At 35.7% G+C, this 72,089-nt stretch overlaps 2 protein-coding genes, 1 long non-coding RNA gene and 1 other non-coding gene across 6 annotated transcripts; 1 reads left to right on the top strand and 3 right to left on the bottom strand.

Annotated features, from left to right (window-relative positions):
• The first annotated feature begins 17,968 nt into the window (after positions 1-17,968).
• LOC132623101 (protein MID1-COMPLEMENTING ACTIVITY 1-like) lies at positions 17,969-25,706 on the top strand. Of its 3 annotated transcripts, none has more exons than XM_060337808.1 (9): positions 17,969-18,159; positions 18,439-18,508; positions 18,724-19,431; positions 21,905-22,317; positions 22,461-22,570; positions 23,839-23,910; positions 24,769-24,875; positions 25,016-25,109; positions 25,339-25,706. In XM_060337808.1, exons 3-9 carry the CDS (start codon positions 19,024-19,026, stop codon positions 25,389-25,391), a joined length of 1,257 nt encoding a protein of 418 aa, XP_060193791.1. In that variant the 5' UTR covers positions 17,969-18,159; positions 18,439-18,508; positions 18,724-19,023; the 3' UTR covers positions 25,392-25,706. The 3 variants fall into 3 exon arrangements, with proteins under 3 accessions (XP_060193791.1, XP_060193792.1, XP_060193793.1); XM_060337809.1 differs by having other exon boundaries at positions 18,022-18,060; XM_060337810.1 differs by lacking the exon at positions 17,969-18,159 and adding an exon at positions 18,181-18,349.
• Positions 25,707-33,687: 7,981 nt separating this feature from the next.
• TRNAE-UUC (transfer RNA glutamic acid (anticodon UUC)) lies at positions 33,688-33,759 on the bottom strand. The gene has a single exon. It is a non-coding gene; the product is annotated as a tRNA-Glu (tRNA).
• A 5,279-nt stretch (positions 33,760-39,038) lies between these two features.
• On the bottom strand, positions 39,039-41,617 carry LOC132622684 (protein FD-like). Its single transcript, XM_060337337.1, has 3 exons — positions 40,694-41,617; positions 39,901-39,989; positions 39,039-39,456 (listed from the first exon to the last, which is right to left on the bottom strand). Exons 1-3 carry the CDS (start codon positions 41,271-41,273, stop codon positions 39,385-39,387), a joined length of 741 nt encoding a protein of 246 aa, XP_060193320.1. The 5' UTR covers positions 41,274-41,617; the 3' UTR covers positions 39,039-39,384.
• A 9,930-nt stretch (positions 41,618-51,547) lies between these two features.
• LOC132622489 (uncharacterized) lies at positions 51,548-54,389 on the bottom strand. The gene is made up of 3 exons (XR_009575915.1): positions 54,014-54,389; positions 53,184-53,445; positions 51,548-52,102 (listed from the first exon to the last, which is right to left on the bottom strand). It is a non-coding gene; the product is annotated as an uncharacterized LOC132622489 (long non-coding RNA).
• Between the last annotated feature and the right edge of the window lie 17,700 nt (positions 54,390-72,089).

Genomic DNA, 72,089 nt, shown 5'->3' with positions numbered 1-72,089 from the left:
GATAATGAGACTATCTACTAGCCTTCTACCCTAATGTGGGTCCTCCAAACCCTCCTATCTAAGGTCATGTCCTCGGTAAGCTGTAACTGTGCCATGTCGTGTCTAATTACCTCTCCCCAATACTTCTTTGGCCTACCCCTACCTCGCCTGAAACCATCCATGGCCAACCTCTCACACCTCCGCACTGGGGCATCTGTGTCTCTCCTCTTCACATGCCCAAACCATCTCAATCTCGCTTCTCACATCTTGTCTTCCACCGAGGCTACTCCCACCTTGTCCCAAATATCCTCATTCCTAATCTTGTCACTCCTGGTGTGGCCACACATCCATTTCAACATTCTCATCTCAGCAACTTTCATCTTTTGAACGTGAGAGATCTTAACTGGCCAACACTCCGCCCCATACAACATAGTCGGTCTAACCACCACTTTGTAGAACTTGCCCTTAAGTTGTGGTGGCACCTTCTTGTCATATAGCACTCCGGAAGCAAGCCTCCATTTCATCCACCCTGCCCCAATACGATGTGTGACATCATCGTCAATCTCTCCGCTGCCTTGCATAATAGACCCAAGATACTTGAAACTACTTTTCTTCTGGATGGCTTGGGTACCAAGCCTCACTTCCAAGCCAGCCTCCTGAGGTGCTTCACTAAACTTACACTCTAAGTACTCTATCTTGGTCCTACTGAGCTTAAACCCTTTAGACTCCAGAGTTTGTCTCCAATCCTCCAGCTTAGCGTTAACTCCGCTACGAGTCTCGTCGATCAGGACTATGTCATCCGCGAAAATCATACACCATGGCACCTCACCTTGAATTTGCCGCGTCAATCCATCCATCACCAAGGAAAATAAAAACGGACTAGGAGTTGATCCTTGATGCAACCCCATCACAACTGGAAAGTGCTCTGAGTCTCCTCCTACTGTCCTTACCCTGGTTTTGGCTCTCTCATACATGTCCTTGATCACCCTAATGTACACCACAGGTACACCTTTAGCCTCCAAGCATCTCCATAGGATCTCTCTTGGAACTTTGTCGTAAGCCTTTTCTAGGTCGATGAATATCATATGTGAGTCCCTCTTCCTCTCCCTATACTGCTCCACCAGTCTCCTCACAAGATGGATGGCCTCTGTAGTTGAGCGTCCCGGCATTAATCTGAACTGATTCTCTGAAATAGACACGCCTTTCCTCACCCTCATCTCCACCACCCTTTCCCACACTTTCATAGTATGGCTTAGCAGCTTGATACCTCTATAGTTGTTGCAACTCTGGATATCTCCCTTGTTCTTATATAGAGGGACCATTACACTCGACCTCCATTCTTCAGGCATCATTGCCGTCTTAAAGATGACATTAAACAACCTAGTCAGCCACTTCAAACCTGCCGGGCCCGCACTCTTCCAAAATTCCCCAGGAATCTCGTCAGGTCTGGTCGCTCTTCCCCTGCGCATCCTACGAGCAGCACCCTTAACCTCCTCAACCTTAATACTCCTGCAATACCCAAAATCGTGACGCCTTCCTATATGTTCTAAATCTCCCAACACAATGTCTCTGTCCCCTTCTTCATTTAAGAGTTTGGAGAAGTATGACTGCCATCGCCGTCTAATGAGAGTCTCCTCTACCAATACTTTGCCATGCTCGTCCTTGATGCACTTCACTTGAACCACATCACGTGCCTTTCTCTCCCTCGCCTTGGCTAGCCTGAACAATTTCTGATCCCCTCCTTTCTCTTCTAGTTCAGCATAAAGGCGTTCAAAAGCTGCCGTTTTTGCCGTCGAAACCGCCAACTTCGCCTCCTTCCTCGCCATCTTATAAAGTTCCCTATTCGTCCACTGCTCCATCTTATCCTTGCTTTCTATCAACTTCACATACGCCACCTTATTTGCTTCCACCTTCGCTTGAACTTCTCCATTCACCACCAGTCCCCTCGATGCTGGCCATGACTACCTGTCGAGACCCCCAACACTTCCCTTGCTACTGCCCTAATGCAACTAGCCGTCCTATCCCACACACTTGTCGCATCCCCAGTACTATCCCAGGCCCCCATAACCTTCAATTTCTCTCCTATCTCCACGGCACTAGTCGTGGTCAGACTCCCCCATCTGATCCTAGGTCGGTCATCCACGACTCTCTTCTTCCTTGTCATCTTGATCCCTAAATCCATCACAAAGAGCTTATGTCGGGTTGTAAGATAGTCGCTCGGAATGACCGTACAGTCTTTGCACAGACCTTTATCGTCCTTCCTGAGGAGTAAAAAGTCTATTTGGGTCTTAGCCACTGAACTACAGAAGGTTACCAAGTGCTCTTCCTTCTTTGGGAAACTCGAATTGGCTATCACCAACCCGAAAGCTCTTGCAAAATCCAAAAGTGAGACTCCTCCTACATTCCTGTCCCCGAAGCCAAAGCCTCCATGCACATCATCATAACCTCCCGAAATAGGTCCGATGTGCCCATTGAAATCACCTCCCACGAATAACTTCTCAGTAGGCGGTATGCCTCCCACTAATTCGTCCAAATCCTCCCAAAAGCGCCTCTTCTCCTCCTCGCCTAAGCCCGCTTGCGGCGCATATGCACTAATAATGTTCAAAGTGAGCCCTTTGACGACCACTTTAATTGACATCATCCTATCAGTGACTCTCCTAACCTCTACCACCTGGTCCCTTAAATCACTATCTACTAGAATGCCCACCCCATTTCTATACTTCGACCTACCAGAGAACCACAGCTTATACCTGTCTACCTCTTTAGCTTTAGGACCTACCCATTTAGTCTCTTGGACACAAGCTATATTAATCTTCCTCTTCTTAAGAATCTTAACTAGATCTATGGACTTCCCCGTTAACGTCCCAATGTTCCAAGACCCTACTCTCTACCTAGAGGCTCCTTTAACCCACTTACCCCTCCTAACCCTCGCCCCCGTCCCCGAACGAGAACATGACCCTAGTCTACCATCACTAACCAAAGCCACGAAAATAAGTATGAACTAATAAATTATTCAAAGGTCTAAAGTCAGCAAAATATAACTACAAGTGTATGGACAAATAATGGATATGACAACCGGAGGTACCAACTCCAGTTGAACTGAACCTGGTTGTCGCTGAAAAACACTGTTCACGGTCGAGTTATTGTTCACTGTCGGAAAAATGTTCACAAATACCTGAAAGGGAGAAGAGAATAGGGGGAAAAAAGAAGAAAAGAAAAATAAAAGAAAAGGGAAAAAGGAGAGAGAAAGAGAGGGCTGGCCGGAAAAAGTCGTCGGCGATGGCGCAGCGGCGTACTGGCAGCGCCAGAAGCAGATTAAAAAAAGGGGGAAAAAAAAGAAGAAGAGAAGAAGAAGAGGAGAAAAAGAAAAGGAAAGAGAGAAGAAAAGTAAATCTAGCCGAAAAAGTGGCCAGCGTTACCTGGTCGCCGGCGTCACCTGAACAGTGGTGACGTATGGTCGCCGGACGGAGTGGCGGGTGGGCAGATCTGGGGGAGAGCAGAGGAGAGAGAAAGAGCAGAGGTTACTTTAGGGTACAGCGAAAATAGGAAACGAAATCAATTTCTTTTCTTTAAAATTCATATTGCAAATAGACCATATGTACAAAAAGTTAGAAGGTAAACTGATTTACTAACTTCTTCTCATAAACTGTGATAGAGACAAAATTCTCAATTGTTTCATACTTTCATTCCTCCTCCATCTAATATATTCAAGTTTCATCGATTTAAAACATAATTCACGTAAAGAAATAAGAAATTTCAACTCACACACTGATCAAACTTGCATATTCCATCCTTGCTCCAAAAAGCTAAATCTCGTTAAAAATAACAAAAAAATGTTATAAACTTTTGGAAAACAAAACTAAAGAATCGATTTATTTAGCCAGTAGAAATTAAAATAATTTCTTCCAAAATGTCCTGTGTAGGTATTGTGGGCTTACCTCGTTCAATTTCTTGCTCTTAATCTTCCACATCTCCCTCTTCCGCAATGATCAATTTTCCATTTCTACGACTATGCTTGCAAACCTCTCAAAGAACTTTTCTTCAGTTTCTTTACCTTCACCATCTTCTATTCGTAAAATAGAATTAGGCTTGTTACTGCAACATCGATAAACAATAAATTAAAAACTTTTGATACGGAAGTCAAAATTTGTGCCAATTCCTCTGTGCTCAGAATGGCCTTATCAATATCTACAAAATTTGGGCTTTTAAATATAACATTACATAAAAAGAATCAAAGAAAAAAAAAAGATTAAATAAGTTTCTTGACTTATTGGGGAACTATATATTTTTAAATGCACCGAACGTGTCATATACCTTACATGTAGTCAAAATAATCAATAAAAGGTTATGTTGTTCACTCTTGTTACCCAATTTTACCTATTCTACTAAGGAGAGTAGAATGAATAATTACCTCCTCCTCATGAAAATAGTGATGTGATTAATTAAATTTCCTCTGCTACTTGCAGTAAAGAATATAAATGCCTGAAAAAAGTTACAACAAACACCACGTCAAGAAATAATATCATGCAATGTAAAAATAAGATCTTAACGTGAAACTACTCGTAACGAATGGGAACAGAACGAAATATTTTTGTAAAATAATGAAAACAATAAGACAATAAGAATTAGAAATTATCACATTCTTCCCAAATGAATTATCTGTTGAGAGTTGTGAATATTAGGTTCCACTTCGGATTTTACGGCATTAAATAGGAGAAAGAAACGGAGATATAAATATAGATAAAGATAAGATATTGATTCAAATTCAAGGAAACTCATTCAACTTAAAATGAAACTTTATCATTCATATTCGAATTCAAAAAATACATCTTCAAATTCAAATTAAAAATTATTATTATTATAATACTATGTAAAATGCAAGCAAAACTGTAATTGAGAAATAAATGTTATGTAAACTGCAACCATATACTTTTTTATTTCCCCCTCTTTTTTCTTTCCTTCTCTTCTACTAATGTGATATCTTTGCACGTTTAGATGGGATCAAATCTAAATTGAATATGGTTTTGAAAAGTTATTTTATTGTTTTGTTGGCGGATAATCAGCCTAAACTTCTCAAATTTAAATAACACAATGTATATTTGAAAAGATAAGATTCTAAGATATTCCTATCTTTTTATCCATATATTTGACTTGAAATAAATATTTGAAACCTATTAAATATGAATTTGGATAAGTCTAAATTAAAAAAAAAAAAAACGTAAAATTGCAGAAGGCAAATAACGTTGGTAACTTCAAGATGAGGTTTGCATTTTATATAACATGGTTTCAAAATACGGTTAGCATCTAAAAACACTCTGCAGGGATTGCTTAGATATTTAAATATTTGTGTTCTAAATTCAAATTTCGAATCTCATCTCCCAACTAAAAATATTTCTATTTCATTATAAAAAGTTTGTTACATATTTTAGATAACACTGTCTAAAAATTGCCAAGTGGCTTATTATTAGCTTTCCACTTGGCTGAACCACGTTACTTGCACCTCTCCTATATATATATTGTGTGTGTGTGTATTTTCAAGTTGCAAAGACTCCTAAGTCTTACCAACCTTGTTTAATTTTCTTCTTTACTTTTTATTAAAAGAAATATAGAAAACATGAAAGTAAAACAGTGTTTTTCTTCAATTTCATATATATATCTTCCTTGTATTTCTAAAACAAAACGTTTATCTTGAAATTCAAATTTTAAAAAGTTTAAAATCCGGATCCAAATCAAAAAACTTTATCTTTCAACTTAATTTTAACAAAATATGTTACATGTTTTTATCTCAATTTGAAAAATCGTTATTATCAATTCAAATATTTTTAATCTCAGTTCTATTATTTTTATATATATAGATAATTCAATAATTTTTTCAAATTCAAAAAGTTAAACCTAAGCCGATATGGCTATATAAGCAATCCTACAAAAAAAAAAAAAAAAAAAAAAAACTGGGATAAAAGTAATTAGAATCTAAAAATTCATATATATGACATTAATATAATCGGACCTGTCAAATTACATCTTACATCTTTTCACTTCCTGTGAATTGCTATTATTAAATACTTTATTAAACAAATATTTTAAGTGACCTATTTATCAACTAAAAACTGTTTTATGTATTTTCAAACGGTGATTTAGAAAAAGAAAACCATGCAGATTTGAGCTTTACTCTTTTATTTTTCCAATTAAATAGTGTTAACCACACTATACGATTACCTCAAATTCGAATATTTTAATCTTTTAATTCAAAGTTCTTTCATCTCAATTCAAATACTTTTATCTTTCAATTCATATTTAAATTCAAATATTTTTATCCTTTATTTCAATTTCAATTTTAATTTTTTTATTACAATTCTTATTCTTATTAACTTTGTCCTAATTCTCATTAACTTTGTCTTAAAATTGCCAAGTGGCTTGTTATTAGCTTGTCACTTAGCTTAATCACATTGCTTGTACTTCTCCTATTTTATATATAGAAGATTATACCATAATTCTTCAGTACTCTCAACGTAGATAGAAACTAATTAGCTATTCATATGAATACGAAAAATCATTTCGACAATCAACATCTGACTATGGTACACAAAATATTAATATTAGGTTAAAGGGATATCATGCATGGCTTTAGTCCCTATAATTATGTCGAGTATCCTTTCTGGTCTTTTTAATGGGTAATCTTTTTTTGCAAACACGTTCTTCTGTAATTATGTCGGGTAACCGCACTAGTTATATTTTTCCTTAGATTGATCATAATGAGAATGTTTTCATTATTAAAAGAAGAAATGTAGCGAATGAGATTTTAATTACGAGTAAACGAAAGGTAATATCTATAAACTCAGTTTAATATCTTCACGAGATTTTATGTTAGTTTTTTCGGTATGTACCTATAATTTTATCACATGCACATTGAAAAATATAGGATCTCTTTGTATAGTTCAAGAGATTTGTACACGTACAATAATCTTGGAGAATTGCTTAACATGTTGAAAAAATAAAAATACATGTTCTATTATTGACATTTGGTGGACACCGAGTGACTAAATTTCATTATTGCATCTATGACTATATGGCTTATAGTTTCTTTTTCTCAGGTAAATAGGAGGAATACCAATTGCATAATTATGGAGTGAGAATAATGGGTTGGTGAAAACGATTAAGCGCTAAAGTAGCCAAAAGAAAAGGGAACGTGTCCTTAGTACGCATGTGTCCCTTGTTCCAAAGGATATCCTCGCAAGTTTAGTTGGTCCCATTTTGACAGTTAAAACTTGCAAATTACTCCTATTAATGGATGTTCCTAACTGGAACATGCTCCTATCTGTTCTTAATTGCTTGCCCAAATGACACAAATATCCTTTTCTCCCCATATTCTCTCCTTGTACGCTTTCTGTTCAATGTAATTATAGAAAACGACTTGCTAAAATGGTAATATTGGGGGCGTGCATACTTTGATAAATATCAAATTATCATATGGAAATTGAAATTTTCGGCTCTTCGATTTCGGTAGTATGGTAATTGGTAGCATTTCCAAAAAATAAATAAAATGATATTCGATATTTATAGAGAAAATATTAAAGTAATGAATGTCATACCGAAAAGCTTAATTACACATATCATATAATTATTTAATATCAATTTAATTAAAATAAAACTAATAAAAAGCCTAAAATCCTTGAGACTAAAAGTTTGTTGTCTTTCCTACTAAATAATATACTTAATTTCGTATAGTCATACAGTACTAACTACTCAACTGTGTGTTTCTTTTCCAGCCGATACTAAATATTTTTTATTCATTTCAAGTATGAAAGAGTTCCTACCATTATGGAAGTCACAATTTTCCACTCAATGTAAGTCGAAGTTGAACAAATCGTGGTTACTGACTTACCACACTTACCAAGCCATACCAAACTAAATTGGTATGGTAATAATCGAACATTTTCAAAAATTAAAAAATCAAAATTACCGAACCAAAATTTTCAAAACCATGTCGCCCCGTATCATAAACACCTTATAAGAAAAAGACTAGGTAAGGAAAAATGCAACCACGGAGATTAAGTTGTTAATATTAACATTTAATTACAATAGGAAGGGTATTTGGTTGCCCGATTTAAAGAAAATCTTCAATGAAATTATAGTCGATTATTTTCTAAGAAGTCATTTATACGCAACAACAATTTATTTTTATTTTTACATAAAACGATGCTTAAAGGAAATTCATTAGTAATAAAATTATACAATGCCAAATGGTATTAGTTTCAAGTTAAACATATTCACAACCGTACCTATAATCCTTTATGGTTAGTGGAAGTCAAATTTGACATCTTTAATTTTTGTCACCTTGGCAGGACTGCGTTGGCATCACTGACCATTACAGAATTTGATTAAAAAAGAGCTGAAATCGGATAAGGAACTCAAATTACACATGGCAAATGCGTAAAGGACGTTGCTTCCACAATTTATCTTGGGATAGTGCTAGCACGAAGACATAATTTTATATAAGGAAATTCAAAAAATAATAAAGTGTTACATCTATTATTTAAACTTATAGTAACTTGACGCAAGGGACCCTCCACCTCCAACTCAAAATTTGTGGGTTGGAGTCATCAAGACAGCAAAAAGGCCGGAGCTCCTTAGGGAAGGGATTAAGAAGAAAAATACTTATAGTAACTTCAATCAATTTTGAATTCGGAGATGTTGTTTGGTCTATACCTCTAAATGTTGCCAAAGAGTTGAGAGAAAATGACCTAACCTAATCCCCCCCCCCCAAAAAAAAAAAATCCCCCCTCTCCCTTTAAGACTTTTCTGACAATGGACCAACTTATCTCCCCGATCAAGAGCTCAACATCCTCTGTATCACTGGAGCCACCCGACGGAAGTGACCAAACAATGGAGGATCAATCACCGGCCCCTAATTCCTATAAAGGAATTCTACTTGATGCACCAAAGGTGAAAAGTCAAAATTATGACCCCAACTACGTGGAAATGAACAATGGCAAGGGAATCATGGTAGAAGAGAATGATGACATTGCCCTCACATTAGAAGAGGAGGAACGTCTCTACTATCCATGGAGATTCTCAATGATAATAAAAATCTTTGGGAAGAAGACACCACACCAATACCTAATAGCCAAGCTCTTAGACCTCTGGCAACCCACTGAGAATAGGACAGGAATTTTTCACAGTAAAATTCGAGAAGGAGGAAAACATGAATAAAGTTCTCCTTCAGGGGCTATGGTTTATTGCGAGCCAATTCCTCATGGTTCGCAAATGGGAACCACATTTTGTCCCTAATGAAGCGATTTTGGATTCCACTGCATGTTGGGTCCGATTGCCCCAACTGCCCACAAAGTTCTACGACTCTAAGCTACTAGAAAGAGTGGGGAGAAAGCTGGGGAAACTCCTCAAAATCTATACATGCACATCATCAACTCTCAGAGGAAGATACACTTGAATCTGCGTACAAGTCTCACTCCAAGAGCCAGTGAAATCGACCATAACCATCGAAAAACACACCCAAGTGGTTCACTATGAGGGGGAAGGAATCTTATGTACTGGATGTGGAAGATTGGCACATATATAGGAAAAGTGCAGTTCCGACCATCCCAACCAAAAGATGCATCAACTAGCTCAGCCATGCTGGGGAATAGCTCAAAGGAAAGCTGGAAAACAGTGGAATTCCCTAAAAAAAATCGTAGACAGGAAAGCAAACCCATCCATCGGAAATACGCCGATTGTCGAAAAAGGAAATCGCCCTAACAGAGCAGGAGGGCAGGTGAAATCTTACGATGCCGTGTCAGGTAAGTTCTCCCAAAACACTAGGTTGCCAACCCTCAAGAGGAGAAAATAAGGGCACATTCCGGCAGGTCTGGAAGACCTGACAAAAAACGTGTTCTCCATCCTTGAGGAAGACAATCCAAACCACAACGTAAGTATTTTTTTTTTTACTGAACCAAACGATGTCGTTCAAAAAAATGACAACTTGAATGAAAACGGCACCGTTTTGGGCTCCACCAACTTACACATTCCTGAACCGATTGTCCACACCAAACCGGTTAAAAAAAGGAAGATTAATTCTACAACAGTTATTAACCAAAAATCCAATGACATCATTAAACACAACCCTCCAAAATACAACGTTTTGGAGGACAAAAATAACAAAAATACCAAAGCCTCTAATAATACCCTTCACAAAAAGAATGAGAGTCCCTATGTTTAGAACAATCATTCCATATCTATGGAGATAACACCCGCCATCTCCTTGAAGATGGAAATCTATAATGATGGGACGGGTATGACCTCGAACAACAACAAAAATGATTGCAATACCCAGTAAGGTAACTCATATCTTACCCAAATCTTCCAAATACCCTCTCTCACTTCACTGACCTTAGTGAACAACAATGGAGAACCAAAACAACCATCTACCAAACCAGAACCTTACTCTCACCACCTAACCACTACCACCGGACCATCTTCCGACCTCTTGACTGGAAATGGAAATGCAAGACTAAACCTTGACCCTAGACCTGCAAGTGAGGGGGGAGAGAGTCTCAGTGATAATCGAAAACCCAGCTTTACTAGCCCAAATAGTCCAAGCAGGGATGAATCGAGATCTTACCAACTATGGCACACTACTATGCCTGCTGACCTGGACCCAAGCCCATATGTTCGGAGGGCTACCGCCAACTCCAGAGGAGTTCAACATGCAAATGACCTAAATGGCGTCGACTATGCCTTTTTTCCCAAACCTATGCTCTCCACCAATGAACCCTCGCTTCGTACCACAAATAACTCAAGCCCCTCCACCACCAGTATTAGAACCACCACCAGGCCCACCAGCACCACCAATCCCATAACCCCAAATCTAAATGTAGTAGTGAATGTGAAAACTCTAGGGAAGAGGTCGAAGGACCAGGAGATGGAAGTGGAAGAAGTGATAATGGTCAAACAAATGAAAAGAAACTCTCAGCATCTAGAAGCCTTTCTGGCAAAGCTAGAAGCACCAAAAGATGAATTCTTATTGATAAAGAAGCCAATCTGATTCAAAAGGCCATTTCTTATAGCAGTCTACCCGAGAAATGTGTCAAACATTCTCCTAGGAATGGTACACCCCTTAAGAGCAAGCTCAAAAAACTTCAAAACTCTACTGACTCCAACAATTTGGAGGAAGAAAGCTCGAAAGATGACGAACCAAAGTCTAACCCCACTAGGAAAGGGGAATGGACTGATCATCACCTCCTAGAAGCCAAAGAGTTTCTAGATGAATTTCATAATTTGGAACATTAGAGGTGCTCACAATGCTGAGTTTCGCAGCCACTGTAGGGAAATGGTTCATACCCATAACCCTGCCATGATTGTTCTGCTGGAAACCAAACTAAATGAATATAAAGCCCTTACAAACTACCTAAGGCTTTATTCTATGCTTCAAAATCCTCTTCTATTGGACTCTCTGGAAGCATTTTCATCACATGCAAAGAGGATATGATGCAGCTAGATGACATCACGACCTATGCCCAACGGATTCATTGATAACGTCCAAATACACTCCTCAAAGAGAAAGTGTACACGGTCGTATGCAATATATTTACCCAACTATGAGTCGGGGTCGATCCCACAGGGAACAATATGCTAGGCGATTAAGAAAGTAAGGAACTTTCACTAACTAAGCTAAAGCCAAACGATAAATGATATTTTGGTTTTTTTGGAGAAAAATTATAACTAATGCGGAAATGTAAACTAACCTAGAAAGCAAGTAAAATGATCAATGGCCACAAGCATGAATATAAAGGAAATTACACTCAACTAACGATCCAATATATTTCATGATTTTACAACTAAAAGCGGGTTTATGTCAATAGATAATGATTTCTAAAATCTCATTGAAAGTCTTCCAACCAAATCAATGAATTTCACTGTAAGCTTTTCCAAGCCTTAGAGTGTGATATTAGGCACAATCAATTTAACCTCAAGTAACTATCCTCTTCCGAGCTCAAGTTATTAGATGGGTTTAATAACCCAAATTCTTGTTAATTAATCTTTCTCAACCTAGATTTCCTCTTCCGAGCTCAATCTAAGTAAATGGGTGAGTCCTAGGGTTAGCTAATCCATTTGGAAACATTCAAGAACGAGATTAATTAAATCAACAATAACCCACTTCATTAGGAATAGTGTCATTCAATACATAAGCAAAACAAGAGTTTCAATCCAAACTTTAACAATGTATACTTCCATAAACAAGGTTCAAGTATAGAAATGAAATACTACACACTAAAATATTCAATACAAAATAAGGAATTGAAGAAAAGTTTAAGAATTATCTCATTAAAGTGCTCCAATCTTCTCCTCCAATGGTGTAGGTGAAACCCTAGCCTCCAAAACTTGCAAAATGACCAAAGATGATAATGTTTTGCCCCAAGCTCTCTTTTTGTAGCTCCTCTAATTCTTCCAAGTTCAAAAGAATGACAAAATATGCCCCAACTTTCAGTTTTTGCAGTTTTGCCCGTTTTTTGCAGTTCTGTCTCGTTTTTGCAAAACTGTCCACTTTTGACAGTTTTGCAAAAATGTCCAGTTTGGCCTCTTTTTGACTTTCTTTTCACTTGGTTTCTTCCGATCACTTCTAAATCACATCAAACTAGATAGAGCACCAATATCTCATAAATCAGCCGAGGTGCAGCATCTGCGACACAGGATGCGACTCGCGGGTTCCACATGCGAGTCGCATGTGGTGTCGCATGTGTTGCATCATTGTCTTATTTTGTTTGGCCATTCTTTGTCAAAAGATGCTGCACCACCTGCGACTCGCATGCAGTACCTGCGATTCGCAGGTGGTGCTCTGGTTCATTTCAGCTATCTTGGCTTGTTTTGCTCTATTTTGTTCCATTTTGGTACATTTTGATCCATTTTGCTCTTTTATGCTCTCCGGGCATCTTTTCCTACAAAACAACATAAAAACACAAAAAGTAACAACAAAAGTGCTTAAAGAGTCACAAAAACTTAAGGAATTAGCATCGAATATCGCGTAATTTCACGACTCATCATTCATGTTAATGTCCAGGTATCACATCCTCTCTCTAATTGGATGTTCTCTGCTATTTATGTTAATCCTGATTTCACAACTAGATAAACACTTTGGGAAGGAGGCATTGCCATCATGTGCAAGGAGGATATGATGCAGCTAGATGACATCGCCACCGATGCCCAAGGGGTTCATGTTAATATCCACGTATTACATCCTCCCTCTAATTTGACGTTTTCTGCTATTTTATTCTAGTCCTGATTTCACAACTCGACAAATCTTTTGGGAAAACTTGATCAACATTTAGGAAAAATAATAGGATAAAATGGCTAGTGGGGAGGGATTGGGGATTTTAATGAAATACTGATAGCCTCTGATAAATTTGAAGGGAACCCAATCAGTAGAAGAAGAGTCAACCCATATTGGAACCGTATAAATATGTGTAAGTTGTTAGACTTGGGGTTCAAGGGTAGCAGATATACCTGGTCAAATAAAAGATACAGAAACAAACAAGATCTTATCTTGGAAAGGCTAGATAGGTGCTTTGCTAATGACAGTTGGATATAAGCTTACCCTGATGCAACTATCACACATATGTCTAGGCTGCAGTCTGACCATTTCCCCCTCCTAATAAATTTGGACAATAACATCTCTAGAAACCAAACCATGTCTTTCATATTTGAAACCATGTGGCGCAGCCACCCAGACATGGTAGGAATTGTCCAAAATAACTTCAACTATGTCTATCCTCTTCACAGGGCCACTTCATCCTTAAAAAAAAAAGTGACCATTTGGAACAAAACCGTATTTGAAAATATCTTCACAATAAAAAGGAAAATCATAGCTAGAATAGAAGGAATTCAGAGGTTTGTAAACTACCCTACCTGCTCCTTCTTACTATACTTAGAACTTTCCCTCACAGAAGAGTTTAGTGAGATCCTTAGATTAGAATATGTGTTTTGGAAGCTTAAATATAGGATTAACTGGCTTGCCGAAGGAGATGCCAACACAAGCTTATTTCACACCAGCACCCTTAACAGAAGAAGGAAAAACATAATCCTAGCCCTTAGAACGGACTCTGGAAATTGGATATATGACCAACCAACTATCTCATATGAAATCCTCTCCTTCTACTCTCAACCGTACTTCTCTAAACATCTCTCCCCCTCCAGAAGTAATGCCATCACAAAACCTACATATAACATTCTTAATGATGTGGCAAAGTCTACTTTGGGGGGCCTTATGAGAGATAGTGAAATACAGTAGGCCCTTTTCTCTTTCAAGCCCAAAAAACCTCAAGCCCAGATAAACGTCACCCACTATTTTATCAAAAATACTGGACCAGTGTCAAAAGACAAGTCACCAGTTTTGCCCACAACACTTTTAGCAATTGCAAAATGGACCCTGAAGTTAACAAAACTTATAGTTGCCTCATCCCAAAAGCCCTTAATGCCTTCATTTTGAAGAACTTCAGGCCCATTGGTGTGCAACACTGTGTACAAACTCATTACTAATATCATAGTCCTAAGGCTGAAGCCTTTCCTTCCCATAATCATTGGACCTAGCCAAGCCAGTTTTCTCTCCAACAGGAGAGCCTCAGATAATACCATCATAGTCCAAGAATATATCTCCCAATACAAAAAGATGAAAGGAAGAAACAACAATATGATCATGAAAATTGATCTTGAGAAAGCCTTTGATAGAATTGAATGGTCCATGACCTTTTCCCTCAAAACTCTAAACACATTAATGTGGCTACTGTGTACAATAATGGCAATTGGAACCTCCACCAACTACCCATTAAATTCCCCCTCCACTTAGCAAATGTCATCAAAGATGTTTTCTTTCCCTCAAATTCCACTAGTCCTGATAACATCATCTGGAGCCTAAACAACAACGACAAGTTTACCACCAAGTCTGCATACTTTCTCATTGATAACAGCACCGTGAGAAACCCCCACACCACCATGCAAACTTTAACTGGATCTGGAGGCTGAACACTCCCAACAAAATCAAATACTTCATGTGGATCCTCTATCAGGGGAGACTTCCAACCAACCACTACCTCTCATCCATTGAGCTTAACATCCAAGACTCTTGCAGTTGCTGCAATGGCACAAATGAAACCATTCAACACATTTTATTTGACTGTCCTAATGCCCAAACTTTCTGGAACAACATGTGAAACCTTAGCCACCCAGATATAGCCTAGGGACTAGGATTCTCTTCGATCCCTAGAACTGGGATAACACCCTTAACACCATTAAGAACAAGAATTTTGATTCTTCCGTACTTTGGGAAGACATTATCCCTTTTTGTTTTTGGCATATCCGGCTCACTAGAAACAGTAACCATTTCAACTAAAGAAGGGACCTCATCGGTGACAAAGATATATAGTCAAAGGCCACAGAGTACTGCTCACTCATCAGTAATCCCTATGTCCTCAAACCCAACATGACCATCCATGTTAAATGGATTCCACCAGATAGGGGTATTAAAACTAAACACAGATAGAGCATGCAATGGGAACCAGGATCTGGTGGATTGGGAGGGGTGATTAGGAATAGCAATGTCGACTGGATAGTGGGATTCACCAGGAGCTTACCCCTTGTTACAATCACATACACTGAAATTGCAGCAATACTGGAAGGCCTCACCATTGCAGTGCTGCAGAACTTGAAACCAATTATAATGGAGAGTGATTCAGCAAAGGCAATTCACATGATCAACAATGGTCATGACATTTACAGTGCTTTAATTCATGAATGCAGATTTATGATGACGAAGTTAGAGAACCCCCAGATCAGACATGTGTATAGAGAGCAGAACCAAGTGGCGGATGCTCTAGCTAAAGAAGGGGCAAAGAAATAGGGTGCGACAATACTGATGATAGTTCCTTCGGTGTATGCGAATAGAAGTTTTTGGACAGACACGGAAGGAACTACTTTTACAAGAATTATCAATGTTTGTAATATTGATACTTTTGATACATTTGATGATACTTTTGTACCAAATCGGAGGAACTCTCCGGCAAACAATTTGACTGCTATAGCAGCGGTTTAATTTATTTTAGTATCTGTTTACCAAAAAAATAATAATCAATTTTGAATTCATTTTGCCTTACTAAATCAGAATCGTCTCTTAATATCAGCGAATTCAATAATTACTTTATTAAAAATAGTAATTTATCCTTTTTATATACTCCCTCTGTCTCAATTTATATGAGAGTTGACCTATTTGGGGAGTCAAATAACTCTTTTTTGACTAAATTTCAAACATAGATTCTTTGATTATTTTATAATTAAATTTACATATTTGAAAACTATATATATAGAAAGAAAAATACTATAAGCCTGTATTATTAATGATCCACAATATATGAAAAGAGTCGGAGAAAATCATAGTCAAGGAGAAAATATTTAACTCCGCAAATAGGTCAACCCTCACGTAAATTGAGGCAGATAATAATAAACTCCCTCCGTTTACTTTTAGTTGTCCACTATAGATTTTATACTCCCCTTAAGAAATAATAAATGAAGTGTATATTTTACCATGGTATCCATATTAATAGGTGTACAATTGTATTGGATTTAAAAAATAATTTGAAATGAGTAATTAATGTTAAGGGCAAAACAGGAAAAATAAATTATTTTTCTCTTAATATGCGAAAGTGAATAAGTAAAAGTAAAAAAATATATTTTTAAAATAATGAATAAATAAAAATGAACGGGGGAATATATCTTTTTCGATAAAGAAATTCAATTGAACCGTGAAGCAAGCTAGCTCCACCTATGGTCAGTGGTAGTTAGGTCAGACACCTCTTAACTAAAAGCACACTGAAAATGGTTGTGGCGACTATCGAAACATTTACTACCGGACCAGCTGTCTTACAGTCCTCTTTACCATCGTGGAATTAATAAATAAATACTGATGTCGGCAGCACCCCCCCCTAACCAAGTGCCTAAATACTCGTATGACGTAATAATAAATGATCGCTAGGATAACAACATTTATCACATCTTTTTTTGGGATTTAATGATCTGTTTGTCTATTTTCGTGATATCATAAGTTGAAGTGCATGACTACGAATTTGTCTAGTTGACCCTTTTCATCCTCCGAATTTCTACCCTCCAACACTTTACTTTGTAAACATCATGACAATTAAGTTGAGAACAAAAATACATATTTTAATCAATTAATGCTGGCTGAACATCATTTTAATTTCTTCTAGAGGTAAAAAAATGCATTCTACAAGAATTTCAAATTGCTTATTACTGTCTAAATATTATAGACAGTTTTCAATTTATTTATGTCAAATTCTATTGTCATTTTCACTCTCAAATAAGTAAAGAGTGAATCATATCTTTTAAGCATACAACAAAGCAACAAAATGTAAATTACTGTTCATGTCCAACTTTAGAAAAAGAAAAAAAAAAGAGAAATAATAAAGAACAGAATGAGCATATCATGTGAGTTTCACCGTTTGTTTGTCTGAAAAAGAAAAAACAAGTCAAAAAATGAACTGTGACCAAAAAGTATTCTTCAGTATCAGTAAAGAAAAAGGGAAAAATTACGAAACCGGTTTGACGAAAACAGAAACAAAATTCCAAAACCCGTTAGGGGTCGGTTGGTCCGTAGGCAAAATTATCTGATGATTATAATTTTAAGATTAATTTATTCATCTCTTGAGACTAATTTATTCAATTTAGGAGATCGAGATAAAATAATCTCAGAATTAATGAGATAAGATGGGATATCCCATCTTTAAGTTTGTGATGCACTTTTTACTCTGTTTGATACATAGTATAAATTTATCCTACAGTTTGTGTTGGAATATCACAGCTAATACAATGTACCAGACGACCCCCTTAAGGTAGTGGCACATAACGAAAAAGAACAAAAACGTTGAGGGTATTTCAGTCAATTTAGAGTAACAGCATATTGAATGTATATGCAGTCTCGGACTCGGCCAAATAAAAAGTCACACAAGTATCTTCTCTCTCACTTTGTTAACAGTGCAGATAACGGAGCTCCCAGACAAGACACACCGAACAGAACCGTGAATAGTAGTAGTGTTTATCTCTCTTCTCTGCTTGTTCAAGGAAAAGCAAATTCTGTGAACTAACAATCGTTCCAAAACTGAACCTTCTTCTCGCAAAGCTATGACTGTAAATCACACAAAACCATATGTCCATTTCCTCTCTATTTTTACCTTTTCTTATTTCACTTCATAGGAAATTGCATTAACGACTTTTTTTAAAAGCTGGCTAGTCTGTCGCATCGAAATAAGAAATCACGGAATTTTTTGTTGCTTCGAGTTTTAAAAACTTGTACATTTGCTTGAATCGCTTGTACAGCGTTAGTGTGAATATATGCATGGATATTCTATTTATTGTTTTTTCCTTTTGAATTTTTTTGTGTAAATGGTGAATTGAATTTCATTGTAGGTTTAGCTTGGAAGGAAAGGAATACATTGCGGTGTAGTACAGTGAGTTGACGGCGTCACCGTTAATTCAGGTAATGTTCGTTGTTGCAACTTTAAAGGAGTTCTATTGAAAAATGTGTCAATTTCTTTTTCCATTTTCAGTCAAACGATATACTTAATTCCTTTATTATATTTGTTTTTCTTTGCCTTTATCATTTTTTGTCGAAAAGAAAAGTGAAGAGGTATAATAGAATCTTAGACTATTTTTGATAACTCATTGACTCATACTTTCAAGCTTCCATTGCAGTTGCACTTCTACTACTGGATCTATTGCAAGCAATCCTTTTGAGTGTATTTTGATGGTACTGCATGTCTGCAACATTGACTGGAGCTTGAATCTGATGAATAATGCAAAACTGATGTTTATAGAAGACTATAATGTTGTTCTCCAGGAATTTCACTTAATGAATTTGACTTGCCTGATTAAAAGAACTGGTTGAGAAAGCTTGATTTTTTTTTGTATAGTGGTCATTCTGTTGATCTGGAGATGTGCTTCTTATTGAACTGAAAATAAGAGTGAGTTGAGGGAATAATCTGGGATTTATATATGGCTTCTTGGGAACATTTTGGGGACGTTGCAAATGTCGCTCAGCTTACTGGTATAGATGCTGTGAGGCTGATTGGGATGATTGTGAAAGCTGCGACTACAGCACGGATGCATAAGAGAAATTGCAGGCAGTTTGCACAGCATCTCAAGTTAATTGGAAATTTATTGGAGCAGCTCAAGATTACTGAACTTAAGATGTATCCGGAAACTCGAGAGCCATTGGAACAACTTGAAGATGCATTAAGGAGGTCTTATATATTGGTCAAGAGTTGTCAGGACAGGAGCTATCTCTATCTGTTGGCTATGGGCTGGAACATTGTATACCAGTTTCGCAGGGCTCAGAATGAGATTGATCAATACTTGAAGATTATTCCTCTTATCACTTTGGTGGATAATGCTCGAGTCAGGGTATGGATACCTTGCTCTTTTATTTGTCCATATTGTTTGTTGTTCAGCTTTATATGATTCCATATTTGTTTCATTGCTCTTCTATCATAAGATCTATATTTGTTCTTTCTCATTTTTGTTGATGAAATGGTGGGAGTATGTTCGAGTTGATAAGCTCATGATTTGAAGTCAGAATAATTGGTCACTGTTCAATACTTGGTCAGGTTACTGCCTTGTTTGATACCTATGATATGAGGTCATTTTCTTTCATCAGATATTGCTTGATTTTTCGAATAATTGCTATTCAATCTTTTTTTTATGGCACTGATTAAAATAGTGACAGATTTGGCGTTTGGCTCCCGGTTTCCTTGCTTTGCCATAACCATCAAAAGCATGAATATGTTTCTATCATGGAACAAGTAAAAAAAATTAAAAAAATCAACAATAGTGTCACTGAATCCAACAGTTTATTCTTTTTAGCTTTCCTGGGGAAACCTCAAAGTTGGATCAACTAGTATACAATAGCTTCGGATACATTTTGGATCCTGCCAAATAGAGTTCTATGATAGATAGTCCATTTTTAGTAAGGTTATCAGGTAGGTCATGTGTCTGAGATTTTGGCGTTTGGCTCCCGGTTTCCTTGCTTTGCCATAACCATCAAAAGCATGAATATGTTTCTATCATGGAACAAGTAAAAAAAATTAAAAAAATCAACAATAGTGTCACTGAATCCAACAGTTTATTCTTTTTAGCTTTCCTGGGGAAACCTCAAAGTTGGATCAACTAGTATACAATAGCTTCGGATACATTTTGGATCCTGCCAAATAGAGTTCTATGATAGATAGTCCATTTTTAGTAAGGTTATCAGGTAGGTCATGTGTCTGAGATTTTGGGCTGGTGTACAATTTACGAGATGATTGAGAAAAAAAAAAATATGAGACAGCTATATTCTTTATAGCAATCTTATGGAAATCATAAAGTGCATTAACTATCACAGAGTTTACTGTACAATAGCTTCTAATACATTTTGCTTCCTGCAAAATATAGCTATCTGATAAATAGTCCCTTTTCCATAAGATTATCAGGTAGATCATGTGGCGGAGATTTGAGCTGGTTTACAATCTACGAGATGATTGTGGAAAAAAGAAGAAGAAGAGTAAGGAGCATAGCTATATTCTTTGTAGCTTTCCTGTGGAAACTGGAAATTATAAAGCGCATTCAACTATCGCAGATTTTACTGTAAATTAGCTTCTAATACATTCTCTGAGAAATAGTCCTTTCTTTCGTTAGGTTATCAGGTAGGTCATGTGTTGGAGATTTGGGCTGGTTTACAATCAACGGAGATGATTGAGGAAAAAATTATCATGAGACGCTAGAGCCAAACTGTAGCGCCTAAGGATAACGTGAGTGCACGAGCAGACGGTCTACTAGGTGTGCCCTTTTGAAAAAGTCTTGGATGGATTCTGCAAATGGATGGCTTTACAGTAATAAATTGTTACTTACTACTAATCATGGTGAAGAAGTTGGTGTAAAAATCTGGAAATGGGATTCATTTTGTCAAATAGAGAGCTTGACATCATTTTGTGTTCCATGTCCTGATGTGTGGGATTATTGCCTTAAAAACTGATTTGGCCCCAATACTTGTTGGATATTAACGAATCATTGATCATAGGGTTTGAAGACGTTTACCTTTCTCTTTCCCTGCACCATAATTTTGATTCTCTTATCTCCGCCTTTTCAAACATAACAGATGATGAGCTCAGTTGAGGCTAGGGTGTACAAAGTTCTTTTAACAGCCATTAGGTCCTTTCATTACAATGGGACTATAGACTGTTTGGTAATTCTCCATATGGACAAGTAATCTTTTCTCGGAATATAAATGACAGCAGGCCATACACTTTTGTAATTGAAGCTATATATGAGTTATCTTTTTCCTTTTTTTGATAACGGTGGGTGTATGGGCCAGCTTGAATCGGGTACTTGCTACCCCACGGGCAAATCTACCGGGTAACTCTGCCCACCAAAATTAGGCAGATCGGAAGAAATCATCTAGAGGATTTTTGTCTTCGGCCAGATCTGAACCCTGATATCCGAGGTTTTACAACTTCATTGACCACTATGCCAAATCCTAAACCTTCGACTATTTTGAGTCTATTTCAATGAAGAAGGCGCTGTAGTGTTGTTTTACTATTTCAACCATCTTGGTAGAATCTCTTTCCCCTTAATGTGAGAGCTTCTTATCACGTTTGAGCTAGAGAAAATTGCACTGGTTACAAGACAGTGCATCTGTTAAAATTAGAGTAACCTGCTACTTTACCTAATGTCATTGTTCTTCTATCTAATATCGACTCAGGCACGTTTAAGCCTTATTTGGCTGCTATCTCTCACAATTTGAAAGAGAATATATATGTATACATATGTACACTTTGTGTTCACAATAACTTATATCTATTATCTTCCAAGTTGATAGATCTTACTTCCCATATGTTGTCAGGAACGGTTGCAATATATTGAAATGGACCAGCATGAATACACACTGGCGGCTGAAGATATGAAGCTGCAAGAAGTGATTATGAAACCAGATCCTTCTAAAGATGATACAGTAATATTAACGAAGAATCTTTCTTGTTCTTACCCACGAGTGCCTATCAATGAGGCAATTCAAAAAGAAAATGAAAAACTCCAACTAGAATTACAACGCTCACAAGCTAATTTAGATGTAGGTCAGTGTGAATTCATTCAGCATCTTCTGGATGTCACAGAAGTAGTTGCCACTAACTCTCTATCATTGAAGAGTTCACCTGCCAAACCTCCCAAAAAGTTGGATCAGAGTTACTCAAATGTTGATAATGAGAAGATATATTATGACGATTATGCTAAAAGTGATGAGAAACGGTCAACTTCGAGGTAAGTTGTTAAAGTATGGTAGCTAAACTGTAATTTTCTGTTGGAAGCTGTAGTATCTCATAGATTCATAAATCAAGTGTTAGGCAAGGGTCCATATTTCCTGCCTTCTACTGATTCTTTTAAATGCTTAAAAATATTTACAGAAACACTTCATCAGTTACGTCAAGACATGACCTGCTGACTTCAAAGGGTTCACATCGATATGAAGAGTGGCATTCAGATCTGCTTGGCTGCTGTTCAGAACCTCTCTTGTGTATGTTCAAGAACACTGTTGTATATTCTCCATGGCGTGTTTCTTGTGATTTTTCATTCCCGTTACGCTAAAAAGGAAAGAACAATGTTTTGACGCTTGAAAGCGCTTGATAACAACCATTAGTGTGAGAGGTCCTTTTTACACGTCTTCAGATAGCATTTGATATCTGCATTAACATAGACAGATTATCTTCACCAAGCAAATGAAACATGGCCAATAACCTCTAAATTTACCAACAAGGTGACATACCTTTGAATTAGAATGAGAACTGTGAGAGTGCATAGAAAGAGACAGGACACAAGGTTCTCAAATTTATGTATTAGAAGTAGTTGCAAATAATCTTACTTGAGCTAAACGAACGCGAGGATAAGGATAGAGTTTATTTCAAACAAGGAGAGAATGACGATAAGCATATGATCCTTAAGTGACCTTACCTTTGCGTAGACTATTTTTACTACCATTTGATTGCTTAATTGGACATGGTAATTTTTCCAATTCTCTTTTCTGCACCTCAAAGATAAATGAGGTATACCTTCTAAGTACGACTCTGAATTTGTTTTTTCCTTGAGCTGAGGGTTTATTGGAAACAGCCTCTCTACTTCCAAGGTAGGGGTAAGGTCTGTGTACATTGTACCCTCCCCAGACCCCATGTGTCGGATGACACAGGGTATCTTCTTGTTGTTGACCTCTGAATTTGGAATGTTGATATTTGGTACAATTTGATAAGTGAGAATATTTTATTTAAGAATTCCTTCTATGGGCTCTTACGAAGTGGACACTCCTTTCTATAGGTACTCTGGGATCTGATTCACCTTTGAGTGGTGAATAGTACAAAAGTATTTATTCCCAAGAAAGAACTAATTTAAATTGCAACGATAGGTCCAGAGATATATCTTGTTTGTGTCATTCTTGCTCGAAACAGCTGGAGGGGTTCCATAATGTGGATGAAATAGGACTCTGCAGTACAAATGTCTTCTTTTTAAATCAAATTACCTCTATTAGTACTGTTCTTCTTGCTGTTATTACGGCCTATGATGCCATTTTATAAATGACACGGTCATCTGAAAGATCAGGCAGAATGATACTGCATCCTGTAGTTGTAGTCGATCTAGTGCATGGTCATGAAGGGAGGATGATTTGTTATGACACCTAAGTGCAATTTTCCTTGAAGTTAGAGAATTATCTGTTCCATCATTTTTGGGACGATATCATTATGTTCGGGTCAATGTCAAGATATTCCTAGTTGACATTGTGTCTTTACTATGCAGGTATTAAAACCCTTTTCTTTCCTTGTGGTACATTTTCTAAAGTTGCCAGCGTTGCTGCGGACAGGCATATATGTAAGTGGCTTTATATTCAACTCAAACATTATTGTCTATTAAATGCTCTAGCTGTGAGTGATTAGGAGTGAAAATTGAGTCTCCCTTTTCTTGATTTCATCAATCTTCTTTCTTTTTCTTAAAGTAAATTAAAAACTGGTTAAACTATTAACTCTTGGCATTTTTTTTCTTTTCTGAAAATGACTGATTGACAGACATAACAAGTTTGAATTGCTATGCACATCGTAAAAGCAAATATGGCACGTCTTGCGTTTAGTTTAGTTTAACATTACAGTATACTGTTTTTTGTCAAGTGTTGACTTCGGTGAAAGTTAATTCTGAGTATGATGTAGTCTTCAGCAAGGACTTTCAAATTACAGTCACATATTATCAAACTTATGTTTCCTTTGTTCGTTGAGAGATTTTCTGAACTTGAGGTAATCAAACAGAACTATGTATAAGCAGGCATGTCAACTATTTTCAACTTCAGGAACTTGATGAGCAGTTTCTGAAGTTTGATTTAAGTCTTTGGACCATCAAAGGTTGGTCAGTCCCTCTTTTAAGACTAGCATTTCGTCCCTTTTAATTGCATTGATAATGCTAGAAATAAAAACTGTAAGGTCATTGGTATGTCTTGTTTGTTCATTCACCGTAAAATCTTGAAATTGTCGTGCCTACCTTTAAGTTGAATTGTCTGCAGTGCGATTCAAATTCTGTGAGCATAATTAGATATCTTATTACTATCTTCTTTGATTGAAAATTCAAGAACTGTTTTCTTGCCTTCTTTATCAACTGCTGTAGTTCTGCTTGGGGTTTACAGTTTATTTTGTTCGATACGTTGAAGCTAACCAAAAAAACTTTTGAATGTGTGAAATGCAGCTTCAGCGGATGCTTGTAATGAATTAATGGCTTATTCCTTGATATTATCCTGCTGTTGTTACACGTGTTGCATCAGAAGGAAGCTTCGGAAAAAGCTAAACATCATGGTAAAGAGAAGCAGTTATTAAAAATTTGAACCTGATCATGCATGTTGTGTCAATAATGTTTCTTTTTATTTGCGATATAATGAATTGAATACCCTTGAGATCTCGTTGCCCCTGGTGATTTTCTTTTCTTTTCTTTTCAGGGAGGCTGTGTTGATGATTTTCTCTCTCATTTAATGTGCTGTTGCTGTGCTCTTGTCCAAGAATTGCGTGAAGTGGAGATACGCGGGACACATGGTATGCTTCACTAGAAAATCCCACTCCCTATTGCATATATGTTTGTGATACTTTGTGTTAACGAGATTTGGCTGGGAATTGCATTTTAATTTCTTAAGCTTATCTTTTGGGCATTTAGCAGCGTGGATTAATTCCTAGTCTTGACTTCCTTGTGATTGTATTAAGTTTATATTTTTAATAAAATGATTCACAAATTAATGATGCAGATGTATTGTATTACGACATGCAGGTATAGACAAGACGAAAATAAGCCCTCCAACCACTCAATTCATGGAATCGTAAGAAGCTAAAGTTGGCGTTTTAGCATTAAAAATATTAGAAAGCATTATACGGAGGTAGTGGTTCATGTTGTTACTTGATACGTGAGAGTTTCTTGTGTGTTTAAATCTTCTATGCTGTAAAGTTATTCTTTAACACATAGGTTCACTGTGTATAAATGAGCCAGAGTTGTATTGGTTCATTCGTTTACATGGTTACTGTACAACTATATACATGCATGTGATGTGAGAATCTCTCTCGTGATGTACATACAGGGAATATTCTGACATCTGAAAATGGTTTTTTTCTCTGTGCTCAAATATATGTTTTTGTGCAGTCTGGTTTGGTATTAGCCCACGACTTTTACTAGTAAATCTTTATGGTGGAGGCATTAGTATATGCCGTATTTAGACAGTTGCAGTTTTAATTGAGTGAATCAATGTGAACATTTTATCATCCCGCAAAACGCCCCTCAAGCCATGTAGCATAAATCAAGGATAATATCGAGTGCCAATTGTGATACAAATGTATGTCTCACAATGGTATATCCAGCTACTTTGACACACCATGTGAGGTTTATGGTCCACTTTGGCTATGGAAGCTAAAACGACAATTTATCTCTATTGCTTGCTGACAAAATAAAGAAGAATATCTTAGCCTAGCCCTATGCCCCATCTAGCCGTTTCAATGAAATGTAGTAACAGTTATTTTTGATCCTTTACATTTTTATTTTATTTTATGATTTTTTACACATAAGAAATCTGAAAAAAAACACCTAAGAGATTTTGAAAAGATATTTTTTTCTATTCTAATTGTAAGAGGTTAAGAGATTCTATTCCCTCTAATCCATCCGTCCATCTTTATGTGTATGACTACTTGATATAGAACTACCTCAGAAGGCAGGGTATGATCTGCACACACCTTCCTAGACCCACATGGTGGGGTTACTATGTTGTTGATGTTGCTGTACTTGATATAGAAAGAAAGTAAAGTTTTTTAATCCAAATCAATCCTTAATTCAACCGACGGAAAAGAGGGGCAAAAAACAGAAAAAAATTGGTTTAGTTTCCAATCTTGAAAAGAATGATCTCTTGATAGCAAAAGAGCACTAATGCAATGTGTATGACTACCTGATCGATAGCAAAATTTTATAGGTTAAGTAACTAAACAAGTTTAAATCGTATGCAAGATTGTTATGAACTGAGTATGGGAATTAGGGTTCGTGTATGAATTGGGGATCATTTGGTAAAGGTGTAGGAAGGGCTCAGATCGTGACACGTGGCGATCAGCGTCATTAAACAAAAGGGCGGCTAAGATTAGAGGGGAAAAGTCGGTTAGTTCAACGGCTGAGATCATTTGGGTTGTTAGGCGGACTGAGCTGTTATAACAACTTGGGCCTAGAGTTATTGGGCTAAGCAATTACTGGTAATTCCAAATGGGCAATTTGCAGGATTGTCCTTCGCTGGGGTGGTCTTTAATTTTTGTCCTTCGCTAAAAATTCCTTAGTTTCGGATTTGAACCCCCGCTTAGTCAAAAATTTTAAAAAATTCGCCAGATAGAGTTTGGATTCGCAAGGCAGAATCTTGGCCTGATGGTAAAATTCTGACTTAAGAATTTCGCCTTAAGGCAGAGTTTTGCATGGACAGATACAAAATTGTGCAAAATTCTGCCTTCTGCCTTGCGAAAATTTCTTTTTTCTTTTTACTAAGTTGGGATTCGAACCAGAACCTCAGAGTATTAGGCGAAAGACAAAAATTAAAAACCACCCCCATCGAAGGACAATCCGCGCAAAAAAAAAAAAAAAAAGATTCCAAATGGAATGTAGTTAGGGTTCCATTATTGTTTGTAATCATTTCTCCCATTGTATTGGAGCTATCGTAATAATCAGTTCATCAATATAAGTCTTGATCAGTTTACAATTTCAATTCTAAATCTCAAGAGCATTACAAAGATACTTTTCACGTTATTACTAGTTGAAATTGATCACCTAAAATTGTTCTCTAGAGAATTGATCTTTTGCTGCATATAGTTGCACATATCCCTATCCCTGAACGTCACTGTCAAGATTCTCGAATGAGGGAATACGTGTGTTTATCGAGTGAAATCAGTGGCTTAAAGTTGAAATACTAAACCTTAATAAGAGAATATTATCATTTGGTAGCACATGTATGGGGTCGAATTTTCTCCATCCTTCATTCCTTTACCAAGGTTGACCGGACCCAATTTGGGTCTCTTAATTGGACTTCGGATGTGTCTATCTTGCTTTGAGTTAAATAAATTTGCTACTCTATTAGTCCATTATCTTGGATCATCGCCTGGACCTTTTCTCTGTACTTTTGTTATTCTTTCTCGTCAAAGAGTGATTTATTTAGCGGGAAAAAAGAAAACAATAATATTGTTTTGGTTAAAATGAAAGAAAACAATAATTGTGTGATAATCTAAACTATATTGTCAAATTTTAGGGAATAATGAATTGGCTAAGAGGAAACAATTGACTTCTCTACTATAGAGCAGTTTCTTTTAGATCGATTTTCGGACACTTGTGCCTGGCTATTTTTCTTTTGTTTTCGTACTCTAGTATCCAAATTTCCCAATATTTGGTCTGCAAGTGTCACATTTTAATCAATTTTTTGCACGGATTGCCCTTCTTTTGGGGTGGTCTTGAATTTTTGTCCTTCACCTAATATCCTGAGGTACTGAGTTTGAACCTCAACTCAGTAAAAAAACAAGGAATTTCGCAAGGCAGAATTTTACCTTCAGCAGAGTTTTGAAGGCAAAATTATGTCTTGCGAATTCAAACCTCTGTATTGCGATTTTTTTAAAAATTTTGACTGAGCGGAAGTTCGAATCAGAAACCAATAGGTTCTAACGAAAGACAAAAATTAAAGACCACCAATTTAATGGGTAAAAATTAAAGACCACCCCAAAATAGGGCATTCCTGCGAGTTGCCCCATCTTAATTAGCTTATTGGGGCAGGATTGCTAATGTCCTTGTTTTGAAAGGTGAAATAGTGACCATCATAGTTTTTGATGGGGGTGGTAAGACTGGTAACTCATAAATACCTTTCCATCCCCGAAAATAGACTTGCTTTTGTAAGTACTTTACTCCAATGTGAGACTTCCCATCCCGTCGTAAATCTAGATTAATTGGGTCCAAAGATGATAACGAACACAAGATGAAAACCAAAAGAAAAGAATGTGGAAAGGTGAAACAGTAATGATGTCGTTTTCAAGCAACAGAAAATTTTGATGCCTTTTAACTGCTACTAAGGTTGGTGAGAGATATGTATAGAAGACTTTTTACCAATAAATATTCAATTAGTCCGGAAAGCCTTTTGGCATGTCTAAATAAGAATACTGAGTGACAGTTCAAGCAACCTTATCAATTCTTCATTTCTGTGTAACTTGGCAATTGGGGTATCAGTTTTAGGAACTCAACAAATACATTTCTGTTAAACATGACTGAATAATTAAGTTAAAAGAGTTGGAACCCAACAGTCGCATGTCCTAAAATAATGGTTAGAAGTTGCAGTCTTTGTTGGTGCTACTCTAAAATCCCTAACCACTCTTCCAACCCACGCAAATTAACATAGCAACCACTATTTCCTTGACATTTCTCCTATATACCATCCCACTTATATATCACACATCAAAATGTTTCTCCTTTGTTCTCCTAAATCCAAATGGCTTTCAAAAAGTTGTTGATCTCAATCTCTACATTCAAGGATATATTGATGTTAAAGGTGATTCAAGCTAGTAATAATAGTCAGAATAAGTCAAGAGTTTATCATGAAGTGACTGGAGAAAGATGTTGTGTGTGCTTATCAAGATTGAAGGATGGAGATGACAGTAAGATCTTGCCTTGCCTACACGAATTTCATCGCGAATGTGTCGATAGGTGGTTAAATGGCGCCCAAAAAACGTGTCCAGTTTGTCGATTTTCGATGGAAGATGGAAAGAAGTTATCTCTCAAAACAGAGGCGATAACAGAGGAGATGGTCATTTGGTTTTCATCCTTCCATGTTGCTGGCTTCTGATCAATTGTACAGAGTGACAACGTGTTGATAATGTAGCAGTGGAAGCATTTCCTAGTTACAAAACATTGGAATCTCAAAAGAGAAAGCACAAATACTTAAGTAACTATTCGCTTTGGTTCCATTTGTTTGGGGTGCCTTGATTTCTAAGTTTCATTGTACACCTTTGATGCTTTAAATTGTCAAAAAAATTGTATAAAAAATTTCTCCATTCTTAGCATCATTCACTGCCGAACACTTGTCATTCAAGGACATATCAACTTAATGGAGTCACTAACTCATAACAAAATGTTAGACCAATTTTAGGACGAACAAAATGTTTTGGAGAAGATCAATTTGTGAAGTAAAATCTTAATAAAACTTCAAGACCAATTTACACAACAAAAATGATTAAGAAAAGGAAACCTAGCCTAGCTAGAGACACTTCCTGAAGCAGAGGTTGAAAATCCGCTGAGAAAATCCACTTACAAAGGAGGAAAAAGGAGAGAAAATATATAAAAATGATATCTTCAAAGAATTTAATAGCCTAGCTGGGATTGTTCAAGCCTTTGAATTGGATAGTGCCCAATGAATTTAATAGCAAGACAAGGAAGCTACTATTAGTTCCATGTCAGCTTCATCTTTATCATCTATTTGCCCTTTAGCCACTTGTTCCTTTCTCTTTAATTGGAAAATTATAGGACAGGAGAATTATAACTTTAATGTTTTATTAATTTTAATTTCTATACATAAGATATATGAAAATAACTTAAAAGCGATTTTTGTCGAGTCATTTTCTTTTATTCAAATTGTAAATTAAATATTGAACCATTTCCTCTTGTTTTTATAGGTCCAAATTTTCAAATTCTCAGATTATCTAAATTATCCTTCGACTAGTGGTTGACTGACTTATTACGCTCTATTAATACTTGATCTTTTAAATGGAATTAAAATTCTGTGCAGGGGTTGACCCACGTTGAACCAAGGGTTGTTAGGCGACATCGCTTTGTCGGAAAAGAAAATGACAGCCCTGGACATTGGCCGTCACTTGGAGTATTGGTTCAGCGCATGATTTTGTTGTCCGATGTTGTAGGTTCGAACAACCTAAGTATATTTGTCACGCCCCGAACCATGGCCTGGACGTAACACGGCACTCGGTGCCTGACTGCATGTGACCGAGCGAACCACATGACTTGCTGAACTATCATGATTGCATAACATAAGCGGAATATAACGTGAATGCATGACGAGCCTTTGTAAAGCGTAATAAGTCATAATACATAATAAGGTACTTGTTCAAACATGAGTGAGCCAAAATGGCTATACGACTCCAAATGTCTAACATGACATAACTGACTTGTCTAGTCTATGAAACCTCTAACATGAGTCTGAACATAAAATATACTTGCTGGGACAAGGCCCCCAGCATACCCTTAATGCATCAATGACATAAGGTAAACAACTGACTAAACCCCGAAGAGAATGGGGCTTACCCAAAACCTGATATGAGAGTTGTCCTACTGAGCAGGTGCGTTGTCCTGTACGTCAGTACCTGCATCGTGAAATGCAGGCCCCCAAGGCAAATAAACGGGGACGTCAGTACTTTGAATGTACTAGTATGTAAACACATGAGAGAAATAGCAGGCACATGATACATGAACATGAAATTGAAACTGAAACTGGATACTGCAACTGATCATAAACATGAGTACTGTAAGCATGAGATAATCTGTAATGATCTGTAATACTCTGTAATACCGACATGAACCACCACGGGGAGAAACGTGGAGTCTGATCTCTGCCCGATCAGCTAAGCCATCTCGTACCTTGCCGGGGCACGAGACATGAACATGACATGAATGGATCCAAAATCCCTCAATGGGAAAAATATGAAGGAATCGTCCTAACTGGGCGGAGCGATCCTTATCCTACGTTGGCATACGTAGTTTCAGGCTATCTGAGCCTTCTCGGTATTAATACAACTCCCGAACATGAAAATAACTGAAAACATGATTTCTGAATCTTGACATGAACATAGGTACATGAAGACATGACAATAAATACATATATAAAAGTTTTTCATGAAAATAAGCATAATATCTCATATCTTGTGTTATAAAACCCATGGAATGCAAGTTATGGGTTTTTCATAGATTACGGACCGAGTCTCAATTACCAAAACAGTAAATTAAGACTAATCAACAGAATTGTAACTGACTATTTAATATACATCATGGTTCAAGTGTCTAGGGTTCAACATGAATATGCCTAGAATCCTAAAACTTGGTGTATAATCATGGAATACTGAAACATGGGGAGGAACAAGGATGTTCCCACACGTGGATAGCGCCTACATACCTTGACTTCCTGCTCTTGAGCGTATCACAATGTCCTTCAATTCCTTCAACTTTAATCTATAATAATACAGGTCATAGGGATTCTATATTAGCAACAATATCCATGCTTTGTTCATGTAAGCATTTTATCAAACACTTGGTGGGCATGAAGCTCCACAACCCTCATTAATGGTGTTTTCTTCACCCAACCCCCATTCTATTACTTCTAGCTACTTCTACAATCTCAATTAGATGTAATTTACATCATTCTTCATCCTCCATATGAATACAACAATCCAAAGTCAACAATCCAACAACTCTAACATAGTTCATATAATTCTCTTCATCAAACCCAATTATTATTCTCCCTAGAATTCATCAATTCACAACTAGAAATGATTAGGGATAGAAACATTACCTTTTGTGAGTAGTCACCACGAAATCAACATCCCCAAGTTCGATTTTTAGCTTAGAATGACGGCGACAACTTGTACTACACTTTATCCTTCACAAGCTTCGGGATTCGGGGCTTTAAACTTGGTTGATTTTCTACTTTCTCTCTCTATCTCTCCTCTCTCTCACTTCCTCTCTCTAAAAATCTGAAATTTGAGGAAAATGGAGGCTGCTAGGGTTTTCATTTCCCTTAAATACTAAGGGGGAAATGGGTTGACCCAACTTGAAAACGGGTCGGGACTGTTCTGTCTTAAAACGTCCATATCTCCCTATCCCGACGTCTCCTGTGAAGTCACAACCTATGGTTGGAAAGGTATTTCAATTCTCTACAACTTTCATTCTTTGAGTTTTCCCAAATTCTCAACTTACGATAGGGTTATGGCCTCCTGAAGTCAGTTGACCCGAAACTCAACTGCGGACCAAAACACGCCCATGTTACGGTCCCGTAACACAGGGTACGGACCGGAACGTGGCGTCGTACCTTGATGAAAATTTCCAGAAAGTTTCTGGAAATTTTCCCTGTGTTACGGTCCGTAACACAAGGTACGGTCCGTAACACGAAGGGACGGACCGTATCTTGGGACCGTATCCTGGAGTGAATTTCCAGTGAGGTTCTGGAAATTTCGTCCGTGTTACGGCTCACTGTTACGGCCCGTAACACGAGTTACGGTCCGTAACGTCACCGTAACGTAGACGAATTTTCCAGCGAACAGGCCTCAGTCAAATGGGCATAACTCTTTGCACAGATGTCCGTTTAATCCCCATAATATACCGTTGGAAAGCTAGTTAATAGGGCTACAACTTTCACCAAGGAAGTTCTTCCAGATTCACAACGGATCAAGTAGTTATCGCTGCCCGAAATAGGCCTATCAACCCACTAGAACTTTAATGATATGAGCCTAGACTTAGTTCCAAGATGCGGGGTGTTACAATATTTTTGGCAAATGTGAACTTTGTGGCTTAAAATTGCGGCTATGTAGTATTGAACTCACGTCCTCTTGTAGCTTGAAAGAGAACTTAACCAATAGGTTAAGACTATCTCTTACCTGCAGATGTGATATTAATATCTTTGTTCTCTTCTATAAATATCGACACGCTTATGAAAAATCTTGCATACGCCACTGCTTTTGTGTAGTCAACTTTATGCTCTTCTACAGATGCTATGATTATAAAATTAATAGAGAAAACTTTCTAAACTAAATGAAAATAATGCTTATAACTACAATATCATACAAAAAGAAAGAAAATTTAGCAGAACCTTGCAAATTAAAGAGTGTTTGTTAAGAGAAGTATTTTTGAATTACATAGGGTAAGAGAAGGGTAAATGCGGGAGGGAATTAGAAGGTGGGAAGGGTACATGTGGGAGGGGATTAGAAGGTGGGAACCGAACTCTTATTAACAAGGTGAAAGTTTAGCTGAAATTTGACAAAAAGGACTTGAATAAAAACCATTTACATATAGAGTTCAAGGGATTTCCTTGACTTCAAAGAAGAGTTTTTTTTAGGAAGAACAAAAAAGTTCCGTTACCGGGAATCGAACCCGGGTCTCCTGGGTGAAAGCCAGATATCCTAACCGCTGGACGATAACGGAAGTTGTTGGTATTTGTGTTCTGTATATATTGATATTGGCAATATTGTAGTTTCAATTTGTACGTGATACTAATTGACATTCGAACTGTTAATGAACTTGCTTAGGAGTTCATATGAAAAAATATTCAAAATTTATTCTCTTGAATCAAACAGATTCACACTTTATATGAAGGAATAATTTTCCTATTGAATCGCTAAAGAGGCATTAGTTCACGTACAAGAGACTATTGTTTATGTGTAGTTGATTTCTGAAAAGAGAACTTCAACGTAAGAAAAGGGGAATATATGAAATGGCAAGCATAATTGCACTGTAATGCATCCTCCAACTTCAACATGGTGATGGTGCCAAAGCAGTCCATTGGATAATGAATACGTACTGGACGGGACCCGTCCCTTTAATTGTTCCAACCAAAACTTCATTTGTCGTATATAAGTGATGTAACACGAGAAAAGGGAAACACAAAAGAAACAGCAGATCAAAATGAGGCGCACATTCAATGAATTTGGAACCTAGTATAAAAAGACTTGGCCCACATTAACATCTGTTGACTACACGGGCTAATTAAGGTTCCAATAGACATGGATCACTGTTCTCTGCACCTTGAAAAAGACCCCTCTCTCTGTGTTTTCTCTTATGCATCCCGGGGTCAAACAAGGTTAGTTCAAGATGATAGTTTTAAAGTTATAATCAAGATGGATAATATCACCTTCTATATGAAATAGATAATTATATGATCTTAATACATATTGTATCCTGATTTCAACTCGGGAAAATTTAATCTTAACTTGAAATACTCCTTTCATTTCATAATAAGTGATGTTCTTACCTATTTATTTTGCTTCAAAATAAGTATTATTTCACAAAATCAAGAAGACATTGATTTTTTTCTTCCAGTTTTATCCTTATTTAAATAAATGAAATTTTACATACCCAAACATCCACTAAAGATCTATTTTTTTCAAGACATTGATTAAGGACAAGTTACTAAAAACACTTGTTAATTTCTAGGAGGGATCAGTTTTCTTAAGAGGTGTGTCCAAACAAAAAATACCACTTATTATGAAACGGACGGAGCAACTCTTAATTCGTGCAATGTATAATTGGAATCATAGAAACAGCAGCTAAGTTTAATTCATTAATCCATGTGCCATGTTTTATATAACACAATTACTAATAGCTAGAAATGTCGAATGATTTTTACTTTTGACTGCAAACTTCCCAACATCTTCTAAATATTTTGAATAATAAAACAACAACTTCAATTAACAGTACACGTAAACTAGCTTTTAACATCTAAAAGACATATTAAGGATTCTGAAAAAATAAATGTCCCATTTCATTAGGTGATGTTTTTAGAACAAAACCATCATTCTTTGTAGAAAGTAATACGTCAAAAAGCAAGGCATCAAGCATCACAATCAATCAACAGCAGTAGTAATAATATGGGCGAAGAAATAAATTTGGTCCCTAGATCTATCACAGCAGAACAAAAAGAAAATTAATGAAAGTGATAGCCAACATAAGAAGCCATCACTACATCCCCACTTAAAAATGAAAGTTTTACTGTGTGCCGCTCTTTTTTGTTAGATAAAAAAAAGTTAGATTCACATCTTATATTTTTGGATCCACAAAATTTGAATTCATTTTTTTGTCTCACAAAAAAGAATCTCACACAATTAATGTCAGTTGTGTGAGGTACATTTTAAATTTTTTTCATAAAAACATATGATTCCAAACTTTGTACTGTATGATGCTAATTAGCATACTCTATTCCAGCCCAGCCTATTAACATAGTACGACATCATACGAGGCCTCACCTTCTCACAACCACTCACTTTACTTTTTCATATTCATTCGATATCCAAAATTCACTTTCTCCAATTATGGGCCTCACTAGAAAGAAACTCCTCTTTGCTAAGAATTTCTTTTTTTTTTTCCTTCTAATTTTCAAAACTCAAACTGCATTGAGTTTATTAAAGAGGAAGATGCTCCTTATCAAATTATTTCTCTATTTTTAAGGCTTGAATTTAAAACCTTAAGCAGTTGTTTGGATTTGAAATTGTGTTTGGTATAAAGTTTTACAAACAATGATTTGAAATCGAGTTATACTTTTCCTCCTAACCATGAAAACCTGCGATTTGTAAAAACTGTTAAAATTTTCTCAACTTTTATACAATAATACCAAATAAGTAGACCTACCTAAATTAATGATTAACAAAAGATTCCTCGCAGTATCCCCAACAGATTTTTGGGTGTGTTTTACGGAAGAGGGAAAAGGGGTTGGCAAAGTAAGAGTTGGATAATTACTTTTTAACAAAGATGACTCTTTTTTGCAAAATCTAAAAGTATGGGCTAAGTTTTATATTTTTGAAAATTTAAAATAATAAATTTGAAGTTGAAGTTCTACCTTCGAGGAGAATTAAGTTGAAGTTTTATTCAATATGTGATCTCCAAATTATTATTTGAAATCACATGTCCAAACAACACCTAATAAAAAATGAAATAATCTCATCTATCTAACGGCACCTTCAAAAGTGAAAAGTTTTAGTTAAACATAGAAAAATTACATTTATCTCATCACACTCCTTACCACTCACTTTACTTTTTTTTTTATAAGGACTAGGCACGTAGTAGGCACAAATAACCAGCCAACTCAATTTTAGAAAGAAAGAGGTGGTAGGAATCTAATAGCTCAGTTAGTTAACTACTTGAATTTTCATCTTGTTGGTAAGGATTCGAATCTCAACGTTGTAATCTCTTTCTCATTTCTCCTTCCCCCTACCTAGAGCCGTTAAACTGCGCTTGGCCCTTGAGGCCAGCCAACCCAACCCAACCCAACCCGCCACTGGCCAAGGGTTGGGTCAAGATTTTTCAAGCCGGTTTAACACTGAGGCTTATAAGCACAACCCAAGTCAGCCCGCAGGCACTTGAGGCTAGAACGAGGCCGACTCGTGGGCCTAAGGCTATTTAATTTAAATTGAAAATAATAAATAATTGTGAAAAGTAAAAACTAGGAATAGTGATTAACTAATACGTCTTAGTATCTTACACATTATTTTATTCATTGCGTTAAATCCTAATCACCAAGTATAAAAGTTGCATTTATGATTGCGATTTAATTTGAATTCAAAATTTAAAATAAAATAGTGAAAAAAGAAGTAAAAACTAGGAATAATGATTACCGAATAAGTTTTAGTATCTTATAATACACTATTCATTTAGCGTTAAATCCGTACTACTAAACTACCTAATAACTAAGTATAAAAGTTGCATCCATCATGAAAATATCCAAACACTTGTTGGATGTTGCTACTTGAAATTGGTTGCATGATATTACCCAAATTCAAAGAGGTAATATATTAAATATGTGAATCATCTAATTGATTTTGCAATATAATTAAAATATAATTATTTGATAATATTAAACTAATTAAATTTGAATATGAATATAGACGAAGATGAAAATGTTCCTTAAGATAAGCTTATCACAAACGAATTCAAATGTAGTTGATATTGAATAAGCTATAAGTTGTCGTAGAATTATGTATTTTCATATAATCATATGTTAAAAATATTAACAAATCGACATACTTATAGTTTCTTTTTTAAAAAAAAAAAATTACAAAGGGGGTAGGGGGAGGGGATTATAATGTCGGGATTCGAACCTCACCAACAAGGTGAAAGTTCAGGTAACCAGCCAACTGAACTACTAAATCCCTACTTACTTACTTATAGGATTTGAATATAAAGAGGAAAGAATTTTTTTACAAAAAAAAAAAAAAAAAACGATTGATAAAATTGGAGGGCTAGCCCGCGGCCCTTCTAGGGCTGGGTTGGGCCAGCCATTTTAAGGCTCTTGCAAATGAAGGGCCGGCCAACCCTAGCCCATCAAATTTCATGGCCAGCGAGGCTTGGGCTGGGTTGACCCGTTTTGATAGCTCTGCCCCTACCCTATGTAATAATTTTTTTTTTTTTTTTTTAGAAAGAAAGAGGTAGTTGGAACAAATGAATACAGAGGGACACTAACCTGTTTGGAAAGTCACCCAGGTAATTGTAATTGGATGTAATTACACAGTTTGACCTGTTTGTTTGAGCAGGTAATTACACAGTTAGGTGAGAATTGAGTGTAATTGACAGGGTGTAATTACACTCTCCAATTCTCAAAGGGGGCTAAGAATTGGGTGTAATTACACCCTATGATTACAGGGTTACTTTTTAATTTATTTCTTTTTTATTTTATTTTAATTTCTTTGTTTTTCTATTTTTTTTTTACTTTTCTAATTTATTTTTTATTTTTACTTTTTAATTATTTTTATTTTTATTTTTAAAAAAATATATTTTTCTTTTTATATTATGCATATTTCTTCTCATTCTCAACATTTACTTCTTGTGGTTCCATGTAATTGCTTGTATTTTTTATTTTTTTTATTTTATTCATTTAGCATAATCTTATTATTATTCTAATTTTGAAACAACATCTCTTAATATTAGAAAGAATGAGTCATTAACAAACTTAATATATAATGAGTGACGTTATTAAAGTAGAATTTCGTTGTGAATGTGGTTATAGACTTATATTTTCCCTTTCTTTTGAATTATAGGAGTATTTACTTATGTTACGTTGAAACTTACTTATGTAATGTTGGAATTTGACATAAGAGTATTATGTTAAAAAAAATTCTTTTGGATTTTAAATTTAGATTATATTTCGACTTTAATTTATTTGCTTTAGTACTATTGACTTATTATTTCACATTGCTGCTTGTTTATTTTTCACTTATAATTGATAGAATTTTTGTTAAACATTTGAATAATATTGTGGCATTATATTTATAAATATTCTTTTTTTTTTCAAACATCAAATCCAATGATGTTCTCACAAAAAAAGTATGCTTTTAAGTTTTCTAATCAATTAAAATAAAAATAATATTAATTTAAAATTATATATCAACTATTTTTTTACAATATTAGTTACAAATATATGATTATTAATTAACATATTTTCAAGGAACAATGTGTCATTAAATAGCTAATTTAATATCATTTATAAAGGCACATAATTTTTAAATATTAATTTTTAATTTTTTTATAGTTAAGTTTTATTTTTAAATTAAACTAACTTTGTAATTACACTTGTGCAACCAAACAGCACGCTTGTAATTACACTATAATTACATTATGACAAACAAAAAAGTCATTATAATTATAATACTGTGTAATTACTAAGCTGTGTAATTACTACCCTAGTAATTACACCAATTCCAATTACCAGGTGGCTTTCCAAACAGACCCTAAGGTCCAAACAAAGAGGGAAATACAAATTGCAGCTAGTTTGCTGGTGATTGTTTTCATTACCATAAAAGACTAAACCGTCTTCCTATTTGATATTGCCCTACACTTTCCTTAAATCACAAGCCTATTTTCCTTTCTTTTGGGGGGGGGCTAGCTAGTGATAAATATTCATCGGCCCACACGGCCACCACCAAACAACAGTACTCAGTTCATATTACAAACAAAAAGGACAAATGGGAAGAGTTACAGAAATAGTAGTAGTAGTAGCAGCACTTGATAAATCTTCTAAAATTTACTATTACACCTTTTTCTCAAGCTTTCCTCTGAGATTTCTCAAAATGGGGCAGTTGACGACCGATACAGAGAGTTCTTTTTGGGAACTTGAGCAGCTGCAGCTAAGTGTAACTGGCCAAATTAAGAAAACACCATTAAAATGATAGACTCATTTATATCCTTAATTTTTTCTAATTAACGGAATCATTACTCTCTCCGTCTCAAAATATTCATCGCTTCACTAAATATACAAGTCTCACAATATTTATTGTTTTATTTATTCAAAATAAAATTAAGTAATTTTTTTTCATTTTATCCTTGTATTAATTACATCAATGGGCTAATTTTATGAGTTCAGATACCAACATTTAAGAGATTTCATTATTAATAGAATAAATATTTATTGAGCAGAGAGACCATGATGAAATATGTTAAGAGGATAAAATAATCAAAATGCTACCTTTCTTAATAGGGCTGTAAATGAAAAATGCCACAAATATTTTGAGACAGATGAAGTAGTTATGAGCCGAATAAATCTTCAAAATGGAAAAGCAAAAAAAGGGTAAAAGAAAGGACCTGTTGCTGCTGCTTCTTGAGCCTGGCATTCTCTTCCACTAAATGGGCTAATTCCACCTCTAACTCATTCATATAAGCCTGCAGCGGAGCTATAATTTTAAGTTTATGAATTCTGCATTCTAGAAAATGCAACTTAGAGCCTGTTTGGATGGGCTTATGCCTATAAGCTCAAACAGCTTATAAGCTAAAATAAATAAATTGGGGTAGTCTAACTTTTTTTTTTTTGCTACAGCTTATAAGCTGCTTTAGATAACCTAAGTCAAATGGGCCCAATTATTTTTTTGAAAACTTATTTTAAGCACAAAATGACTTTAAGTTGGCCAGCCAAACACTCAAAAAAGCTGAAAACAGCTTATAAGCAATTTATAAGTCAATCCGAACGGGCTCTTACTGTGTTCTTAATAAATTAAGTATTAATACATATTAAGTAAATTTTTAAAAATATAGAGGCCGAGCCAAAATTGTAGGTGAAGCTCTAGCTCCTCCCCTGGCAAGTTATGGAGAACATCAATGGGAAAACCAAGAAACAGAGGAGACTCAGCATACTGTCCAAAACAAGAACATAGAAGGAACAGACAGAAGCAGCAAAGTGTGACCATAGCTAGCTTGATTTATTCACGTGTATCATACCAAACATAGTTTTTACTATTTTATGTATTGTCCTTTTCAGTTTTTATTATTTTGGCGAAAAGGCTGTGACCATCTTTAGTTTAACAAACATAGTTTATTGCTAAAAAAACGACAAGACAACAAGAAAACATTTTTAAAACAACGATTAAGAAAGTGCTAATACTTTCCTGCTTTCTAGCTCTTGATCTAGCAGCAGACTCACGGTTCTTGATCATCCTCTTATTTCTGCTGCCCCCAGTAGAATTGTTCTCTGTTTCAGTGACAGCCCTCTTTCTTCCACTAGCATTCACTGAAGCCAAGGCCTCAAATGGAACTTGAGAAATCATACTAGTTGGTTGGTGCAAGATTGTGTTTTGCCTTAAAGGGTCTAAGTTGTTATTATCAAAGAAATGAAGGTCTGGAACAGAGTTCAAATTCAGCATAGTAGTAGTAGTTGGATTTGCTGGAATAGGGGAGGCTGTTGCTGCTGGTGAGGGTGAATGAGCAAAGGGTCTAGCCAAGAAATCTTGTAAAATCATCCCACCAAAATTAGCAGCTTGACGATGATTATGATGATCATGGTCTCTAGAGTAATTAGTACTGTGGTCATGAAGAGAAGAAAGATTAATGTCTTTCCACACTTCTTCCATGGTTCTAAGTCTTGGAGAAAATGGGGAATGAGATGAAGAAGATGTAGATATTAATGATGATGATGATTTATAAGAATTTGAGAGTCCCCTGTTGTCACTACTTGATGACCACATTATTAGATTCTTAGAGAAACAGAGAACCGGGGAGAAAAAAAGAGAAATCTGAGACAAAGGAATTTATAGAATGATCTCTTTTAACTTCTATTACTTCTTTCTAGTATACACAAATCTCCTAGTATACACAAATCTCCTCAAAACGAAGCATCCTTTGGGGGTTAATGTTGATGGAGGAGAGAATAAAGAAGTCATAAAATGGTAATGTCTGTTTTTGTGTTGTCATGTCGGAATAGCACGTACGATGATCCAGGCGCCCAATTATGTGACGCTTTGGCGGTGAGATTGTACCGTTTTCTCAAAAAGTCACCTTAAAAAGCACCAACTTGGGATAACTAGGCTGACACATATGCATTTGGTTTTTGGTGTTTTAAAAAGTGGAAAAAAAGAGGATGAAGAAGGGCAAAGGGTCAAAGAAGTCCCTTTATTTCAGGAAAAGGACTAAAAATATCTTTCATTATAAATTTGAATAAAAAATACGTCTCTCATTATTAAATTTTTTAAATATATTCTTGTCTTAACAGAAATTTCTAATAAAATCTAATTTTATTTTTAACTGCTTTATTTAAATCTGACCCAACTAAATAAAAAAAATATATGAGTTACTCGCTCATGTGCCTAGTGGCACCAGATGTAGGACTCATATGCGTTTTTTATTTAGTTGGGTCGGATTTAAATAAAGCGGGTTTAAAAGTGAAATCGGGTTATTTTGAGAGATTTAGAGATTTCCGTTAAGACAGGGGTATATTTAAAAAATTTAATGATGGGAGGGGTATTTTTTATTCAAATCTATAATGGAGAATATTTTTAGGGTCCATTTGGCTTAGCTTAAAAAAAGCAGTTTATAAACTGAAAACAGCTTATAAGTCAAAAAAAAAAATGAGCTACCCCAACTTATTTTTTTAGACTTATTTTAAGCACAAAATGACTTATAAGTTGACCAGTCAAATGCTTAAAAAGGTCAGTAACTTTTAAGCTAAGACAAACGGGCTCTTAGCCTTTTTCTCCAAAGCTGAGGGCATTTTTCACCCTTTTCCCGATGGAGAATAAAGCAGTTTCAATACCTATATCAAGTATTAAAGGCATTTGATTACAATTGGTCAAATTTAATAAGAGCCTGTTTGGAAAGCCAGCTGGTAATTGAAATTGGTGTAATTACTACATTAGTAATTACATAACCCAGTAATTACACAGTATTGTAATTACAACGACCTATTTATTTGTCATAATGTAATTACAGTGTAATTACACATGTGTTGTTTGGTTATACATGTGTAATTACACAGTTAGTTTAATTTAAAAATAAATTTAATTATAAGAAATTTAAAATTAATATTTAAAAAATATGTGCATATATAAATGATATTAAATTAGTTATTTAATAATACATTGTTTCTTGAAAATATATTAATTAATAATCATATATTTGTAACTAATTTTGTAAAAAATAATTGATATATAATTTCAAATTAATAATATTTTAATTTTAATCGATTATAAAACTTAAAAGCATACCTTTTTGGTGAGAACATCATGGGATTGGATGTTTGACAAAAAAAATAATTATAATATAATGTCGTAGCATTATTCAAATTGTCACGTCCCGAACCATAGCCTAGGCGTAACACGGCACTCGGGCCTTGCTTGCATGTGTCCGAGCGAACCTCATGGCTTACTTGTCAGCATGGGCATCAAAACAATATAATCTATATGATGCAATTTAAATAAATCATGAAAATGTAATTTGCGGACTAAAGTCTTGAAATTTATCTCATAGCATGAAATATCATGGAAACACAATAGTTTGCAAACATAAAAGCATAACTGACTCTGTGAACTAACATATGTCTATGAAACCTCTAAAACATGTCTGAATACTAACTACCAGGACATGGCCCTGGACTACTATAAACTGCATACTAATGCAGACTCCATGTTGAACCCCGGGAGAAGTGGGGCTCGCCAATAAGCTGATATCTGAAGTGATCCTACTGCGCAGATGTATGCTCCTGAAAATCGGTATTTGCATCGTGAAGTGCAGGCCCCGGGCAAAAGGGACGTTAGTACATGGTGAATAGTACTAGTATGTAAAACCTGCTGAAATGAAGTGTTACGACCCAGCCCCGTGGGCCGTGACTAGTGCCCTAATTAGACACTCATACAGACTTCCTTACCAGATTGGCATATCACAGACTTGTTCAAATTTAACATACGTTATTTCGAACAGATATTGAAAACAGACATCATCTTAAGCGGTCACCTGTAACAGAAATATCATACCAAAAGCTGGCAGGCTGGCGGAATACACATCGCCCGAATATACATACATATACAAACATATGGGCCGTTTTGGCCATAATAGCAAACGGGACCGCTTAAGGCACAAATCACAAACATAAACGAACAAACATGACTCATGACCCATGACCCACATATATGTCTACAGGCCTCTACAAACCGTAACAGAAACATATGACGGGACAGGGCCCCGCCGTACCCCAGATAGTCATATATACAGAAACATGTATCACAAAAGATATGTACTAAAAATATGAGCTCCGGATCAAAGGAGTACTCCAAATAGCAGAATAAGTGTCCTACACTGGCGGGTCACCAGAACGAACGTCTGTACCTGCGGGCATGAAACGTAGCCCCCGAAGAAAGGGGGTCAGTACGAAATATGTACTGAGTATGTAAAGCATGAAATACGGTAATCCAAATCAGAACTGAAATAAGGAGTATGGAAAATGGATACAGAATTAGTATGTCAAAACCTGTGCTGAAAATATAAATAATGCAAATAAAAATCATGCATAGGACTCAGGAACGTGGTCGCCACTCCGACGCTAGCGCCACAACACATCATACTCCAGAAGGTTTCAAATCTCCGTACAATCCCCGAACATATCGTATCATCATAACATATCACAACATCAGAACATATCATATGCCATATCACATCATAACACCGTATATAAGCGGTACCCGGCCCTATGGCGAGGTCTCGGGAACCGTAACACATCATACTGCCGAATATAACATAGTGCGCACGATCACAAAACCGGCCCGGGATCCGGCGAACGATATCATAGTAGTATGCACGAGCGGAGTAGTGAGGAAACCATATGCATATAAGTACATAAATAAATTTCAAAACTCGATGGACAAATATATTTATGGCATCCGAAGGCTCAGAAATCAGTTTCGGGTCAATCGGAGTTAGTATACGAAAGTTACAAACTCTTAAAGTACAGAACTTTCTAAAAGCATTTCGGAAGCTCTTTTTTGGAAATTCAAGTAACAATCATATTAGGAAACTTTCAACTATCGCTATGGAGCAAATCAAATGGAGCCTTAGAATCATATGTACATATCAAAATATATCCAAGACTTTAGCCATATCAAATATTTCTCGGACATCATTCGAAAACATAACAACTAAAATCTTCGAACATCATAAACACATATCAAACCATATGGGATAGCTTATGGAGGTCAAAGACGTCGGCCATCCTAGTGGCTCTAAGAATAGAATTTTTCTTTAGAAGCATACACATATGTCATTCGTTCATTTCATAAAGGCCATGCCAAAAGAAAGAAAGATCGACTTTACATACCTCGATCGCTCGCTACCCAAATCCCGAATCAAGTCTCGGGCTCTCCAATATCTACAATAACGTTATCAATTACCAAACATTAGCTACAACTACTTAGAAATCCAATTCTAACTAGTACTTGTCCACAGAAATTTCGGCAGCATCTCCCCTGTAAATTCAACATCCCCGAGAATTTAACTCGGTCAAATTCATCAACAACCATACCAACAATACCAACAACCATACCAATAACATCAATAACCAATTCAAAACGCATTCTGACATTAGTAACCTTCCTTTCTACATAGTTCATCATTATTCAATTCAACTACGTACATTCAAGCCGATATCGACGCTTACATGTTCATTTGCTAGCTCAAGATTATTCAAACATAATTCAAGGACATTTCAAACAATCTACCCAATATTCCGACAATCCCACCAAAAACCATACCTCACCCGAAACCTCCAAATCTTGACACGAACATTCACAACACATTTTTATCTTTCAATTTCATCAACAACAACAACAATTTGCACCTTAACAACTCCATTCCCATAATTACATAAAACTATAATAAAATCACATAATTTCCTACAACAACTTACAACTAATTTTCATGCCAATCTTGAACCATTATTCTTCCATTTACATCACAAGGCCACAACAACATAATTAACATACTAAATAAATTTAATTCCTCTTCCTTCACTACACCCACACACACGGCCACACACCCACACACCCACAACACACAAATTTCATACTTTACATTCATTTCCATATACTACAATATATATATAAGTCTTCCATAACAACAAAGATAGAATTTTTACCTTTTCTTCAATTTTTCCACTTGAGTAGAATTTTTCCACTTGTCACCAAGGTAATTTTTTTGCTCCAAAAATTATACCACGTTGAAGAGGGTCTTGAACTTAGTAGGAATACTAGAAAATTATAATTTTTGGATCAAAGTTGGAAGGCTTAATTGTTTTCGCTCTTTCTCTATGTTGGCCGAATGCCCCTTTTTTTTTTTTTGCTCTCAACTTTTGTTTCTTGAAAGTTCTTGAGTAATGAATAATTTGTGGCCCTTTTTTCCTTTTATTACATGGGTTTAATTTTTTACATGGGCTTGGGCCATTTTGTTTCCCCATGGCCGGCCACCCCATAGACTTGGGCCTCCCCTTTTTTTTTTTTTTTGGATTTTTCCTAGCCCACTTACTTTTGGTCAATATTTTGTAATTCATGAAGCTAATTTCCAAAATTTCAATTTTTCCCTTAGCCTTCCTTAATATTTCCGCATCAATATTTTTCATGAACAACATATATATTGAATAAGATCAAAATGTTGCCTTATCTCTTATTAGTCACAATTATTTCAATTTATCTGAATGTGCAAAATTACGGGATATAACATGAAGAACATGGCACAACATAGATATAGGATACGAACTGAAACTGAATGTAACTTGAACATGAACATGAAACGTGAGTGAAGTCTTAAAAACAGTAATCAATAGAAATACTTGTATGTAAAACTACTTGTAACGTGGGGAAAACTATAGTATAACCGACAACATGGTCTGGTACTTGCGTCCTACCAGCAGAACACTCACAACCTTGCCAGGGATATGATATTTAAGTAATAATAAGCATGTAAGGATCCAAACTGCATAATGAAGGTGTTGCCTCCTTGCTGACAACCCTTATCCTACGGTGGCTACGTAGTTTCAGGCTATCTGAGCCTTCTCGGTTAACTAAGCAATTCGCAAAACATGAACATAATATAGTTGGCTAAGAAGCCCATGATTTTCGTGAAATAACTTGTAAATAACTTGTAATCATGATTTCACGAGATAACTTGTAACATGGTTTCATGAAATATCTTGTAATATGGTTTCATGAGATAACTTGTCATAGTCTTGCAAACATGTTCTTGATTCATGAGTAATAACAATAGTTCATAATTATATATATATATATATATATATATAATTGACTTGAAAACATGCTTGTAACTTGCTACATAAAATCATAAAGTTTCATATAAACATAATGAGAACACATGAGGAAGAATTCATGATTCATGGATTAAGCTAGGGTTCCTAATAACCGTAATGGAAGATTAGGAATACAATAACGAATATAGATACAAAATTCATGTACATAAATACATAAATACGGGCTACCAATATGTTGGGTTTAATGCCCTAGGGTTTGAACTTCATGGATATCAAGAAACGGAGCATGGGGAAGAACGTAGAGATTCTCACATGTGGATGGAAGTTCTACATACCTTAATTGCTCCAAAACTTGAATTAAAGACTCGAGCTTTGAAGAAGATTTCCAAAATCTTGAATTCTTGAACCTTGAGATGGGTTTTCTTGAAAACCCTAGTTTTGGAATGATAATTTCTTGTTTAGATTACAAGGATAGGTGTTAGAATTGAGTTGGAATAATTAGAGTAGGCTTACCTTGGTGTTCTTGATGATGGGAGAGGGTAGGAAGTCGTTCTAGGGCTTGAAGGAATGAAAAATAATGATTTGAACTGGTATGGACGAATAGATACTGTCCTGGGAAAGTGTAGTTTACGTCCAGCACAGTGCTTGCCGTATTTTCAGTTTACGGGCCATATTTTGCGATAGGGACTACACTACGTCTCTTCAGTAAAATGGCCATAACTCTTTGCACAGATGTCCGTTGGATGCCCATAATATACCGTTGGAAAGGTATTTCAAAGCTCTACAACTTTCATCAAGGTAGTTTTCCCAAATTCCAAATACATTTTAAAATATGGGCCGTAAACTGAAATACGGTCCGTATTTAACCATGTGACATCAAAATGCCAAATTCCAGAATGTTCAGAAATTCTTGGTTTCAGTTTACGATTTGAAATACGGGCCCGTATAGTGAAATACGGTCCTTATTTAACCATATGACATTCAACTGCCAAATTCCAGAATGCTCAGAAATCCTTGGTACGAGTTTACGATTTGGTTTACGGCCCGTAAATTGAAATACGTCCACTGTTCATGGCCGTAAACCACTATCTCACAACTGAACAGGAAAATTCCAATTCCCACATTCTTTATCTGATTTTCCAAGTCTAGGATCATAGTTAAAGCTTACGTTAAAAGTACGAGGTGTTACACAAATGTTTGACAATAATTCTATCAACTGTAAGTGAAAAATAAACAGCATGCAAATGTGAATTAATAAGTCAATAGTACTAAAGCAAATATTTTTAAAATCGAAAATATAACCTCAATTCAAAATCCAAAGAATTTTTTTTAATGTAATACTCTTATGTCAAATTCCAACGTTACATAAGTAAGTTTCAACGTAACATAAGTAAATACTCCTATAATTCAAAAGAAAGGGAAAATATAAGTCTATAACCTCATTCACAACGAAATTCTACTTTAATAACGTCACTCATTATATGCCAAGTTTGTTAATGACTCATTTTTTCTAATGCTAAGAGATGTATTAACACAGTTATGCTAAATGAATAAAATAAAAAACTAAAAAAATACGAGCAATTACATGGAACCACAAGAAGTAAAGGTTGAGAATGACAAGAAAGGAAGTGAAATATAAATACTATAAAAAGAAAAATATATTTTAAAAAATAAAATAATTAAAAACAAATTAAATAATAGAAATAAAAAACATGTAAAAAAGAAAAGGAATTAAAATTAAATAAAAAAGAAATTAACTAGTAGAAATAAAAATTAAATTAGAAAATAAAAGGAATTAAAATAAATTAAATAATAGAAATAAAAATAAATTAAAAAATAAAAGAAATTAAAATAAAATTAAAAAGAAATGAACTAAAAAGTAACCCTGTAATTACAGGGTGTAATTACACCCAATTCTCAGCCCCTCCTTGAGAATTGGAGAGTGTAATTACACCTTCTGAATTACATCCAATTTTCACTTAACTGTGTAATTATCTGGTCAAACAAACATACCAAACTGTGTAATTACACTTAATTACACTCAATGTCAATTACCTGAGTGACTTTCCAAACAGGCCCTAAAGAAGTCATATTATAATGTAATACGTACTAAAACTTTATTAGTGACTTTTAAATAATGCTAGCAACCTATCTTAGTGAGCTACATCCAGGTCACCTAATGGGCTATATGGTGTACTTCATCAATAAAAACATGCCTCGGCGTTCCGATAATATTTAGTTGGAGTAGACAAAAAGATAATATTTAAAGTTCATGTTATCATTTGAATTTCACTTGAAAAGTTATTGAATTTTTTTTAAAAGAGAAATTTATTATTGAAAATTTACATAGCATAACTAACTCTAGTACATATTTATATTTAGCAGCTATAGTTTAGATTAATTACATCTAATAGCTAAGAGTAATATGTTAAATACAATTAATAGCTACATATATATTTAAAGTGGAATACTTTATTATAAGTATTTATAAATTTCTTTTTATCTTCACTGTTTATGCTATCAGCCTACGAGCACCGCCGGAGCTCTAGTGAACCAGCTCCGGCCTTCATTGCGCCCGCGACGATGACGATCACCGTCACAATGCCTTCCATAGTTCACTGTTCATCTTCATGCACCGTTCACCGTGACCCACCACCAACACCAGATCTGAATTTACACAACGACGTCGTGACAGCCACTAACCACCAGATGACTTAGAAACGATCAAAGCAAAACAGAGAAAAGCGAAAAGACCTCAACCGGCCAGATCTTTCCCGTTTTGACGGTGTTGTTGTTGCTGTTGGTCGTGGTTGTTGTTGTTCGCCGTCTCTCTCTCTTCTCCCTCACTGAAGGCGACGGCTTACAACTCCGCCCCCCGTAGCATCGTGTCTCCTTCACCCTGTAATTCCAGATCCGGTTATTTTTTGGTGTCGGATCTGGAAAATAGTGTTTCTTTATGAGTGTATTCATTAATTTTTTAGTATAAAATTCGTTGTATTCAAATATTTTTAACATACAATCCAGTGTTTGGGGTGTATTTTATTTCTTGTATTCAGTATTTGAGTGTATTCGTTAATTTTTAGTGCAAAATTGTGTTTGGGGTGTATTTTTATTTCATGTATTTTGAAGAATATTTTTTTGTATACAACCAATTTAAAATATAATAAAGTGAATAGAGTGTAAAAATAGCTACAAATGAATACAGTTGAGTTGAATACATTTGACTTGAATATAGCGAAATCTGAACTTGAATACAGCGAAATCTTATTTAGCCAAATTTTGAATACAATCTACTGTAACGCGCGAATACAATCTACTGTAGTTACGAAAAGTAATTAGCTAAAGTGTAGTTATGCCTAAAAAAAAAAAAACCTCAAAATATAGTCATTTAAGTAAGTTTCCCTTTATTATTTCACTTGTAATACTCTTAAAATAATATTTTTAATATTTAAACGGTATTTCAGATATTGATAGCCAGCCAATATTTGAAAATAAATAGTGAAATATTATTTATGTCCCAAATGAGACAACACCATGAATCTTGCTGCATTTCAAATAAAGAATTCTAATTGGTCCGCCTTTTATTAAGGTTACAGACTTTTACAGTACAGCGTAGTATATATTTGAGAGTTCGGAACCAAAATGAGCTATTAAAAATCAAAGTGAACAAAAATACCCAAAAAAAAAAAATTGGTACAAAAATAACTTTAGCGCAATATTTTACTGCGCTAAAGCACTTAATCGTGACAGAGCCGTTAACTGCTTTACCGCAGTAAAATAATGCACTAAACCAAACTCTCTATCCCCTGTAGCGCAATAAAATACTGCGCTATAGGAGTTCACCATAAAATGCCTTCGACTCTATCACTGGTCCCTCCAGTGGCCTTAAAAATTTTAAAAAAAGGCCATTGGAGGCGATTTAAGGTGGTCCCAACATAAAAAAAAAGTCGTTTTCTATTAATTTTCGTTGGGAAATTTTAGATTCTTGGTATATTCAAGTCAAGGAGCAAGATTCTAAGCTCGATTGTGGCAAAAAGCGGCGTACAACTCGATTAACACAGTTCTACAAAAATCTTCGATTAAGGTTTTCTACTAAGAACTTTTGTTATTAATTTGTTATATACATTATATTGTACGCATGTTTAACATTTAATCGTCGTTAATTTTTTTTTTTTTAAAAAGTCAATTTCGTTTTTTTTTTGTTTGGCTTGATCGGCTCGGAAGTGGCTTTTGCCACTGTTCATTTTTTTTTTTTTTTTTTGGCAAATTCATCAATTGTGAAATGTGTATGAATTGTTAATTTGTTAAATGTTTATGAATTATTAAGTTGTTATATGTTTGTGAGTTGTTAATTTGTTAATTGCTTATGATTGTTAATTATTTATGAATTGTTAATTGTTAATGAATTATTATTTTGTTAATTGATTATTTGTTAAATATTAATTATGAATTAATTAGTTATTAAATATTGGTTATGAATTGAAAGAAGTTGATTGTTAATGAATTATTATTTTGTTAACACTTTGTTTGGATGATTGTTATGTATGGTTTCATAATGTATCGTATTGTGTTGTACTGTATAGGACCAAATCAGTCGTTACATAAAATAGGATTTTTCGTCGTTACATAACAATGGATTTAACGATACGATACAATAAAATTAAAGTAACAATCAAAACAAACATTTTCTTTAAACTAACAACACAATATAATACTGTCACGACCCAGCCCCGTGGGCCATGACTAGTGCCAGAGCTGGGCACCCATATGTACCTGTCAGACATAATCGGACTGATACTATAGGTCCTCAATCTATCCCAACGTAATGACATACGCAAGCCGACGAGGCTGCCACTGTATATATTATTATTCTACGCAAGCCGACAAGGCTGCCACTACATAACAGAATACCACGCAAGCCGACAAGGCTGCTACAACAGAACGATAATATATGCAAGCCGGCAAGGCTGCCACAACAAAACGATAATATATGCAAGCCGGCAAGGCTGCTACAGCGCTAGAACATCCATAATGACCATATAGGCACAACTAACCACATCTGCACACAACCCACATACATGTCTATAGACATCTAAGAGTATCAACAGTAACATATGACGGGACAGGGCCCCGTCGTACCCATGGACAAAAACATATATATATGCATATCAGGAAGTCGGTACCAAAATCTAGGCTCCGGAACGACGGAGCTCTCCAAGACAGCAGAAAGGGAATCCTAAGCTGGCGGCTCACCAAAGCGAGTATCTGTACCTGCGGGCATGAACGCAGCCCCCCGAAGAAAGGGGGTCAGTACGGAATATGTACTGAGCATGTAAAGCATGAAATACAGTAATCAGGATCATAACTGAAATAAGTAGTACAGGAAACAAGTACAATGTTCAGAATACCAAAACACCTTGCCTTTGAAACATAAATCATGCATGTCAATATCATATATCATACTCAACCTGTTATGGGACGTAGTGACATAATTAGGTAATCATCCTGTACATATGTATATATATAACATGTCCCGGCCCTATAGTGAGGGACTCGGTAAATAAAATCATATCATCATCATGCATATATATATATATATAACGTGTCCCGGCTCTCTAGTGAGGGACTCGGTGAATAAAATCATATCATCATCATGCATATATATAACGTGTCCCGGCCCTCTAGTGAGGGACTCAGTGAATAAAGTCATCATATGCCATCCTGGACGCCATCACCGTATCATCATGTCATCATGTCATCATATCATCATATACATATACATATAACGTGTCCCGGCCCTCTAGTGAGGGACTCAGTGAATAATGCAGTAAAGTTGTGCACGAAAACGTGTCCTGGCCCGGGACTCAGTGAAAGGCATGTTGAGACTTGCACGAGTGGAGTAGTGAGCAACCATATGCAAATTAAAACATTTTCGAAGACTCCAAGGAATAATCAACACGAGCTATCATTTAAAAATCAGGACAATAGTCATATTAAATACCTTTCGAATGTTACTCGGAACATATCAAATAACTCTCGAATGTCATCATAAAGTATATCAAAAGGGCTTAGAAATCATAGTCATATGTCAATAAAATATGAAACATCTTATAGAAGTCCGAGTATTAGTTATCATAGAATTCTCAAGAATAAGAGCGTGTATATATCGACTATTATACGATGTATAGAAAACTGGAGAGGGAGGCTCAATCACTTGAAAATGATAATATCAAGAAGTGAATAAGAATCATAAATGTCACTCAAACTTATGAATGGAATTACCCCGAAGTCCATATCATTCATCACTTACACCTAAGACATGCCAAAAGAAGAAAGAGACAGCTTTACATACCTCATCGCTTACTCACTCATCCCATGTCTCATTTCTTGAACCTGCAAGTCTTATATACTTCGTTTTAAATAGCTACCACGGAACCAGTCCATCCAATTCTCACGTTAACCGTAAATGAGATGGAATTTGTCCGCTCTTCCTCAATCTTCTAAGAAACAAGCGGCTTCGACAACTTGGAAATAAACACAACACGTTGATGCATATAGTTTTCATTGCTACCTCCACTCCATTTGATGAATATCTTAAATTCAAGATGGGCTACCTTAAAAGAGTTGATGTACAGTTATCCATCTTCAATGAGAATTGATAAAGTAAAGGTATAAGTTTAAAAGTAATTGTATTGCTATTACGTTGAACATGCTTGCTGCTAGTTTAACGGAATTAACTTTACAAGTTGAAAACTCAATGAACTATCTTTCCTTTTTTTATTGGAATGTGTGGCACACCCTTAATAATTATAAATTCTAAAACTATTTTAAGATTGCCACCAAATACGTATATGAAGAATGAATCATTTCAACCTTTATTGAGTGGCTCCCTGTGGAAAGGGTCCTTTCCCACTTATCTATTTAATTCATTAGCTAGCCTTTTTTAGTCTTCCACTAAATCTAAAAATTTAACAAATTATTCACATAATTTTTTTTTATTACAACTACAACCAATCCTATAATATTCCAGCCTACAAAATAATTCATAACAACCACCAAATAGTCCACATGATAACAATAACAATTTATCCGATTTTCCGTAATTAATTTCGTAGTTTCCGTCTCACAATTTAACTATGACCTATATGAATTTAACTATATCTAGGAGTGGAGAATTATTACCTTATGTGCCAAGAAATACTCTTTTCCACCTTACTTCACCACGAAGTAATCCCGTACTTTGCTAAGATTCGGAGGAAACTGATGTTATAACCATGAAATCAATGAAAGAGGACGAGAAAGTTTGCTACTCCTTGTTGAAGGGGAAACATCCAGCAACCTATTTTGCTTCCTATAGGTAAGAAAGTGTATGTATATCTAGAGGTTAAGTGGCAGGGGTGTAACAAACGTAATGAAAAGTGGAAATTTTAATGTAACATCGTGTAAATGTTAAACGGAGAAAACGAAGAAGATTGAAGGGGAAAAGTGAAGTAAGAATTTACAAAAATAATTTATGTGTCGGCAACGGAAATGAAAGCCATGTAGTTAATGATAGTGTGTAGTTATGGAACCATAGACACGTATATGGAACTATTAAAACTAAGGGGTAAGCATGAAAATGACTATGATGCCCTGCATTAATTTAAAGACTAGAACTAATATATTAATGTCAACTCATCTTGCTGGAATAATAATAGTACTAACGTGTTAGCTAATTTGTTAAATATACTAGTAACAATCTTATCCACTTAATGGGTAATTGTTGCACATGGTAACAAAATAAACTCACTATTTAATTTCTTGATCTCAACTCACTTAAATAGCAGTTATTTTTAACATACTTCGTATACCCATTACCATGACCATGTGATGTAACACTAGTTCATAACCTCATTGGCCACACATAGAATATTGTTTTCAATCATCGTCGTCACACTTTTTTGTCTTAAATCATTTCGGGACTTCATTCCTTGTATACACCAAGATATTCATTTCACGCTTGAATATGATCAAATTCTCCAGGCTTAAATAAATTCACTCATGTTGGTAGGTCCAATTTTCTAGTCCAAAAATACGGGGTATTATAGCTCGGACTGCATTTCCATTCAAATAAATTTTGAACCTCGACGAGACTTATTTTCTTAGATTTGTTTAACTTCAAATATTTATAACACACCTGTACCATCACTACAACCACGCATAAGCTTGGGAGGATAGCCTCGTCTTCGTTACTAATATCATTTAACTCGCACGCTTTCCAACACATGAAAATATGGGATGTAACAAATACAATAGGTAACAACCATCCAAACAAGTTGTAAATGATTATGAATTGTTAAATCTATATTATTTTAAAAGCATGAATATATATGTTAAATAAAAAAAGATTATCTAAAAAGGAATAGTTAAAGTTTTTCTTTTCATAAATACATAGGTTAACGATAAAAATGAAAAGTTTGTAGGAAAATAGGTGGTCGACAAATACACTCTTTTAGTCTAATTTTATCATATTTGTGTTGGCTATTTGGTCAACTAAAAATATATCACATATTCGAAATAGAGTTCTAAACAAATATTACTGCTGAATTTCGATTCCCAAACTAATTAACTTAAAAGTCTCTACCATCACATAATTCAAAACCACATGTCCTTACTATCACATATTAAATTTACTGCACATTTAATATGACGAAAGTTCTGTTGAAAATAATTATTTTCTTCCAATATTTGGTTGGAGAGTGAAAATAATTTTTGGAAAAGACTATCTAAATAATTAATCTCCTATTATGTTAATTATGCCATTGTTATTTTATTTATTTGTGAAATTGTTTATCCCATTTTAATTATTTGCAAGATATAATACAACATAATTCACATATTCCCTACAAATTACTAATTAGTTAATATAATTTCTCTTTCATTTCAAGAATAATGACTAATTTAGTTTGTACAGACTGGACATTTTCATGGATACGAAGGTTCCCCCAGGGCCCGATGATCACCCGGGGCCCGCAGTTTACCCTGCCCCCTATGATAGATCAGTATTGTCTTTGCACGGCAATCATATGTCAGAGTTATTATGGGCTGGTATTATAGGGATATCGACTAGGCTCCGTCCCCGTAGGCTGCAGAGAGCGTGGGCTCTTTTACGCGAGCGCTCCCCATACCCTCGCGTCTTAGATATATTGTTTCGGGGCGACATCTATCGTTGCGTGTCCGTTGGTCGGGTACAACATGATTGGGCGCTCATTACGGCCATGGTTGAGCGGTGGAGGCCGGAGACACATACTTTTCATTTTCGCACTGGTGAGGCCACGATTACACTTCAGGATGTGGAGGTCCTCTTTGAATTGCGGGTAGATGAAAAGCCATAGTACGCTCGGTACGAGCCTCCTCCTGGTAGGACATGGGTGACAGAGTTGACTAGGCTCACCCACTTCGTGCCTGGTGCAGAGGGCCAGATATCAGGACAGAGTCGGGTTCAGATTAGTGCGCTCTGAACTTATTTAGAGAGTCTAGATCCTGTTGAGGACGACACCCAGCAGGATGTTGTTGATCATCATGCCCGTTTGTACCTGCTTATTATATTCGGGTGCATCTTATTCCCGAACTCATCAGGTGCCTTTGTTAGTTTACGATATTTGGTCTTCTTGGAGCATCTGGACCGCTTGGAAGACTACAGCTGGAGCGATGCTGTTTTGGCGTACCTTTACAAATGCCTATGCCGAGTGTCTATTGGTGCTATCAGCGATGTGTGTGGATTTTTTGCTCTTCTCCAAGTAATATTTTAAGTGTGCGTCCCTTTAATATAAACAAACCTCTTGAAACGAGGAGAGGATGCTGCCTTTTAAACCGTACCTAGGCATCACCTCGAGATTGACATGCCTTATGTGAGGAGGTGGACAACGGGTTTTGATCGGGATGTAGATACGCACCACAATATTCTTCCATTACGGGACCAGCTTGATCACATGATGGACGATGCAGTAAAACTATTTAACTTTACATTATTAATTTGATTAAACGCCTTTTCTACTTGGTGATCATTGATTTGTATTTATGTGTTATGCAGCTATTTATATGGACGTCGCACGCTGCTATATTAGATTGTTTGCCGGCCTTTTGCAGGGCAGGTCAGGGGGTTTGGCGGTTGCAGTGTTCATTGATATACCTGGATATCGTAGTGGACCACATGCCCGAGAGTGTCTTACGACAGTTTGGGCATACACAGAGTATACCCCCTGACGTCCGTCATGAGCTCCGACACTATCAGCGTGACGATCGGGCTGCCGTTGATGATGATTTTCTGGCTTTCATGGCTGTCTAGCTCTACTGTTGGGAGAACAGGTTGGGCACTTTAGCGGTGGTCGGCCATTTGACTCCTATTGAGGATTACATGCGCTGGTATCATCAGATCACACGCCGATTGATCGGCAACCCAGCTTTGTGTCCCGCAAGGGATGTAGGATACTCAGCACTTGTAGGGCAGTACAAGGTTGTTATACCCCATATTTTTATACGTCGAATTATTCGCAGACTAATCGACTTAAGTTAAAGACGGGGTTATTTTCGGACATGAAATAGGAACTTCTAATTTTCAATTTTAATTAGTACACAAATTGTTTATAAATTTTATTTAGTGTAGAAATATTATTAGAAATTAAGAACTAATTACTTTTGATTAGATTATTAATTAATTAATTTAATCATTGAAAGTGGCCCCCACCCGTTTTAAAAAAGATAAAAAAAATGAAATGACAAATCAAGAAAATATTTGGTGAGTCACAAGGGGGGGGGGGGGGTAGGGGCACGTGTCTATCAATGGGATACCATATATATATGAAGTGGTTGTGAACAATTGCCAATTTCACTTTCATTTTCATGAAATCCAACTTAGAAAGAAAAAAAATATATATAGGAGCATTTCCATGGCTGCTCACGGCCAGCCATGGATGGAAGGAAAAAATATTTTTGTTGCATGTTGTGATCAAGTTCCAAGGGAATTACAATTTCAAGGAGGTGATAGCAACATTGGATATGGAATTGAGGAAGAAGAAATTGTGAAATTGGAGCGATTGAGTGTAGAAATTCCTCCGAGAAAATTTAGGTAAGATTTTCTTATTTTGTGGTGTAATTGTATTAATAGTGTTGTAATGGAATTATTAAAATTGGTTTGGATGAAATTGGAAGTAAGAAATTGCGTGAAATCATTGTTATACGAAATTGTGGGTTAAAAAGGACTAAAAAGGGTTATTGGATTGTTAGAGTTGTTCATGGGCTGAATTCTAAGGATTCTATATGAATATTACTATTGTTGTCATTGTTGGTATTTCTGCGATAACAGGAGGATAATTGGAAATTCGGGCTAGGTGAATATATAGGGGAAATGCTGCCCGATTTCCGTTAAGTCCTTAACTAATGAAAACCATAATCGAGAAAGTATAAGTTAAAGAATGAGTCCTATAAGCGATGGGCTACGGATTTACGAACTAGAAAGTATAGTTACTAACGATAGCGTTACTTTTATATTAAATAGGCTAAAGGGGCGACGAAGCGAACGAGTTTGCGATTAATCGTTAACAGGTATGTAAAGCTGTCCCTTCTTTCTTTTGGCATGTCTTAGATTTTAGTGACGAATGATATGAGCTTTGGGGTAATTCTATTCATAAGTTTAGAGTGTGATTCATGATTCCTATTCACTTCTTGATGTTAGAACTCTTGAAATGATTGAGCTTCCCTCTCAAGTTTTCTATACATTGGATAGTAGTCGATATATATAAGCTCTTATTCATAGAGACTCTACGATAATTGATGTCCTTGACTTCTATAAACTGTTTCATTCTATATTGACATATGTCTATGGTTCTTAAGGCTCTTTTGATATTATTTATGATGACGTTCGAGGGATATTTGGTATGATTGTCGCTATTGATACTTAGGTGTAAATCCCTTATTCTTATTCTGTTTGAGTCTTGATAATGTTTTAAATTGCATATGGTTGCTCACTACTCTGCTCGTGCATGCCTCAATATATCTTTCACCGAGTCCCGGGTCGGGTATGTTATCGTGCAAAGTTTCACTGCATTGTTCACCGAGTCCCTCACTAGAGGGCCGGGTACGGTATATATATATATATGATGATATGATGATATGTTATGGCAGCCAGGAGGGCATATGATGACTTTATTCACCGAGTCCCATAATGGGCCGGGTATGATATATGATATTGACATGCATGATTTATGTTTCAAAAGGGCAAGTGTTTTGGTATTCTGGACATTGTACTTGTTTCTGTACTCCTTATTTCAGTTATGATCCTTTTTACTGTATTTCATGCTTTATATACTCAGTACATATTCCGTACTGACCCCCTTTCTTTGGGGGGCTGCGTTTCATGCCCGCAGGTACAGATAGTCGATTTGATGACCCCTCAGCATAGGACTTCTACTCAGCTGTTTTGGAGAGCTCCGTTGTTCTGGAGTCTAGACTTTTGGTCCAAATCTTATGATGTATATATATATGTTTATCCAGGGGTACGACGGGGCCCTGTCCCATCATATTTCGCTACTAGTACTCTTAGAGGTCTGTAGACATGTGTGTGAGTTGTGTATAAGTTCTATTCAGCTGTGTCTATCCGATGTGCTATGATATGATGTCCGTCTATAGCGGCAGCCTTGTCGGTTTGCATATGACATGATGTTGATGTGTAGTGGCAGCCTTGTCGGCTTGCGTATCATTTTATGATTTGATCAGTTGTGACTCCTCAGGAGACAGTTATCTGAATTCACATATATGACGACGTTATGAACCGTTGGAGTTCTTTCGCAAGTTCCTATATTATACATAGATTCAGTTTGATTATATGTAACAGGTTAGTATACGGGTGTCCAGTTCGGGCACTAGTCATGGCCCACGGGGTTGGGTCATGACAAAGGCATTCGTAAGTTTATTGTATCTAGATTTATTTAATTGTACTAAAAAATATTTTTTTTTTTACTGTTGAACACAAATGCAGTTGGTGGCCATACAACGATTATGCATGTTGGGGTTAGAGCATATGCCTTACCCCGGGCTTGCGGGGCTTGCGTCGGAGATGGTACAGATATCCGAGGATGTTATCCGGCAGGAAAGAGAGATTAGGCACATGCGGGCCTGTTCTAGAGGCTGTGTATCAGCTAGCGCCAGGAGGAGGACCGGGTGCTCCCAGAGGAGGAGGCCATGCTGCATAAGGACGCAGTGCGACCAGAGGACGCCGTGCGTGTAGAGGACGCGGTGCTGCTGCTAGAGGACTTGGTGGTGGAGGACACCATCTGGTAGATGAGGCCGATCCCATTCCAGAGAACGTTCCTGTTTTAGTCCATTCGCAGCCGTTCCAGGCCGGTGGCAGCTCACCTGCGGACTCACCTACATTTACGCCGGTGCTCCTCCTTGCTGAGATATGTGGGTCTTCATCACAGCCGAGCTAGAATGCATACATGGAGGAGCAAGATAACGTTGATTGGGCGGCGTTACGCGTTTCATTAGCTGATGAGCGGCCTGTGAGGAATTTAGAGGGAGCCAGAATTCTTGATTTCGATGAGTTTTTTATCCCGGTTAGTATTTAAAATACTTATTTGTTCATTTAAATTACTTATTTTAAATATATATGTTACTCATTATTTAGTAATATTTTATATTTTAGGATTCGGCGCCAGCGGGTCCACCAGAGCCACCCACTCAGGCGTTTTCTCATGGGCCTGCCGAGCCAGCGGTCTTCCCATGTGACTGTCGAGCCACAGGTAAGCTTTTTATTAAAATTAGTTTTATTCAATATAAGGTTAATATTTAAAATACATATTTGATTATTTAAAGTGTTGATTTTAAATGTGTATGTTACTTATTATTTCATTTTTTTTCTTCATATTTTAGGATTCGGCGCTGGTAGGTCCACAGGGGCGACCCATTCATCAGCCTTCTCATCAGCCTGTCGAGGCAGAGGTGTCTTCTCATGAGACTATCGAGGCACAGGTAAGATTTTTACTTAAGTCAATTTTATTCAATATAAGGTAAATATTTATTTAATTTTTATAACCCTTATTTGGACTTCTAACAACATCTCGTCCATGAGACTACATCATATTCCGTACCAACCCCATCTCAGACGCCTACAGACTCACCTCAGGAGCATACTCAGGCGCCTATCGATACACAGGTTTGATTATTCAACAAATGTTAATGTATTCAATTGAATAAATTAGAAATGATACTAATTATTATATATTTTTCAGGTTCATCCTTCGGCGCCTGCAGTGGCGACTCTCGACGAGAAAGAGGTCGAGTTTCCAGACCCAGCTCAGCCTGAGGTTCTAGTCAAGGGCGCACGAGCCAGGGAAAGAGGAGATGATCATGACTTGGAGCGCCCGGTTCTTAAGAGGAAAAAAGGAGATGGAGACGATGACGAGGGCGGTGGGGATGGTATGAGCCTTAGGCCTAGGGATAGTCTCAGGCATACCATATGTGGGACCCATCCACAATAGTGTATATACAATAGTGTTGTACAGTTTAAGTAAATATTTTATATTTTTTGCATTTCTATTTATATTTATAAATATTATCTTAGTCTTTATTATTGTTTGTAGTGTCACATCCTAAATTGATAATAAAAAAAAGTGACACATTCGAAATAGAGTTAAGCATTAATTTAAAAATAACACGAAACCCTAAAACATAAATAACGTAAAACTAATGACTACAAGTCTTCAAACAAAAAAGGACTTCGAGCACTTTTCAATCACTAAAACGACAATCCAAACTTTTGCGTATCCTTGATGTATTGAGCCTACCTTATTAATCGTACAAATATAAATAGGGTTCTATATAAAATATCGAAGTTCCGGAGTCTCAAAGCATGATTAATATACGGCTAAACTACGTAAAAAAGTGTGAAAATGAAATAAGAGGATGTTTTGGGAAAATGGTGGAGTCCTATATCGCAGTGTTTTACTGCGCTATAGGGGAAAGAGAGTTTGGTTTAGCACATTATTTTACTGCGCTAAAGCAGTTGACGGCTCCGTCACGGTTAAGTGTTTTAGCTATCAAAATATCCAATATTTCGAAAAAATTTCACTGATCACTCATAGTCAGGAATAGAATAATTGAGGGAAAGATATTACGATGATAAAAAAAAATGACTGGCAAAAGATAAATTGACTAGTTCTCATAAAGATATTTTTGTACCAAATTTCTTTTTGGGGTATTTTTGTTCACTTTGATTTTTAATGGGTCATTTTGGTTCCGGCCTCTATATCTGGTGAGTATATCAGAAAAGTTGCCACCCAAGGCTTATAGGTATAGCTTAGTGGTGGATGTGGGAGTCTTGTCTCAAAAAATTTTAATACCTAAAACTAAACTATCATTTTAATATTTCATTATATTTAACAACCAATAAAAAATATTTATCATGCTTTAATGTGGTGGATGGAGTCATTAATTTTTTAAAAAATGGAATACTAATAAGCAAGAATTATATTAACAAATAAATGACTTTAATTTGATAAGTCTTTACATAAACAATTCTATTTTCTTTTGTAAAACACATTTTTATAAAAGGGATATACAATGATGAACAGAAAGAAAAAAATAAAAGATGAGACACAAATGCGACACAATTACACAAAGTTCCCAACCAAACCACTTTTAATTAGCAATGAGTTTCCGACAAAGATTGTCATTAAGAAACAAAAATGGCATTTCAGTTTGACATGTGCTTTATATGAATTTGTTGTTATTATCTTTTTTTCTTAAAATATGACTGTGTATATATATATATATATATATATATGATTAAGAATCACTACCTTTTGACTAATAAAGGCCCACCACATGAGGCAATTTCCCCAGTAGTTTAGAAAGGGACATGACTTATTTAAGTTCACTATTTAAATTATGCCTCTCCTCAGCTAGGCGACCTAAATTTATATCTAAAGAAAAAAGAATCCATTCAAAGAGAGGAAAAGAGAACTCATAGCCAAATACTTTTCCCTGTTTACAATCTGTAGCATCAATCATTTACGGGAATTCATCTGCGGCCAGCCTGCCACCATAAAAAGACAGAGAATTATAATTTGTGGAGTTCCTAAAGTTGGATCCATCTTAATTTATAGGTGTGCGTGTCTTTTTGTTCAGTCATCCCCTATATCATAGGTGACTCTGTTTTTGTCGCTGAACTTCCGAGATAAATTTTCAATTTTCTTCCGACAGCAACAATATATATATATATATATGTATATATAAGCACTTTTCTTTTTTTCTTTTCCTCTCTTTTTGAAAAATAAGCAATTATAACTAGAGATAAGGTAATTCTTCTATTTCAAGAAAAGGAGGTAAAGAACAACATCAAAAGTGATGGTTGAGTGATTGAGTCACTCTCACTTATCTAGTTATCTTCACAAACTTTTGTGGTAAGTTTTCAGGACAATATTTTTCAAAAAAGAAAACTAACTAGAAATACCACAAAATTAGTTTCATCAAATTTCAGAAATCGCAACACTAATTTTTTTTTAAAACAATTGAAAATACAACTCAAAAAGCTACATCAAACTTAAAAAATAGAACAAACATAGCATAAACTGCAAAACCTGTCCACCTTCAAATGTGAGTTCACATTTATTTTATTTTCTTCATATTTCTTTTAAATCATCTAATCAATTTTAAAAATTTGTAAGAGATTAAAACAGCTCAAATATATTTAAGCAACTATTTAATCTTGCTTCAAATATAAAAGATTATTTTTTGGTGGAGAAAGAATAAAAGTTTAGAAGGTACCAAGTGGAGAGAGTACAATCCATTTCGCATTCAAAAGAAAGGAGAATAATGGACATCTGCACTGCCAAATGGAGTAATAATAACCCTGGAGAATGAAGAAAGCACCTGTCAACTTTATTAAACATTTTGTCACTATCCATAACTCAACCCCGCTTTTCTCCACCGGTTTTCTAGGCTTTGCAGACACAAAGAAACGTCAAGTAGAAAATCTGATTGGAGGTTTTCCATCTATCCAATTTCCTTCCTGTATTGAAATTTAGTCAGCTACATATCCTTGTCACTGCAACAAGATTATGTCTCAATGAGCCCGATTATATATTTTCTCAATATAAAATTATGTTTATTATGAATTGGTTAATTATCTGCCCCTATCTGTATTCGAGTTTGGAATGGTGGGACAAGAAGAAATACGTGGGTCTTTCAGAAAACATAAACTTTCTCCATAATGATACGTAAGATTAACTTAATTCACACAGGATCTTGAACACAATAATTTTATATGGAGATAATATGAAAAATATACTTGATGCGGAAGACATTATCACGAAAGCGGAAGCGTTAATTGTAGAAACTAGTTTCTACCTCCTTACCTTAGTCTTACGTTACCACAGTCGTTACTGATGGAAAAAGATTAGAGATTTTTTTGTGGTAACCCTAATGGGTGGAGAGAGGACCAATTTATAGGAGTTGAGACTTAATCCGATACGTCCATCAAGTAACCGATCTAACGGACGAAATTTATTCTTCATTAAATATTAGTTATGGGATTTACATTAATTGGGCCACATATCAGAATTAATAAAATTCTAACATTCTCCCACTTGGCCCAATGATCGCATAACACTAATATTTAACAACATAAACATTAGTTGCGCATAAAATAAATCTCTTATATAACGTCCATCATACATACCATAATATAACAAACCACTAATGCGAGTTATGACGGTTATACATAATTTTGTGCTACATACTCCCTTCCATATACTACAACATTAGCAACTTCTCATACTACGTTCATAAGCTATAAAACATTTAACATTATGGTCCACATAATGTCTCATTGAGACTCATCCTGTAATATCTCAAAACAATAATGTGTACACCATTATGAGAAACAGGAAATTCATTAATGTATATCAGACACACATAATTGAGCTCAGAGTGTCAAACATCATAAGGAAAAACATTAATCACAAGTACAACCAAGACCCATTCTATGTACATGTTCTTTAAATGTCTTTGGTTGTAAACCTTTCGTTAACGGATCTGCAATTATGAGATCAGTTCTAATATGCTCAAGTGACACCTTTTGTTTATGAACTTCATCTTTGACGGTAAAGTACTTTAATTCCACATGTTTGACACCTTCGGAGTACTTATCGTTCTTGGTAATGGTGTCGACAACCCCAAGTCCTGAAATAAAGTTCCGCAGCCATAATGCATGAATTGTGGCTTCAAAACATGCCACAAATTCTGCTTCCATTGTGGATGTAGCAATGACGGATTGTTTAACACTCTTCCACGATATTGCTCGTTCAGCTAATACGAACAAGTAATCAAAAGTGGACTTTCTAGTGTCAACACATCCACCATGATCTGAATCCGAGTATCCAATGACTTCCAAACTGTTGGATCTCCTATATGTGAGCATGTAATCCTTCGTTCCTTTTAGGTACCTCAAAACTTTCTTTGCAGCTTTCCAGTGATCAATTCCTGGGTTACTCTGATATCTTCCTAGCATTCCGACCGCAAAACTAATATCCGGTCTTGTGCAAGTTTGAGCATACATCAAACTTCCAACAATAGAAGAGTAAGGAATTGAATCCATTTCTTTTCGTTCTACGTCATTCTTTGGACACTGCATGAGACTAAATTTGTCCCCTTTTTGAATTGGAACAACTCCTGCTAAACAATTGTTCATGTTAAATCTCTCAAGAACTCTTTCGATATAGCCTTTCTGAGACAGTCCCAATAGTCCTTGTGATCTATCACGGAATATTTCTATCCCTATCACATAGGATGCCTCACCCGTATCTTTCATTTCAAAATTCTTAGAGAGAAATCTTTCGTCTCACGTAATATGCCCAAATCATTAGCAGCAAGCAAAATATCATCAACATATAGGACTGAGAATATAAAGCATGCTCCCACTGATCTTTTGGTATATAAACCGATCAATGGTGTTTTCCTTGAATCCAAAAGATGTTATGGTATCATTAAACTTTATATACGATTGTCGTGAGGCTTGTTTGAGTCCATATATTGACTTCTTTAATTTACACACCGTTTGACCTTTTCCTTTAATTTCAAAACCCTCTAGTTGGTCCTTATAAACTTCCTCTTCGAGGTCTCCATTAAGAAAGGCAGTTTTCACATCCATTTGGTGTAACTCTAAATCATAATGAGCCACCAAAGCCATAATAATTCTTAACGAGTCTGTTATAGCCCGTATTTTGTACATTCGGATATTTTAAGGTAGTCGTGGTAAGATAAGGGAAAGACTATTTTTCAAAGTTATTTTAATATACAAGTTGTTTATTAGTATGGAAATATTGAGAAAGGCTAAGGGTAAAAAGGGAAATTCACAAGGAGTTTCATGGTAATATTGTGGAAGGCTAGGGGAAAAATGAAAATTTCACAAAATATTCAAGAAGGTTCTTGAAAGGGCCATGTGTTGACACCCAATTTTGTCCTGCCTCTCCTCCAAAATACCTATTTACGCTTTTAATATTTTTAGAAAATTAAAAAAATATATATTTATTTTTTACTATAATTATTAGCCTCTTATCAATACCGGCACTTCATTATTCTATTACAGTTACTATTATTATTATTATTATTATTATTATTATTATTATTATTATTATTTAATACTATTATTATAATTCACAATTTTTATCATTTCGGCATTTTACCAGCTTACGCACACGCATCGCATTTATCTTTGCATAATTAAATAATAGTATTTATTTTACTGTGGATTTTCGAAATATTATTGCACGGCTATTACAACGCCATTTTTTATCTGAGCATTAATGATTGCATATTTCATATTGAGCAATATTTTAACACAAGTTATTTAAACAGGTCTTTTATTTAAATTTAGAAGCCAAACTATTTCGTGCACTCAGTCCGTATTTTTGATTTATCGAATCCCAAATCAAAGCTCAATCAACTCATAAATATTTCTTGACCAGCCCATATTTTGATCCCAATTTTTTAGACCAGCCCGTGTTTTAATTCGCTAGCCCATTCTTTTAAAAACCTGTCCAAAAATTGACCCAGTCCACAAATGAACCGGGTTCGACCCATCCCCGTTCAAGATTTAGGGTTTCCCTTCATTTTCATTTTCGTCTCCCTTCCGCCGCGCCTCTTTCTCTTTTCCTTCTCTCTCCCTCTCTCCTTCATCCTTTCCTCCTTCCTCCCTCTGCTCCCCACGTTACTTCTGCCACTCCCACCATACCCTGTCCCCCACGCCACTGCCACCCCCACACCTTCCTGTTCCCCACTTCGACTTTGTCCCCGCTCCTCTCGAACTCAAAACCCTAATCCATCCTATAAGTATCCTATCTTGAGTCGTTTAAAGGGGAGGTTCCGGAATCGCGAGGATCCCCTTACAAAAATGAGTTCTTGAACCCAAAAATCCATCATAAAGACAGTTTTTTTTGAGTCGCAAAAGAAAAGGCCCGAAAAATTAAAGCTCTGAAAAACCACAAGAAATTCCCCATAGACGAGATTAATTCTTTAGCTGTATTGTTCGATATCGAGTCAAAAATTCACACCATTTTATTCTGTTTTGCCCTTGGCACCTGTTTGAATTCGAAGGGTATACAAATTTGGGGTTCGTAGTGTTTCGAAGTATATTTGAAGTGTTTGAGGTTAGATTGAAACCTTCGCCTCACTTCGCTGCACCCGAAGAAGGTGCGTTAATCCCCTTCTGTTGTTTTTCATCTTTTGCACTTTTTGGCTTCTTAGTTGTTATGTCTTAGCATTAGTTTATCGGCTTCATGATTTAGCACATTATTAGGTTAATTCAGTTTGTGGTTTGCGAAGAATGTTATATGCTGGTCAGATTGGATAAAATGCCTATGTCTTAATCTTGCTTAGTAGTTAACAATATATGTATGCTTATGTCTTGACGTGGTTTAGTTTCATTTCAGTATTTTTATAGTTCCCTGTGGCTGATGGTCCTGCTGTTTGATCCTCACTCGCGTTTAATTGATATATGTGATCAAATGAGCTAGCTATGGTTTCATTACGTTTTTAATGTTTGGTGCGTAGTTTTCAGCTCCTGTTTCTGTTTGTTCAAAATTAGTATCAACAAATACGACAACAACCACATCAATATACCCAGTTGAATGTTTAAATTAGTATGGGATCGGTTAATTAAATTTCATAGATGTTTAAGCTTTACATTGGCTATGGTGTGGGTATGAAATATGGAAACGGTCTTTTGGTCCTCTGTTTCGTTTAGCTGTTATATGAGTTCATCAGCTGCTTACAGATGAGTTTCATCTTCTCTACTTTAATGTGTCTTAATGAGATTGTGAATATTTGAGCCTAAATAAAGGCACTGCATTTTGTTTATACCCTTAGCTTCCAACAGTTGAGTTTATGTACCAGTTTGAACTGCTAGGACCATTTTAGTTTTGTTGTTGTTGCAAAACATGACCTTAGGAATTCGACATTAGGAAGTTAACTAGTAAATGTTTTGTCAGGTTGTTTTAACGTATAAAGAGGATCTTGTGTTTGCTTCTGTTTATTCCTATACCCATGTTGTTTGTTTACCAAACTACTCTTCTCCATGATCTGCTGGTCTGAGCCCAGCCATGAAAATGTTGTGTTGGGCTACTAAAGTGAAGTATGCCTAGCTAAGTTTCAGGATATCATCAGACTTGCTCGACATGCTGTTTGCTTCTGTTTTAAATGTCGCTGTATGAGGTCCTTGTCCCATCTGTGTCAAAGGTGCCTGTGTGTCCCATGTTGTGTCGGTCTCTTTGTTTATCTTTCGCTTAAAGCCTGAACCTTTTGTCGTTAAACCTGTGAAACTGCCATGTGGTCTAGAATGAGTCTCATAGTGCATGTCCTTACTCGTCTCCTCCCCTGAAATATCATATTCCTTTTATGAAAAGTAGTTTGCATTGCTTTGAGAGATAAGAGTATAGTATGATAATTGAATTTGAGGTTTGCTTGTTTGTATTGTTCTTTTAGTGGTCTATGTTTAATTATAGAATGATATACTCAGATACACCTGAAGTATACATTCTTGTGGTGCCCTTCGGGTATAATGGGACTTGTATATTTAAGGTATACCGAGGTATAGTATTTCTAGGAATGCTGATCCAAATTCTTTGTATGACCTTACATGTTTCGATTTAGGTAAGATTTGTCATTGTACAAGATTGATGAAATTTGGGAAGTTGGTTATTGTTTAACTAAGTTTGAGTCTTGTATTTTTCTCTTGTCTGTTTGAAGTGTATATTTTTTCTCTCTCTTGTCTGTTGAAGTTTGGGGAAGTTCTTTAAGACATTAAGGCATAACCAAACGATGGACAGACCTTTATTAATTTGGAAAGAAGCAGAGATGGATAAGATATTGCCCTGGTCATTACATGTATTTGATCATGCTCAGCCTGTGCCATTGCTGTCCACCTTTCTTAAGATTATTGGTTGTTAAACATTTGAGAGTCGGGTAATGAAACGAAAATCCAGTAGAGGATCACGGACGTTTAGTGTACTCATTTAAAATACTTCAAAACGTGAGCTGAAATTTGTGCGATTATGTATACATGGTGTTTACTCAAATATACATAGTATGTACACAAGACGCTGATTCGCTTGTTTTGAATTTTACATTATATATGACCTTATGTATTGATTATACACTAATCCTTTTCTTCTGTTTTGTGCATGACTATCGCGCACGAGTCCAAAGGACTCGTCTCCCTCCGCATTTGGCGTTGGGCTAAAGCTCAACGAGATAATCTTCTCGAATCATCCCTCATTCAATCCATCCGCAGCAAATAAAATTCTGGGCCGAGGCCCATATAGCAAAACAGAACTGCAGTCCATTTGAGGCAGTGTTAAAATTTTCTGGGCCAAAGCCCAGAGGCAGAAAAGGATTGCAGCAGTGGCCCAAATGGGCCAGATCCATTTAACAGCAGCCCTTCTTAAGAAATGGGCTGAGCCCATTTTAAATTATCTCCTCCTTTATTTATTTTGTGCATTTAATTTGTATTATGCAACTAACTCTTTGTTTGTTTTTATTTTATTAGTTCAGATAAATCCTAATTAATTAGTAGGTTTAGTTTTAGTAATGGGTAGTTAGTTTAAGGAAGACTAACAACTAATTCAATAAGCTTTATTCTCTTATTTCCATGTTTTATTTTATTTGGAATAGTTGATTTGCAATTAGCATGACTATATATTTCGAGTTAAGAGAATCATATTTTATTCTTACTATCATATACATTTCAAAACGTCACTAATACACATAATAAACTCAAGTATATTTTATGAATATTGTTTTCAAGGTTCATCCAATTATATATATTTTAACCAAGCATAATTAAATAAAGTTTAAAAGAAAAGAAAACTCATCATCTTTTGCATTCTATTTATAAAAATAAGTCTATGATTTTCTACGCCATTGCACTCATATGATGTAATTTTACTCTAAGTTTAAATTGGTTAGGTCTTTCCTTAAAAGCTTCTATTTATGTACAAATCATTATATTTTACAAGTCTCATTTTTTACAATAAAATTATCATCTTAAGCTTAACAACATTTATAAGTTTTATTTTTTAAGTGGACTACTATGTATTTCTTCAAGTTAGTTTAAATAGCATCATTATGTTTTCCTTTAAAACCTAAACAACATTTACAACCTATTTTTCTTAAGATTTAAGCATTATATTTAATCTGAATTAATTAACCTAAGTTTGGTCGGATAACCGTAAGTTAACGGATTCTAAAGGATGCCTAACCCCTTCCCTTTAGGATAATATAGAGCCCTTACCTAGAATCACACTGGTCAATCAGACTATTAATCAAGGTTTAGTTTTAACTTTACGTTAGTTAACATCGAGGTGTCCTAATTCACCGTTAAATTAATTAGGTGGCGACTCCTTAAAATAAAAGAAATAGGAATCACCAATATGTTGTACTCCTAAATCAACCCGGTTAAAATGGGGTATGACACCATGTTGGCCGTGTGGTGTGTGGGTGTGGCCCCACTCCAAGTCTTGGCCAATTGACTCAAGCCAAGGGTGGGGACATGTGGCCACCCTTGTGTGGACTATATATATATATATATATATATATATATATATATATATATATATATATATATATATATATATATATATATATATATATATATATATATATATATATATATAAGAGCTTACAAGCAAGACAAATTATTCATGAAACTTCAAGAAGAAAACTTGGAGAAAAAAAAATAAGGGTCATTCGGCCATGGTTCCAAAAAATTGTGTCCATGGAATTGATCAAGAAAAATTATTCTCTTCTAGCAATCCAACCAATTGGAAGGTCCTCTTTAACATGGAGTGGTTGTTGGAGCAAGCAAAGCATCCATTGGGCAAGTTATGAATCCTAGCCGAGTGAAGGAATCAAAGGATAAAGGTAAGGTTTAATCTTCCCTTTCATGTGTTATGGATGATTTGTGAATGTTGTAGTATGTAGAAATGGGTGAAATTCATGAAATATGTATGTGTATGGTGTGGCCGAATAGGAGTGATGTTGGTAGGATGTGATGAATTGAGTTTATTTAGTATTTTGATTGTTGTTGTTGTGGATTCCATAATAAAAATGAAGATTTTATGGCTTGAAATGAAGTTGTAATTGTTGAAGGATTGTTGAAGAAGTTAATGTGACATTAGTATGGTTTCTTATAATTATGAGAATGGAGTTGTTAATGTGTAGATTGTTGATGTAGTTTATGAATTTGGAAGGAAAGAAAATGTGTTGTTATTGTTCTTGTTGAATTTGGAAGGTTTCGGGTGAAGTGGTAGGTTGGTTGGGTTGTTTTGAATATTGTGTGAATTGTTTGAAGTGTTCTTGAATCATGTTAGAATGATTTCGGATTAATACTTGAATGTGAGATCATTGGTGTTAGCTTGACTATATGTGATTGAATTGAATATAAATGAAATGTCGTGGAATTGTGTGACAAGGGTTGTTAATGTTAGAATATATTTTGGATCGATTGTTGAAGTTGTTAGTATGATTGTTGGTATTGTTGTTGATAAATTGGCCGAGTTGAATTCTCGGATTGTTGATTGATGATTTGGCCGAGTTGGATTCTCGGGGATGGTTGTATTTACAGGGGAAATACTGCCGAAATTTCGGCAGATTATAAATGAGTTTATTTGAAAAACTAAGACAAGTGTGTAACGATGTGTTTAACGATGGTGTAAATCTTCTTGAA

The sequence above is a fragment of the Lycium barbarum genome, chromosome 12 (genome assembly GCF_019175385.1).
Source record: "Lycium barbarum isolate Lr01 chromosome 12, ASM1917538v2, whole genome shotgun sequence".
NCBI lineage: Eukaryota > Viridiplantae > Streptophyta > Magnoliopsida > Solanales > Solanaceae > Lycium > Lycium barbarum.
Note: the sequence above shows the minus strand (reverse complement) of the source record. Positions and strands in the feature narration are given on the sequence as shown.

What these genes read in the sequence shown, in the direction of transcription:
- LOC132623101 (XM_060337808.1), top strand. Translation starts at nt 19,024, where the DNA reads ATGGCTTCTTGGGAACATTTTGGGGACGTTGCAAATGTCGCTCAGCTT. An exon ending in GAGAAACGGTCAACTTCGAG is followed by an intron (nt 22,318 to 22,460) that starts GTAAGTTGTTAA and finishes AAATATTTACAG; the next exon opens with AAACACTTCATCAGTTACGT. An exon ending in GGAGATACGCGGGACACATG is followed by an intron (nt 25,110 to 25,338) that starts GTATGCTTCACT and finishes TACGACATGCAG; the next exon opens with GTATAGACAAGACGAAAATA.
- LOC132622684 (XM_060337337.1), bottom strand. Translation starts at nt 41,273, where the DNA reads ATGTGGTCATCAAGTAGTGACAACAGGGGACTCTCAAATTCTTATAAA. An exon ending in AAGAGCTAGAAAGCAGGAAA is followed by an intron (nt 39,990 to 40,693) that starts GTATTAGCACTT and finishes TTAAAATTATAG; the next exon opens with CTCCGCTGCAGGCTTATATG. An exon ending in TCAAGAAGCAGCAGCAACAG is followed by an intron (nt 39,457 to 39,900) that starts GTCCTTTCTTTT and finishes TAATTTGGCCAG; the next exon opens with TTACACTTAGCTGCAGCTGC.